The following is a 71,722-nucleotide window of genomic DNA, read 5'->3' as shown; positions in this document are numbered from 1 at the left end:
GCAAGTCATTCGAACATTTGAGATACTATATATTATTTCATCATATACCACTTCACTAGCATTTATAAATATAATAGACTAGCTGAATCTTCGCTAGGGTAAAAGAAATATAATAATAATATTCAAAATAAATAAAAGATATATTCTCCATGAAACGTGTTATCTATCATTTTGCTATAAGGAATATTCACCTTAATTTAACTTTATATGTGGCTATCCATTTAGATTTAATTGATTTTTAATACTGAGAAGTTAATGAGATAAATTGTTAAATTACAATGGAAATAGGTGGGGTGGATGATTCGCTGCCACCACTATTACTCTTTTCAAAGTAGTGTAGAAAATTAAGACAAAGTTTACACGTATAATTTTAACTTGTAGAAAGATATATCCTAAAAAAGTAGAAAAATATATTTGATGTATTTGGCAATTTGCGTGTCATCCAATCGGACATCAAAACTTATAAAAAAATGACAATAAATTTAAGATTGTGTCATCATATATCAATTTAAGATCGTGTTCCGACTTTTAAAAAAATCACTCGAGACATTAAACCAAAAGATAAGTTTTTTTTTTTCAAAATCGGACAAACACCATGAAAATCCACCAAGTGAAGCACAAGTGGCAACCAACAGCATGCATGTGGCCCGGCAACAGGCAATTTTCTAACCATGCAAAGCTCGACGATGATTTATGGATTAGACACATCAAACTAGCATCTTGATTACAACCATGTGTGAATAAAAATATATATACCGATCGTAGCAATAGCCGAGCTCCATGGCTATGGGCACATGTGAGGTTGAGCGAGGTGCACCTCTGACAAGGGACTGACAGGGGCTGACAGGGGATGAACCGGGATAAAGATTATCTTTACCAACCGGGACTAAAGATCGTAGAATGGATATAGGGTTTTAAACCGGGACTAAAGATCATTTTTTTTATAACCGGTTCTTTTTATAACCGGGACTATTGTGATTTTGGGGCGACCGAGCAAAGATCAGTTTTCCAGTAGTGGTGTCTGCTGGTGTGCAACATGGTTAGCAGTGTCAACAACATCGGGCAAACTGCCCAAACTCGAGGGAAGTGATACCATAGGCAGGTTCGAAGGAGGCAACGTTGGCAAGCTAGCGAACTCGAGGTTAGCGTTGGCGGGCGAGCAAGCTGAGGGTGATATCGGGAACGTGTACAGACTGTCGACATGCTTGAGGCAGTGCCAATAATGCCAAGCTCGAGGTCGTACAAAACTAATATCTACACTAAATTGATTGAAACAAAAATAATTCGAAGATACTTTCGAGAAATATTTAAATAATCCAATTATGGTATGAGTAAAAGGGATACAAATTCTTTCATATATCAATTAGATGTTTGAAGAATTAATTTGCATAAAAGGTTGCCTTTTAGCATAAAGGACCCGGTCGTCATATACAATATAGTTTTGATTTAAATATTTTAATGACTAAATACGTGAATGTTAGTTAGGAAAAGTAATTCAAACAATAAACCTAGGCTTTAGTCTATAGCACATCAACGTGCTCGATCTATATAGTTGCAGTCATATTTCAAATTAAATTCATTTTCGAAGAAAATAAGTGAACAGATGGAAGAGAAGAATTCTAACTCTCACCGTACCAATCATGATATATATGCTAGCTAGCCACAAATTATGTGGATGATTTATTTGCTTATATATTATACGGAAGCAATGGTATCTAAGTTTTAATCCATCCTTAATTTGGTAGTGAATGCTGAGGCAATTTTGATCAATTTTATTGTCATATACATTTTGCACAACGCGTGTGAAATAATAGTATGAACCAATATGAAAGCTTTTTAATAGTTGTTAACAGAAATGAGAACAATTAGCGTTCATTTATGATAGAACAACATTATATCTTTAATTTAACATCAACTTTTTTAGTTAGAATTTATATGCTGCAAAGGTAATTAAAAGAAAAACATAATCAACGTTAAAAACAATCCAAACAAATAGAGATACTACTAGGAGCGTAGTGCGCTCCTAATATTCCAAGCGTCAAACATGTATCAGCGCAGGCCCACCTCACCCACGTCCCATCATCCCGCTCCCACCGTTATCGGAGCAAACGATTTACTTAGATAAAAACAACTTCCCTGCATCCGATCCCACCCCACGTCCCATCATCCCGCTCCCACCATTATTAGAGGAAATGATTTATTTCGATAAAAGCAATTTCCTCGCTTCTAGTATATATTATATTTTTCCCATACCCAACCAACCACTCTCGGCCTCACTTCATTATTTCATTTTTTTGGGGGGTTATCTGAATTGATCCACCATCCTAGCCCACAGATCGGTGATGCACCATGGAGGAGGACGACGACACCGTGGCGGTTGACGGTGGTGGCCGGTGGCGGTTGAGGCGAAGGTGCTGCTTCGAGCCTCGCAGCCGGACGCTGGGCAGTACCTTAACCAGCAAGGAGGTGTTCACCTAGGCTGAGAGCAATAACCGGCGGCTGCTCCACGTCGGCGATATTGACAGAACAAGCAAGTAAGGAAATGACACTTCAATTTACATCTACATACTATCCTTCACTTTCACGCATGAAGCCCCTGTTTCTTTTTGCAAATCAAATTAACGTGTAATCTCCAATATTACCTTATCTGAATTGATCGGCTGCACAGGTCCTACATTTGCACATCGTGCTCCATGTAGTTGGCCGTAGAGGATAGGGTGGAGTTCGCCGGTGATGGAAGTTGTTTGCTATTTTTTTCCCTCGTCGTCTCTATGACATGAACGAGAATGTTTTTGCATTTTTTTCGTGCTTGCTAGATGATGGATGGATGCTACTGCGCAACGTCGAGCTCATCTTTATACCACCCCACTATGTCTTTCCATGATTCCAACGTCGACTACCGCTCACCACCCGGTTTCCCTCTCCACTATCCACTACCAGTCACAAGACACAGACCAGCCTCTCTATCCTTATAGCAAGATCCAACAAAGCCACCAGGATCCTAGCTTCACGATGAATTTTTTGCTGTATCATTTTTTTCTTTTCTAGTTTGATTCACCTGTGAGTAATTGTATCCCTCGTGTGTGATTGAGCCTATAATTTTTTTTCATTCATATGGCCATTTTGTGATACAGATTAACAATCCTCTTAGTATTAACTTTTACTCTTATACTATATATTGAACACATCAATAAACATATTACTACACGGTGGCTACGAGATCATGGGCTATATCGAGAGGAAGGTGGTAATTATTTTACTCGTAGACCACGAAGTCTAACCAATATTTATAACACTGGTAAAAGAATTACTAGCGTTGTAAGCTGATAATAATTATTTTACGGCCATCTAGGAATGGTGTCGTATGATGTGGGGCAGGGTTAAACTTTTCAGTTTAGCCGATTTGATCGGACCTCACCGAAATACCGAAATTTTGGAAATTTCGGTCCAAAATTTCTGAAATTTTAAACAAAATTTAGTTGAATTTGAACAAATATTACCAAAATTCACGAAAAATTTAAAAATTTGAAAAATTTCGGCCGAAATAATATCATATCGGAGGGGTCCGAAATGACCGAAATTTCCAACCCTGATGTGGGGCGCATTCATGCAAGTAAATTTGTTACTGTTGAATAAGCAGATGTAGAAGGCTGCGAGCAGGGTTTAATCTTTCGGTTTGGTCATTTGTACTTGGGGGTGGCCGAAATACCGAAATTTTGGAAATTTCGGTCCGAAATTATATGAATTTTTTTAATAAATTTTGATCTAATTTAAACAAAATATTACTAAATCATGAAAAAAATAAAAATTTCGGCCGAAATAATATCATATGGTGGGGTCCGATAGAACCGAAATTTCTAAAATTTCGGAAATTTCGATCCGAAATTTTGAACCCTGCCTAAGAGTAAATGGAAAACTCCACAGAGTAAATTCGTTACTTTTGAAACGTGAGAAGACACTAGCAAAACAGAAAACTCGGAAAGAAAAACTATAATAACCCGTGCATTATATGGGTTGTTTGACTAACTAATAGAATTGACCACTGATCATAAGCTGTGCAGCTCCTTGAGATGAGCGTTGCCGGCCTCGATATTCATAATGTATTCGATCTCCTCTGCAACCTCCTTCATGGATGGCCGGTTTTGGCGGCGTTCCTCGAGGCATCCTAACGCAAGAAACCCGAGAGCCTTGATGGTGTCGCATTGCAGCTGTGTGGCGTTATCCTTCAACACCGGGTCCACGACATCCATAAGGCGCTCCTCCTCTGCTGCCCGTTGCACGTGCACGGCCAAGTTGACATCGTCGGCGCCACGGCCAAAGTCAATGGCGCGCTTGCACGTCAGAAGCTCCAACAGCACGACACCGAAGCTATACACGTCGCTCTTGTCGGTGAGCTGGTAGTTCCGGTAGTACTCCGGGTCGAGGTAACCCAGCGTCCCCTGCGCGCACGTCGAGACGTGGCTCAACCCCTGCTCCGCCAGCCGGGACAGCCCAAAGTCGGATACCTTGCCATCCATCCGCTCGTCGAGGAGTATGTTGCTCGACTTGATGTCCCGGTGGTAGATGGGCGGAACAGCGGAGAAGTGCAGGTACGCGATGCCCTGCGCCGTGTGGTGCGCGATGGCCAGCCGCCGCCGCCACGGGAGCGGGGGGTGGCTGAGGGGGCCGTACAGGTGGTCGGCCAGCGTGCCGTTGGGGATGAACTCGTACACCATCAGAGGCTGCTCCAGGTCGACGCAGCAGCCGAGCAGGCGGACGAGGCTGCGGTGGTTCACCTGCGACAGCACGCGCACCTCGTTCAGGACCTGCTCCGTGGACTTGGTGTTGCCGAGCTTGGCGCACTTGACGGCCACCACGGTGCCGTCCGCGAGGACGCCCCTGTACACCTCGCCGTAGCCGCCGGCGCCGAGCAGGTTGTCGCGGGAGAAGTTGGCAGTGGCGCGCCTCAGCTCTCGCCCGGAGAAGTTCTTGGCGGTGCGGCCGCTCGAGTTGTTCGCGTTGAGGATCTCCTCGCGCTCCTTGGCCAGCTTCTCCTTGGCCAGCCGGATGCGGTGCTGCCGCCGATAAGCGAACAGTCCTGCAGTCGCCACCAGCAGCGCGCCGCCTAGGCCGCACACGATCCCTGCATTGCATTCATGTATTTATAGCAAGATTAAACCATCCATTATCTTCTTAATTCACTAGTTAGTAAATTCCACGCTTGCTGCCTTGATGTGCTTATTAATTAACGGTCGACCAATAGTACTAACTGGTTAATCAATTCCTTATGCTTCAATTCCTTAGCTTATGTTTAAGGAACAACAAACATCAAATATCTATATTTAAGGGTGAATAGTCAAAGTGGTCCTCCAAGTTTCATCAGAGGTTCAGTTTAGTTCTATTTCAATCTATCCATATATATATATATATATGAGTCCTTCGAGTTTTCCTTTTAGTTCAAACTTATCCTTGAACCAACAACTCTCTTCATAAATAACATTTATACACCTCATCATTCATATTTATATATATATATATATATATATATATATATATATATATATATATATAAGAGAAAAATTGCATGCTTGAATTTTTTATAGATAATACATAGTATATTATGTAAAATAAAAATAAATTATGTACTAGCAAGTGTATACGATAGCAATTGCTTAAGTTTCATGTGCACATATTGAAATAATGAGAAGTACATATGTAATGTTGTTTATTTATGTTGGCTTTCTCTTTTCTAGTATATAGTTGTATACAAATTAAGGGCAAAAAGGATATTTTCTAATAGGAATATTGATTGGAAATAGCCATATGGCATATTAAGTGGACCCAAGGATGATTTCAAGCCAAAACAAATATTTGGAGGAGCTATATGGACAAAATAAAACGTGAAGGACCAAATTAAACTTTCGATGAAACTTGAGGGACTAAATTAGCTATTCACCCTGTATTTAACTAGCTAGATGAAAATTACATGTGTGTTGCTGCTGTTACCGTGGGATAGAAGGTTACATCTACTGAATTCACAATGGTTAAAATGAGTTGTGTGGTGTGTTGATTTTCATTGTAGCGATTATCGAACATGGTTTGATTTGATATATTTTATATGTTTTGGACCTTTGATCAATCGATTATCCCAAATCTAGAAAAAATTAATTAAGTTGATGTGGCACCATGAGACAGGATAGACAATTTTCATATATAAACTATCCAAGATGTGGCCTCCATGAATTATTTATTAAGTATTGTTTTCAAAGAAAAATCTTGGTACATCCATTTAATGGTTGGGCTCCACGAAGGAGTTAAATTGTTTCGCGTGGAGAATTCGTACAAACTCCAAAGCGAGCTAAATCGTGCAGCAACTCATTCCAAATTTCCAACCGTTGAACTTCCTTGGTTCGTCCGTGTTGTAAAGCTGACAATGCTAGCTCTCTGGATGGAGTTAGGTAGATTTACACTTGCTCTGGTATGGTCAATGCTTTTCTCCGGATGTAAGCCGCCGCAAGTTGACCATTGGCGCAAGGGAGTATGGGACCCAGCATGATACTGATGTAAACCTACTTTCAGTTGATCTCTCATTTATATTCAATCCAGATCATTGACCTCAATTTTATTTTATCAGCCCGGATTACTTATTGTATACCGAATAAAAATGACTAAGTGCCTTGACCATGCTCCTGATATGTATTCGATGCTTGGATTATTTCTTATTCATAATCAGATAACTATAATACTATGACCCCCTCTATCTACAAATATAAGCATTCCAAATATTTTTTAAAAAATTCAGTATTATAAACATTCCAATCAATTAAAATTTATTCACAAATGTAAAGATTTTAAAATAATATGTGTCCCATCAATCATCTATCTCTCGTTTAAATTTATTTTCGTCTTATCCCCAACGACCACACTTCTACCCCTATCCATACCTCATTCTTTCCTTCTTAATTTTACTCCATGCTAAGAGAAATTTTCATATTTGTGCACGGAGCGAGTAACTACTCGCAGTAACAACTAACAAAAGGGTAATAGCGGCCTACTTAATCACTGAGTTTTCACCAAAGCAACGAATAACGACTCCACAATTCGATCTCTCTCTGTTAAAACCAAGCAAGCGGCTAGTCGCCCGCCTTGCAAATTGAAGTCGTAACTAGATAGTAGGCGTCAAGCATGCATCCCGATCGAGAACAGAGGTCCTAATTAATTTCCCAGGATGACAGTAATAAGAAATTAAGACGCTAGCTAGCGCTGAAGGAAGGAAGCAATATAATTACCAGCAATGAGAGGCGCATGGTTGGATCCGCTATCCGTGAGATCTGCATCAAAATTAACAGCCATAAAAAAAAAATTAGAGGCGCCTCACAGCCGGGCTGTCAGCCGTCGAAGCAAAAAAATTAAACGTACTCTGCTGCTGGCACGCGCCAGCGATGGGATTCCAGACGAGCCCGGACACGCACAGGCAGCGCCGGACCGTGCCCGCGCCTCCGGTTGCCGACGGGTCGTCGGCGCAGGTGGCGGCGGCGCCGTCCTCGCAGTCGGCCTGCGTGCGGCACAGCGGCTCCCTCGGCGTCGCCCACTGCAGCTCCAGCCCGAGGCGGCTGCCCCACGTCGCCGGCGGCTGCGACGGGTCCAGCCCCACGAAGCTCCGGTACGCGCTGCACGACTGCGGGCCCAGCCGGATGCGGTACGACGTCGACGAGCCCCCCGCCACGAACGTGCAGCACAGCGGCAGCGGCGCGCACGCCGACGCCGTCGACCCCGCGGCGCCCGCGTAGGCGTGGCAGAGCGAGTTGGAGGAGCAGTTGAGCGGCGACCGCAGCAGCAGCTCCGTGCAGTTGAGCAGCATGACGGTGTTGGACGAGCTGACGTTGAACGGCCGCGACGGGTCCAGCTGCACGCCGCGGGACGCCGCCGCGCCCACCGACACGCACGCGCCCGGCGACACGAACGGCGCCGGCGACACCACCAGGCGCTGCGACGCCGGGGAGATGGAGGTGATCGGGTACGACGTGCCGTTGAGCGCGTCGAACAGGAGCGTGGGCGCCGTGCCCCCCGCCGCCGCCGCCGCGCACCGGACCTTGTACTCCGGGTCGCCGCACCCGTCCGCCGTGCTCAGCGGGTACGGCACCTCCGTCGAGCCGCACGGCGGGCACACTCGCGCGTGACCGCCCGGAAGAAGCAGCGCCATGGCGACGGCTACCTCCAAGAAGAAGAGGAGGAGGGCACGGCGCGACAAGCTCGAGCTCGCCATTGCTCCTCCCTGGCTTAGGCTCCTAGTTACAAAGCTAACTAGTGGTAATCCTCGCTCTTGTCATCGAGGAGTATGGTTTTAAGGTGGTCCGCGACATCTGCCGTCCGTTGCTTGCATTCTACCAAAATGTTTGACTCGCTTAATTTGTAGGCGCCGCCTTCTAATTTACGATTTTTTTTCCTTTTTTTTATAATAAAAACTTGTCAGTACAAGAATCTCGAGATGAGAAATTGTCAGTACTCGATGCTTTGGAGAGATTATAAGTTGAAATTTCGGCTGTGTTTAGTTTCTTTCAAAGTTTGAAGTTTGGGTTGAAATTGTTACGATGTGACTGAAAAGTTGTGTGTGTATGATAGGTTGATGCGATGAAAAAAATTGGAAGTTTGGATCCAAACACAACCTTTGGCTGATTAATCAGTAGTATAGGGTATACTTGATTAACCTGCTGCTAAAATATGAGTACGCGCTAAGAGGCCAGGAAGATGAGTTGGTCAAAGCTATTGCGTATTTGCGCATCGTACTCTTATTCATAGTCGTAGTACTCTTGGTCAGTGCCATCCTCTGACTTCTAGTTGACTATTGCGTCCTTGCGGGCGTGGCGGGTTTGATCCGGATCCCATTCTCCTGCAGGAAAAGCGGCTGGTCCAGTGATACCAATACATGAGTCAAGTCAGCGGGAAAAAAAATAAATCAAAATTTCTCAATTCTTGTTAGTTTATTTGCCGGATTATTTGCTTCACGACTAAAGAATATATTTCCTTAAAATACATTCTTCTAGTATTTATTAACTTTATTATCAAAATATTTAATTTATCGCTATAATCAGGCAGATGTTGTGTACAATCCACACAATAATGAGCATGTTTAGCTTAGATTATTGGTGTAGCGGTTGCAGTTACACCTACAGTACAACTATTGTATAAGAAACACGGCAACTAGTCTACTACAAGAGATGTAGCTGTACAACCGTAGTCAAGGGGCCACTGAACAGGCCCAATCTGTTTTAAACTAAGGCCTCTTCCTATAGAGCTAATCCTTTCTTCCTATATAGTTGGTACCCACTAGACTATAAAGCTTACATCACATTGCGCCACGTCATCCTTTTTTCCTGAGCCATTGGATTATTTGCAGGTCTCCGGATGGACGTTAGATCGACATTCAACAATATTGGGCCAGACCAGCCCATCCTACTCAGCCTCTGTTACGTGAAACGTTTTTCCGTTGGCCCAGCCCATAACGATGCCACAGCCACGACTCATCGCCTTCTATTAACTGCGCCATGTTCTGTTTTCTCTTTGAAGTAAATCAGTGACAAGAAACTGCAACCACCTACGCGAAGATGAGGTGCCGTAATTAACCCAACTAATCCTCTTCATAACCTCTTTCAAATCATCCTATACCAACCATCAGTCACCTCAAAAGCTCTGGATCAGTTGCCTCCCCAGTCCCCGTTAGATCAAGTACGCGTTGTTGGACAGACTCCTATTCCCAAATCATTTGGATCCAGAGGAAGTCTGTCAGGAGCCTCATCCGGTTTGGCACAGGTATGCATAGTAACCAATCATATGAGCACTATGTGTTTGATAAAATGCCCTGCATCCGTTTTATATGCACTTTGTATTGTTTGCAAAGTTATTTGATAAAATACCTAAATTCAATTGCCTCTTTTTAGGTGTCCGTTGTTGCTGCTTGCATGTTGCATCACAAGGAAATATGTTGGATTTTGTATTCACTTCTCCACTGCAGGCGCATGGTTTTCTCGGACATTTTTCACCGATGAGCTGTGAATTAATATTAGAGCATGCTATAGGCAGCTTTGGCCTTTCAATTGCTACAACAGTTCAGCATGAGTAGTTGGATATACAATCTTGGATGAAACTTTTGGAGAACAATTATCTTTTCACTACAAGATCTGCATAGAATTTTTTTGCTTGAGTTGGACACAAGGATTTTTCATGTACGGTATGTAATTTTTCCTGTTTCTATTAGTTTGTATCATGCACATGTTTTCAAAATTACATTGCTCTCATCTCTATATGTTTTTTGGTGAGGCAGATAAACCATATTTTGAGCGCTCTCAGCATGTTCTTGGGTAACATGTGGTTCATTCTTGAATGTAGCAAGTATTTATGTGTTTACTTAATCACTAAACTTGACATGTCAAAGTTTATCAACATGAAGAAGAAACTTGAAAGAGTATTGTTACTACAGATTTCCTGTCCGAATCAGACCATCAAATATATAATCAAATTCACTAGATCCTCATATTAATTTGCTATATATATTCTCAAAACGATAATGGTTGCTAATGATTCTTCATTGACTCCATTTTATCATCACTGTTTTCATCACTTTGTGTAAAAATGGTTGTTGATTTTTCATTTCTCCACCTTCTTTATGGCTCAAATACATGAGCCAGGTCCGTCGATATCCAGTTCTCTCAGCTAATTGGACCAAATCTTTATACAAGTCGTCTTCCAGTTTATGATACAATCAAGAATATAATTAAGGACATCCTATCTGCAAGACTGCAATGATCTAATTATTTCAACAAATAAACAAATTTTCTGTAATATTCTTTTTCTTGGATATATGTTTAACAATTACTACGAGTCATGTAATATGGAGTATTTTGTTCTCAGAATAACAACCTCGATTTTACATCAATTTTCTTCCTACCTTCTTGCGATGCAGATAATTATTTACAATTTCTTACATATTCTACTCAATTTTTCTCTCCATTATAACAAAGTTCAGCAAACCCGTTATTTGTTGTCAATAGCTCGACTGTTCACACAACAAAAATCATATTGAAGATTACTTAGTAATTCCCGCAGCAAAGCGCGGGGTATCACCTAGTTAAGCTTAGAGCTACGCCGGGAGAGGGAGAGGGGGGAAGGGGGGAGGGGGGAGACGCCGGGGGTAGGGGCGGCGCCGAGAGGTAGGCGCAGGGGGACGGGCGCCGCCGGGAGTTGTTACGGGAGGAGGGAGGTGGGCAGGCGACGCCGGGAGCGCCGCCGAGAGGTGGGGGGCGAGCGGCCAAAGGCCTGGCTAATGGAAGAGCGCTACGCGTTGGACGTACGGCGCGAGACGAAAAATCGGACGCCTCACGCGACCGTCCGATCCACGCACACGCCAACCATCCCCATCATGCAGCGTGTGCCAGCCATCCATCATGCATAAATTAAGCAAGGTTTAAACTATTTTTTCTCTTAAAATATTTATCCGAATCATGATCCGATTGCACCATTAAATCCGTTGTAATTAAATCTTTAAAACAAGACCACACATAAATATAATCCGTTGAAAAAAATAGCTTATTATTGAATTATTTTTAAATGATGCACGCTGTTACGCCAAGTATATCAGAATTGTTTCACTAAGTAGATCGAAAATATTTCATCGGACGCTGTTTCACCTTATATGAAAATAATGTTTCAGCGAATAGTGAAAGGATGTTTTAACTCACTGCAACATTTGATCCATAAATAGTGAAACATTACAAGTACACTATGTGAAACTTTTTAAAATTGAAAAATAAAATCAGACGGTTAAATGTTGCAGTTGACCAGCAAGTGAAACATTAAGTTATATATGGTGAAACAAAAAAAATTGCAACTGAAACATTTAAATATTTTATGAAACATGATGAAGATACACGTTGGAACATGTCGCTGTAACATATGAAACAACAAGTATTAACAGTTTGAAACATATGTTTTTCTTTTATCAAAATATAATCATGCGATATCTTGATGTAAAGATTTAATTACAACGAATACAACGGTATGATCGGATCATAGATTGAATAAGTAATTTAAGAGAAAAATCATTTTGAAGCTTGCTAAAATACATGCATTTATGCATGCATGAGGTGGGGAGAGAGTAGTAGCAGGTAGTTTCAGGAATTTTGTGAAACACACCGAAGGCACATATTGAAACATATCACTATCACGTATGAAACATTTTGTTATAAAGGTTTGAAACACATGTTTTTCTTTTGACATAATATAATCATGTGATATCTTGTTGTAAAGATTTAATTGCAACGAATACAATAGTGTGATCAGTTCGTAGATCGGATAAGTAATTTAGGAGAAAAATATTTAAAGAGATGAGGAAAGAATGAAAAGAAACGGCTAGGCATGTATGTTTACACTGACAGGGGTTCGTCCAATTCACATGCTACCGATTTGCAACATTTTCCTGACGTCAACAGAGAGAAAGGAGAAACTAGTAAGTAAAGGAGTGAGCTGGTCCTAGGCGTCCGATGTTTTGTATCTGATAGGACATCCGAAGAGAAGCATTTTCCTGGCTGATGCCCCTAAACCTAGCGTCGATCTGATCCCATTAGCAATTACATATTACACCTAATCCTAATGGTGAATTTACAATAATGCTATAATAATTTTTCCACAATTACCCTTCTACTACACTACTACACTCTAATACCAGATGTAGTAGCAAGGAGTTATCTCATTCGTTCAATGGTCCACATCGAACCAAAGGTACACTAAAAAAGATCCTAAAACATTGCTTCTGCGTTGGCGTGCTGGCCAAGAGCTCTAAGCCTCGAACCTAACCATCATGAAGACGATCCGCATGAACAGTCGAAGATGACCGGCAAGGGTGTCCGTCATGGCTGGCAGTTCGCTCCTCGCGATGAGGCTGCTGCAGGCCGATCGCGGTGACCAATCCACTGATTTTGATTCTCGTGTTCTAGAAGTCATCGGAATGTACTCCCTCTGTTTAGGTTATAAGATGTTTCGACTTTGGTCAAAGTCAAATTGCTTTAAGTTTGACCAAGTTTATAGAAAAAAAATATTTTCAACCCAAGATAAATTTATTATAAAAATATATTTTCCTCCACTATCCCCGCCGGATAACGGACTAACGAGTCAGCCAGTTGTAGGCGCATCGGTGTTGGTGCCAACACCGTGAAGTTGAGCTTGTCAAAGACGTCCTTTGGCATGACGCTAACACTGACTCCAAGATCACATAGGGCTTGGTCGAACTGATGTACACCGATCGAGCAGGTGATCGTAGGACACCCCGGATTCTTCTTCTTTTCCGGGAGCTTGTGAAGTATGACGTTGTTGCACTGCTCTGTCAGCTTAACTACCTCTGTTGTTGGGAGTGGTCTCTTGTTGTTGAGGATATCCTTGAGATAACGGGCATATGTTGGTACTTGCATAGCATCCAACAATAGCACGTTGATGTGGATCTTCTGGATTACTTCAACAAAACGAGCAAACTGCTCGTCCACTGACGGTTTCCTACTCCGTTGAGGAAACGGCAGCAATCGTGTGTCGCAGTACTCCTGCGGCATGGTCTTTTCTGGCTGAACCTCTTTGTCAGCCGAGTCACTGGATGATGCTTCTCTTGCAATCCCGTTAGTTCCTGCAGGGTTAGGACATGGAGGATCACGAGTGGACTTACCTCCCCTCGTCGTGATTGCCTTGACATTTTCAACGGAGGTGTCGGGTTGCCCCGGAATCCTCCCAGTTTCATTTGCAGGGACTAATGAAGCCAATTGAGCTAGCTGGGTTTCTATCATTTTATTAAAGCTTAGCTGGTTTTGAAAAGCGGAAGCGAAGCCATCTAGCTTAACATTAATATTTTCAAGGATCTTGTCATTGGCAGTGAGCTTTTTGCTTAGCGCATTAGTGGTTTTAGCTTGCGCAAAGACGAGATCCTTCAAGGAGGGTTGGTTAGAGAAGTTACCGTTGTTGTTACCTCCTTGATGATACGGGCGTGGTTGGTTCCACCCTTGACCTCCTTGTCGACGGTATCCGTTGTTGTTGTTGCCCATGTACATCGCCTCCTCACGGGTTTCTGGGCAGTCATTCCCAGAATGACCCGTGTGGTCGCAGACCTCACACGTAACGTGTGAATCCAAGGCCTTGACGGTGCCTTGTGGCCGTTTGTCGTGGTCGTCCAATCGTTTCATGAGGAGGTCCAGTTTGGCAGTATGTAATTCCGTCTCCTTGACGGTGTGCATACCTCGATGATGGGTCTGGAGTCGTTCCTCGCTCCAACCCATATTGGAGACCATCTTCTCTATTAGATCAACGGCTCCTCGAACCGTCTTAGAGAAGAATGTTCCTCCAGCTGCCGCGTCCAGGTAGTCACGGGACATCGGAGTGAGTCCATTATAAAAGTTATGTAGGATCAACCAGTCGTCCATCCCATGATGAGGACAGGCAGCCACATACTCCTGAAGTCGTTCCCATGCTTCAGGAATGGACTCGTCCCTTTCCACGAAGGGCATTGGTTTTGCCCATCGGAAAGAATTTCAAGAGGAATGCCGTAGAGCATTTGTCCCAGGTGTTGACAGCAGCACTGTTGGCGTAAAACCACTGTTTCGCTCTCCCAAGGAGGGAAAACGGAAACAACCTCAGCCTGACGGTGTCTGGACTAACACCCTTTATAGTGTACGTGCCACAGATCTCCAGGAACTGCTGCAGATGAGCGTTGGCATCCTCGTTAGGCTTGCCGCAGAACGGGCTAGCCTGCACCATAGTGATGAGGCTGGACTTTAAGTTGAAATCCACATCTCCCATGTTGATCTGCGGCCCAATGGCCACATTGTCAGCAGAGGGAGCAGCGAGCTCGCGGAGGGTCTTGTCAGCCATAGTCTTGAAGGTCGGTGGCGCTGGTACGGCTGGTTTCTCTGTCGGTAGAGTTTTCTGCGGAGCAAAGACTCGCGGCCTGACGCTCCGAAAGAAAGCTTCTGGATTTTCTTTGAAGTTTTCTGGCAAGTTGAAACCAATCATGTACTACCCTGTTTTCACAGTAAAAAGTGAAAACAACCAAGGTTAGCCTGCAAAGGGCAGTGATTATACAGAGGTAAATATAAAGTATTAGTTCAGGTAATCTCTATTATGAATCTTCCCCGGCAACAACACCGGAAATGCTTGTTGGTATTTCTTAACGACATTACTAGAAATATAATTCCCATCAATGACACAGAAATACTTCTAGTATATTATGGTTACAGAGTTCATCCGCAAGCGCACGGATATACCATTGTAGCATTTCACCCGAGAGTATTCCAAGGGTATCGTATTTATTTTATCCCGTGGGAAGATCATGTAGAGAGAACTAATAATTTATATATTACTTGTAATAATCAAATCCTAAGCAGGGGTTAAGATAATCCAAGGGAGTGACACACAAGTAGTAGCTACTCATTCTCATAATATATTATATAAGCTAAGTGGAAAGAAAAGAGAAAGATAATCTACTCCTATACTTCTAGTTTACATAGTATACATACATTCTAGTTATCCGATATACTAGCTAATCCCCTCTATCCGATGCCCTCCTCGTACTTCGAGAAGCCACCCCTGACTGCCGAGTTCCTTACGACAGCCCGTATGACCATACAATCGGGGCTAAATACGGAGGAGTACCCTCCCCAGGGAATTAACTTAGGATTATATACACGCGCGGAGGAATACCTGTACTGAGCTGTCACCATCTGCGGCCCACCTCTCATCCGCAGCATATAACCCCAAATAATGATATCCCGTAATCTAAACACCATGTCTAAACTACAATACTATTCTAATATCATCGTCATGACATAAAGCAATTGCATAAGCAAACATTATACCTGCACCAAAGCATCTCCCAGATAAGCTAGCGGCATATTCAGTATAACATGAACATAATGTAAAGTAGGCATTTATATACTCGGAAAGTATTTCAATACCATAAATGTATATAGAAGAGTATTCTAATAAAAATACTAAGCTTACAAAAGAGGAAAGGAAAGCTACTAGAGCCATACCCGAACTCTTCTGAAGACTTCCGGACTCCTGATTTCTACTCTATTCCTATTCCACTAGCTTGATACTACTAAACTAGCTTTGCTTGAGGTGTGTAAGTGAAGTGAGAAGATGAGGGGTTTATATAGCCTCCCAATGACGGTTGTGACGGTTGGAATGGTCGAAAATACCCTCCAACCGTCATTGGGAGCTAATCCACACCGTCCAGCCGCAACCCTGCATCCAACGGCGCCAGGGGGGTTCAGGCGAACCCCCTGGTTCGGCCGAACCAGGGGCCGGCCCAACCTGGCCCAAATTCGGCAGGTGGCCTCCTCCGTTGTTCTTCTCCGCGGACTTGTGAATTTTGGCTCAGTTTGTCGTGTCAATTCTGAGTTATTGGCCCATTCATGCATAAGTCTGATTCTCGACATCGTCCGATTGATTTATCGTCTGTGTTGATATCGATTCTCCTCCGTTTCATGGTTATTCTCTGCAAAAGGTTAGTAAACCTAATACTAATGGAATATTATTATTCTAACATATATATGCATTGCAAACATTACTAGTTCTCCTCTATTTTGGTAATATTGACGGTCGAAGCTGATCGATAACGACCGTCAACAAAACCCCCCAAACTTGAACCTTTGCTCGTCCCGAGTGAAGGACAAAAGGAAACAAAAACTTGGTTGTTGATCAGGAGTTGCTACTATGCTGTATATCTCAAAGGTATAGGTGCAAGGTATATATACTCTCTCTCATATTAAATAATCAACAGCTTGTTTCTGTGATTACGATTGTCTGAGATGGAATTTAGAGATCAAACTGGATCCGTTGGAAAGAGAATTCCGAGAGCTTAATTGTTGGGTTTTTGTTTTTGATTAATTGTTGGGTTTCAGTAGACATATATGACCAGCATAGTGATGGTTAATTCGTTTCCTGAAATTTCTAACTCGGTGGCTATTAACCAAACCAACAAAGATCACAAGGTTGAATGGATCGATCAACCGTGGCGACGCCCAGTTGCGAGCGGTTGCTGCGGCGACGCTCCGCTGCTCCGGCCAACAGTCGGCAAGCGGCGTCGGCAAAGCGGACGCCGGGCGAGGACAGGCAAAGGCACCGCAGACACTGGGAGTTGGACACCGGTGGCTCGGATATGGCGAGGTCCAACAAGGTGAGATTAATTGTGCAGTAATACCAAAATTACTACCCCCATCCTTTGGTGGGATTAGTCAAACAGATGTGTATTTTGCCTTTATCTTTTCACTTCTTAATGGTGTGGTGAGATCGTGTGCTTGTTTACATGGCATGCAACAGTGTGTTCGACAGGTGTTCGATATAATGTCTAGGAGAGAGACGGAGGTTGCAGTACAAGGCCGTTGCAACAGATCACTGTGAGATCGTGTGTTCACAGGTGAGTTTTAGTTAGCCTTTTAGCCCATACAAGGTTATCTGCTTGAATCTGTCGTTGGGTGACCTTGGTCTAAATGGTTTTTGAAAGAGAAAAAAAAACATACTTCCTCCGTTTCACAATGTAATTCATTCTAGCATTTCTCACATTCATATATTAGTTAATGAATCTAGATAGATATATATGTCTAGATTCATTAACATCAATATGAATGTGGGAAATGATAGAATGACTTACATTGTGAAACGGAGGGAGTACTAAGCAAGTAAGCCTTCTAAACAGTGGCAGCACTTGGGCATTTATTCTCAGCCTTTGGAATATGACTAGTGAAGGAAACATGATGTGGATGACTGTCACGCCCGGAAAATAGAACACTATATTCCGTTTGTGAGTGCATAATTCCTTGTCTCAGAAGGCAAGGTACACATTACAAAGTTGATAAATAACAAAGTATATAAGCGGAAGCGTAAATAGAGTACTTTATTACATGGGCGACCAAATGCCCAACACTGAAAGATAAACGATAAAAACCGGAAGCTACGTTGGGCCACCACATACGCTTGACGGCAGGCACGAGCTAGACATCAAAGCCATCATCTCTGAAATACTCCTTTGCTGGGAGTGGGAAAAAGGAGCAAGGCTGAGTACAACCACCGTACTAAGCAAGCCATGCCGGGAAAATGTAAATATAATGCAAGGGAGTACAAAGAATTAATTTATAAGGCTATTTTGCAGAAAACTAGCATTTCAAAGCATTTAAATATTTAAAGGCATTTAAATAAAACATAAACCTTTCTCTAGTAAAATTATTACCAAGCCGCGCTCCAACGCGATCTTGCCTTAACCCAAGCCAACAGGTGATAACTCTAGTTATTCAAATTTTAATAGAATTAAACTCTAACTTGGGTATATTGCTCGGCTTGCCCATAATCGAGGGCGCGGCTATTCGAATAGATTATACTCTGATCAGAGGTGTACATCGTTACCCACCAGACATGTCTTCCTCACATGTTTCCATGTGCCACATGCCACCACGGCATATGGACAGAAGCCATGACATAACCTATTGTTTAGTACCATGACATAACCTATTGTTTAGTACTGCCCTAAACAAAGAGGTCCGACATAGACTTCCCCTGCCAGGTGCCCTGGGTCGAGCAGATAGTCTATGACTCGGGCATACAGCCAAAGACGTCGACCCCATCAAGGGCTTAATCCATCCCTATTCGTGTCTTCCTTGTTTATGACTGTACTAGACGATGCATTAAGCCTTACCCACTAGACAGGTGGAGTACGCTTTGCAACAGAGGCCCGGTCGGCCCGAAGACCGGTCCTTATGACGGCCGAGGTGCGACTAGCAAAACCAAGCACTCCGAACCCAGCTGAAAACATGTTTGGGGAATTTTGAAGGGGAAATATCATGTCATGGCTAAACAGCCACTAAACCATATTAACCATTATTTAAAAGTTATTCCCAAAGTCTAATTATTGGAAAACATCTATTTGTTTCTATTTAACCAGGGCTAAGCATATTCCTAATTTTACTAGTAAGCACCACATATATAAAGTTCTCACTAGTTTCATTTTTCCTAGAGTTATCAAGGATCATAATAATACAAATAATAAGGCTATAACAAGGAGAATCGGTAAGGCTAAATAAAACAGTGATAAGCGCAGGAATTTTTAATAAAACGAAATGCAATAATTTAAATAAACATAATTTTATAAATTAGGATAGCAATATGATCAAAATGACATGACTTGCCTTGCTCGCTACCAAAATCTCCTGGATCAACTTCGAGGTAGAGCCGGCTCTTCCGGATCTGCAGTGTCTACACGACATACGCAAAGAAAAAGGGCCAAAACATAAATAAAAACCATATAAGATGCAGGAGCAAAGCATTAAAATGGGTTCTTTACTGTTTAAAGAAAAATTAGCAATTTGAACGGGTCAATTCCGAGTTCAAATAGTCAAGATATGGCTATTTGAATTTTAGGTGTTCTTTGAATGTCATTTTGTGAATTTGTGATTTATTTTTCTAAAGAAAACATGTGTAGAGAAAGAGAGGGGGGAGGGGGGGAAGAGATGGGCCGAAAATGGCCCAAGGAGAGGGAGAGAGATTTATTTTAGTTTTTGTTTTTAGATAAAACTGAGAAAGGTTAGTGTTGCATTAAAATTATTTATAATGCTCTGAAAATTCCAGTAAAAATTGGTTAAGTGTTTTAAAGCATGAGGAACAAACAAAAATTCCGACACGCCAATTTGAGTTGAAACTTGGTGAATTTTAATTGTTGAAGGCTATTTTTGGCTTTTACAATTTCTAGAAATAATTTAGACGATAAAATTTTAGGGTGATTTTCGGGCGCGACAATGAGAGGCATCCTTTGAGGCAGTGTTCTTGTCCAATGAGCAAGACTCTGTGGTCCTAACACCATGGTCCTTGTTTTTTTTCCTTTTTTAAAGAAGCATTCAATAGTTATCATTCAGTTTAAGCTTATCGATATGTTATTATTAGGTTACACCTTGCACCTCAGAAACAAAACACCTAAGAACATAGATTCGTATTTTCTGAGGTAAGGAAGATTAGCAAAGGGGGTGAAGAACATCACATACCATATGATTTTTGTTTGTCAATAGACATCGCACCTGAAAGAAATGTGATCAGTACCTAGAAATTTACCCCTTTTGTCACATTATGTCCGTGATCGGCATTTTCTGAGACAATCCGTGACCAGCATTGCGCTTCTTGGTTGCCTGGGAGGCTCACGAGAGGAATGCTTACAACACAGCACAATTCATGGCACTTTCATGTAGAAGATTAAGGAGGAAGCTCATGCACCTGGCAAAAGTATGAGAACCTTTGATGTCGAGAAACTAATATTTATTGTTTCTGGCTTTTAATATTCTTATACAGCTTTGTTCTCCCAAGCTCGATCAATCAATTTTAGGCAATTTCTCATACCTTCACCTTTCTTTTTTTTAATAACTAGAAAAATTGCCCGTGCATTGCAACGGATGAATGCTATTTTAATCTTATTATTGTTATACGGTTTAGCTAGGATGAAATTCATTGTGAGAATTTGCTTGGATATTTTTTTTTTAGAAAATCATGAGCTGCAATTAGAAGTCTGACTTTAATCTCAAGTAAGCATGCAAGTTTTTTTAAAAAGAAATTTCTTATACAACTTCTTTTGTATTTCCAAAAGCAAACGAACTTAAAAATCCAACTCAAACATGAATCCGTATTTCCAAAAGTGAACGAACTTAAAAACCAAGTCAAATACGGATGAAGTACCAAAATATACCGGCAAGAAGATCTTCTATTTTTATAATAGTCGAGAAAGACTAAATGAGAAATTTGCGCCTGTAGTAGGTCATTGTTCTTGACCATGCACATGACCCATACAACACTCAGCCAGTGCAAGCAACACTGTGTGTGTCGAGTGTGCTCCAATTCATAGCATTGCAGAAATTCACATTGATATGAAAGAACCATTGTGATGAATGTTAAAGAATCAGCAAAGCCTTGTTCCGTCTCCAGATGCCCTGGATATTTGTTCCTAATGTAATGTGGATATGTGGAAACATCAGGAATCAGTACAGTTGACAGCTGAACCACAGAACGGAAATATAGTGCCTTTGCATAGAGCTAGATAAGTTAAATTACCATTCAGAAACAAGAAAAAACTAGTCAAACCTGTAGCATTGGGTTTTTATTCGGAATTTAGAATCACTAACATTTGGTTCTAGTTAGACAGAAACTGACACAATTGATCAATAATGCAATATTCTAGTAATTGCGATCAAAAGATCATCAATACATGAACTCTGGATCAGAAATTAATTGGAATCCTCAACTGTTGTCCTTCATCGGCCCTGTGGGTGCATCATATCAGAGAAGATGATCTTTTGTCCGGTGATGCTCATTGTTGAGTAGGTCGATGGTTTGTCAGTACCCATGATAGTTATCAAGTCTGGTGTTCTCTTTGACGATGTTGTTGCTTCACTGAATTTTTTGTTATTCTCTGCATTCTCTTGCAGCTTCAGTGCAGCTTCCAGACTCCAAAGAACATCACTCATCAGCGGCCTGTCGATGCTGCGATCAGCAACACATTGTTTTGCACAATCAGCAAACATCCTAAGGCAGGGAGGACTGATTTCTCCATGGAGATGTGGATCAATAATTTTGCCAAGCATGCCTTTCTTCTGGCAAGATAGCGCCCAGTCACGCAAGCTTGCTTGCTCTTCAGGAAGCTCTATGTTCACTGCAGGGCGCGCGCATAGGATCTCAAACAACACAACCCCAAAAGAGTAGACATCTGATTTTTGGGTAAGTTGCTTCCTCCGGTAATACTCAGGATCAAGATATCCGAAAGTTCCCTTCACAACTGTGCTGACATGGGTGCTGTCAATGTCTGGGTTGGCCTTGGACAACCCAAAGTCTGAAACCTTTGCCACCCACTTGTCATCCAATAGAATATTGGCAGTCTTCACGTCACGATGGATAATGGTTTGATTTGCACCCATATGCAGGTAATGCAGCCCTCGGGCTGCACCAATGCAGATCTTGAGGCGTTGCTTCCATGGTAAAGATGGCTTATTACTGTTGTAGAGGTGCTCCCGAAGTGTCCCCTGGGCCATGTATTCATACACCAATATCATCTCATTCTTTTCCTTGCAGTATCCGATTAGAGACACGAGATGACAATATCTAAGCTTGGACAACAACTCAATCTCGGTCTGGAACTCATGAACACCCTGCACAGATAATGGGTTGCTCCGCTTGATCGCTACATTTTCGCCATTATTGTCTATTTCTCCACGGTATACATCCCCAAATCCACCTCTACCAAGAAGAAGGCTTTCATCAAAGTTTCTCGTTGCAACTTGTATTTCGTCAAAGGTGAAATTCCGACAAAGATTTGATGGTGAATGGTAGAATTCAGTTCGATAAGTCATGCACTTTTTATCAGTCATGAAAGAATGCTTCGCTACCTTCTTTAGTCTGCAGATGATGCACACAGAAAAACAAGCGATAAGCATAGTGGCAGTGCTACCCATGGCTCCACGTATGGATGCTGGGACAGCACCCTTTGATTTCCCTCCACCAGATACCCCTTTAGGGTTCACATCAGACTTTGGTTGTGGTGGAAGTGGAGGGTTAAGGCCAGCAAGACTTTTTTTTCCAATGTCCTGTAGCTTGAAGACCTCAAGGCCATTTAGTATTGCATCGTAATACTCTGGTCCACTTGAAAGATCAGGGTGAAGTGCAACCCACAAGTCCATCTGACCAGAACCAACTGTGACGATAACATAGTCGGTATATGTTGTTATGCCAATTCCTCCACTCCAAACAATTACATCCATTTGTTCCTGTACCGTCTGGTTGTTGATGTAAATGAAGAACGACCTCTGGTTCACCTTGGTTATAGGATACTGGATCTCACAAAAATGGAACCTTAGGAGGTAATAGAACCCTGCATCAACTGGTAAGATCCATGTAAGATTGTAGTGAAGGTTGATCTGTGCAATTGGCCCCATTGACCTAGCTGTTCCATATACATCAGCAGGTGCGATATAGTTTGGCATAGTACTTGGATATGTGATGGTGACATTACTATTTTTGCTGAAGGTGACCCCAAAGGCAGAACCATATATATATGGGGAATCATTCTCCCATGAACGATAGAACATAGAATCACCTTGTGGACTGATTGTCATGCCCCCAACATTGAGGCGGTACATGGTACATTGTTTGGAAACTGATCATAGAATCTATATCAGATGGATCGGGGTTGCCATTGGTAGGTGGTATAGGTGATAGTGTTGTAAAGATGTCGGGCGTGGGGACAATCTCAATCCCATTCACAAATGCGTAAGAGCCATTCTGCGTGGATGGGAAAAAGGTGAGGTCCAGGCTACCTGAAGTGACATTCAGCGAGAATTCTCGAAGGATGTAGGCATACTTTGCAGCTAGAGCTGTTTGCGAAGCATTGAAGTTGTCTAAAAGGGTCAAATTGTTGGTTGTGACACCAAAGTAGGCATCTCTAGAAGCATAGTTGCCATATGCCACTGGATAGAAGTGAAGTCGCACAAACATGCGGCCTGGGATAACTGGGAAGGAATATGTGTAATTTGAAATGAAGATGCGGGATGTCATGTAAGGGACAAGAGATGGAAGGGAAGGGTCGTGATATGAAGCTCTAGCTGCAAGCCCTTTCACTGATGGTGCAAACGTGGAGCTAGTGTCCCCATCCCAACTCCGATTATTGCTATCAAGTTGCATGGCAGAGGCTCCACAATTTAGGAATATTGGACTAGAGGATGAGAAGTAGTTATCAGCCGCTATGGCGATTGATAAGAGGGTTGACAGTGTGACCCATTGGGTAGTAGCTAGTAGGCTTGGGTGCATCATTGGTAATGATGGTTGTGAAAATTAAAAGTTTTGAGCTTTCCTTCACATCGATTTGCTATAGATTCCCGGAAAACATAATGCTACAAGATAGGTGATGCAATTGCATACTTTCTCTGGGTAGGGCTTGGGCGTGAAAATTAGAGAGTTCGGGGGATTGTACTGTTTTTTAAGTCGAGAAAGCATGTCCAGATAGCTGTAGAATTCCCTGCAATCACAAGAAAGAATTCGGAACTTTAGCAAATTGTATCATGAAAAGAAGAATAGAAACTTAAAAACTTGAATTATAAGTTTCTATTTAAGAAATTATAATCAAACTAAGATCGCAGCAACACAAGATTATGTCATCGAAGCAAACACACTAAGGTTGTGTTCGTTTGGTGAGGTTGGGAACTCACCTCCCATGCACGTAAAATGAAGCGACTTATTAGCGCATGACTAATTAAGTATTTGCTAATTTTTTTAAAAAATGAATTAGTATATTTTTTTAAAGCAACTTTCGTACAGAAACTATTTTGCAGAAAAAACACACTGTTTAGTAGATTGAAAAGCGTGCACGCGGAAAATGAGGGTGGTGAGTTGGGAACTCTCTTAAAAGAACACAACCTAAGTTACACATTGCCCCCAAACCAAACACACACCAAACACACTAAGCACTATGAGAAACCACTGGTAAATTCTACATAAGAGAACATACTTGAAAATTATGGCTTGATCCATTTTCTTGGATAATACTAATTCCTCACCACCTAGTAGGAACTATTGGCGCATACAATTTTTATGCTGGTATGGATATCATCTTGTCGTCCGTCCCACCGCTCCCCTTCCCCACCCCCAAAGAGTGATCCGGCTCAACATCCATCATCACATATTGCAGATTGCTCGACCGCAGCTAATGTTACCAATTGGATCATGACTCTTCCTCACCTCTCAAACAAACTCAAGAGACATGATCCTGACGACATAAAAATAGACAAACCATTAACACGCATGCAATCTTTGTCCTGGTGCTGCTGACCCCTATTGAACCGTGATGGTGCAGCAACTGCTAGTAACCCAAGCATGTATTTGCTTCATGGGATGGGGTGGGATGGGATGGGTCAAGCCCACTTTCGAGGGTGGGTTAAGTGGGATGGGATCATACATGAAAGAGAATATTCCCCAAAGGTTCATGTTTACATTATCCCTCAAAAATGGGTGGACCAATACAATAGATTTTTCTCTCACATTGACATGTGGGGGTATCCATAAGAAGTAGGACCATCCCTCCTAAAACACATGGATGAGTTTAACACATCCCACATAATCCCCAAACCAAACACATGCCAAGATGATGCCCTCCAGCATGTCACGTATGTCCTATCTCTCGAATAACCACAAAAATGGAATCCTCATATGTGAGAACATATGGTGCTCCTTCGTTTCCATCCATATCTCCACCAGAGTCACCACTTTATGGCCATTGTCGACATAATTCTATATCTAGACCCATCATTCTGGCAAACACCAAATCCCCCTCTAAAAATTGAGGACACCATTTAGTCTGTAACGATCGAGAACTGAAAGTGCATATATGGCACTAATTCTTTTGGTGATTAATGAGAACCAATTTGAATTTAGTAATGGGATTGTTAATTGTTTGAAATAGTAAATTTTCTACCTCATGATGCAAGGTGCAAAAGACAGTTTGGAGACTTTTGGCGAACTTCTAATATTTTGCTTTATTGAGTCCAAGATACCATACTATTAAAACGGAAGCCACATTAATAATTGGATTATAATTTAGTGCTAAAAGTTGCATTTTCTCAAAGTCTTGGTACTTTTTAGGTTGGAATGTCTGACTCACTGACAGAATTCCAATGCATTGAAATTTTTTTTTAGCCGAGTTGAGGGTTGGGCTAAATTAAAAGTGATCAAGATATTCGCTGCAATTTTGGAATATCTGATCCATCGGAATCTTTGTTTTTCTGAGGAACTCGATTATGTGTTTGGGATTAAATTCTTGACTGGAGTTTTCAATGCTTACATCAAATACCAGACGGACCGAACAATCCAAAATTCAAAGGACTCAACTCTTGGGTAGAAACAATATGCTCCATCACATATCGCCTAGTAGTATGAACATAAGATCACCTGGAATGCCTTGTATTCCTTGGAACTTGAGTCTCAGTTTGGTTTACTTCTTTGCTTTTGGAGTTTTCGATATCAAAATTGGAATATCCGACCAGTATTTTTGCGAGACAATATTTGTTTGTCACAGTTGGAGCATATCCATCGATGAAGTCAGAATATCCAAGGTGGGACTAAAATTACCAACCCCCTCCCCCAACTCCCCCACAACGACCAGATTTTATGTTGCCTATTTAAACCTCCACCCAACCCTTCTGTAAGGTTATCCATTCATCCAATTCAATCTTGCTTGTGGGTAGAGCTTTGTCCTATAGTGCTTTGGATCTTGAACTCTTTCTCTTGCTCTCTCAAATCCTTCTCGATCGTTGTGGTTCGAATCTTTGGGTGTGTGGATTTGGAGTTTGGGACCAAGCATGGGCACAAACAGACATGGGATAGCTTGGGCTTGAGCCCTATGCCTAGCTCTATAATCCCCAATCTAATCTTGAAATATGCTATATAATCTGTGAAAATATTTGAGCTCTAACTAGCTCAGGCTTACACACGAAGGTTTTATGGCCCTGCCGCTGTGACCAAGTGTGTGCTTCTCTTGATATTTGAGCACTATATATGGTTGTTTCCATGTAGTTGCGAGGGATTTATTATTGGAGGTGTTGAGGACTCGTATATGGCTAGGTGTCGACCTCGGTCACTATTTTGATTGTGGTGAGCCAAGGAAGTTTGCGAAGGCTGGATCTTGTTCAAGCAAGGAGAGATGTACAACAAGTCGAGGAGGATTGCATTTGTAGAACCTCACAAGGATAGGGTTGAAAAAGATCTGGATATTTTTAAGCTCCTCTACGGATATTTTTAAGCTCCTCTACGAAGACGTAGAATCTCGAGGTTTCGAACTCTGGGAAATACATTGTTGAGTAAATCTATAAGGACACGATTTTTTGGGCTGACAAAAACTATTTTACAAAAACTATTTTAGTAAATCCCTAATTCCAAATTTTTTTTGTTCTCTGAGAGTGGTTAAGGACTAACTGCCAAAAGATCTAAAAAATCCCTGCTTGAGACCTTCCTAAATCACTGGTGGAGAAAGGGGCTTTACTCCCGGTTCGTAACCCCCCTTTAGTCCCGGTTTTCAAACCGGGACTACCAATCCGAGACTAAAGATCACTATCTTTAGTCCTAGGTGAAAAAACCGGGAGTAAAAATCTATCTTTAGTCCCGGTTGGTGTTACCAACCGGACTAAAGATAGAGCTAGCCTAGCTAGATTGGTTGCTTTATTATTATTTTCTTTTCTTCATTGTGTTTTTAATATATTGATTTCACTCCATCCCCATCCCAAAATCCCAAATAAATTATCCCCAAATCAGCCATATTCAAATAGATCACAAAATCTTAAAACAAAATTATATCACAACTTCTACAAAATTCATCACAAATACATCACATATTCACGGACATCACACACAAATCAAATACACAGATCCGAGTCACAAATTCTTAAAAAAAAGAAAAATAACACAGGCTGCCAGCCACTGTCGCGCCGGCCGCCGGCGTGCCGCCGTGCCGCAGCGCCGCCTGCCGCCGCGCCGCCAGGAGGCCGCCCGGGCCTCTACCCGCTGTCGCGAGGCCACCGCCCGGGCCTCCGCCCCGCCGCTGCGAGGCCGCCGCCCGGGCCTCCGCCCCGCCGCACCGCAAGGCCGCCGGCCGCCCGATCTATCAGTAGGATGATGGGGAGGGAAGGAGAGAAGTTAGAGAGGAGGAAGAGGAAGGGAGGATGGGGGAGGGAAGGAGAGGAGTTAGAGGAGAGGAGGAGGAAGAGGAAGAGATGGGATGAAGAGATAAGGTTAGTGGAGGAAGAGGTGAAGAGATAAGGCTGCCCGTCTCCTCCTCCTTGATCTCGCAGATGGCAGATGCCTCGTACTCTCCGTCACGATCTTTAGTCCCGATTGGTATTACCAACCGGGACTAAAAATAGATCTTTAGTCCCGGTTGGTAACACCAACCGAGAAAAAAGATGCTATCTTTAGGGACTAGAAATAATGTTACCAACCGGGACTAAAGATTAAAAAGCAGCTCTAAACTTTTGAACCGGGACTAAAGATAATCTTTAATCCCGGTTTTTATTGCAACCGGAACTATTGTGGATTTTGGCCGACCGAGTAAAAATGGTTTCTCCACCAGTGAATCTTCAACCCAAAAATCCCGATCCAGTTTCAAATTCCGGAATTCGAATTTCCCTCTGATACCTTTCATAAATTTCCCATCAATTTAAGGCCCGTTTGGTAAGGCTCCAAACTCCAACTCCGAGCTCCAAACTCCTACTCCAGTGAGAGCTAGCTTCTATTGGAGTTGAAGGCTCGTTGAAAAGTGTTTGGGTACGTTTCAGCTCTAGCAAAATTGAAAAAAAAAATAGCCGCCGGCCCCAAGCGCGCCCCGCCGGTCGTTTGCCATCCCCAGGCACTCCGCCGGCCATCGGCCGCGCGTCGTCTCGGCGAGTGCCGCACGCCGCCGGCCCGCTAGCTGTTCGACGTTCCCAGACGCGCCGCCGGCCACGCGTGGTCTCCGCGCGCCGCTGGCCCGTCGCCGTCGCCCGGCGACGCCGTGGAGCTAGGATGGGATCGGGAGGAGATGGGGGAGGAGAGAGAACGGGAGGAGAGGAGGAGTGAAGGGTAGTTGAGTGGTAATTTTTTTGTGTAAATAGACTAAAAAGTTAAAGGGTAGTGGGTCTTTTGGGGTGGATTGGAGTTATGGAGCAGCAAAAACCTAGCTCCATCCCCGTAGTTCATTTTCTAGGAGTATCTCTGCTAGCTCCACTCCAAAAAACGGAGGATCTGGACTGTTTGGCACAACTCCGTCTTCATTTAAGTTGGAGTTAGGAGCTAGAGCTGTGCCAAACGGGCCTAAATATCAATTTCTATCAAAATTTCCATTGAAATTTTATTCCTTGGCCTTTCCTTAATTTCTCGAGTTCAAGTATCAAATTTGAATTCAAACCTGAATTTGAATTAATCAAAGTTCCATCTCCATTCATCGATTTGAAAAATCCCACGAATCACTATTCATCTTCGGCCAACCATCTTCCTCTTCCTCCCGCCGGCCCAACCTCCTTCCTCTCTCCATCGCTTTTTCTCCTTTCTCCCACGCAACCTGCGCTGACCAATTAGGCCCAATAGCCCAATTCCCTCCAAATGCGCCACCACCCGAGCCATAGACTAGCGCGCTCGGTCGCTCCATGGCCAGCAGCGGACAGTAGGGCCCACCCGCCACGCCTCCTTCCTTAAGCCGGCAACTACAGCTGCAATGCCGCCCAACCGCCCTTGCAGCTCCGCCACATCGTTTCGTTGCATCGATGTCGTCCCGATAGCCCACCGCCTTCGGTTCCCCCTGACCTCCGCACAGGTTATAGTTGTCATCGCGCCGCTCCTAGCTGCGACGTGAATCGCACACCATTGCCTCTCTTCTGTGTTAGCTAGTGCTGAGCTCAGCTTTAAATTGGCCGACGAATCCCTCACTTTAAAGCTCCAAGCCACCCCCTCTCCTCCTTTTGCACCACACCATGTACTTTCCTCCTCCCTCTCCTCTCTCCCATCCACAATATATTACCGCCGCTGGCGCAAAATCCCCTCGTTTCACCACTGAGCCTTCTCCTCCTCCCTCCTTCCTTTAGTTCGCGATTACTGCACCCTACCAAACCCATCCCGAGCCTCCTCCACCGTCGATTTGGTCGTTGCCGGCAACCAAATAATGACCACACTCCACCGAGCCTCTTCACTGCTAGTCGCCGACCATCTTCACAGTCCCTCCTTCCAATCCAACCCATTCAATAGTTTCGCCCTCCTCTCCGTTTCCTACTCCTACAGCCATCCCATCCAGCGAGCCGCGCGCCATTCGATGGGGCACCACCTGCCACCGCCGACAACTGTCGGCGCAGCCTAGGGTCGGGGGCTAAGGGTGCAAGTGGGTTGACCCGTGAATCCACTTATATCATAAATAAGTCGGTAACTCGGGGCATCTCACAGCTATGGACCACGAATGCTACCTCCTACCTCAACCCATTGAACTCCAGCCCACCAACCCATTAACCCTTTACTGAAGATAAAGTCTAGTTCACCTCCTGGCTGACCCAACCTGTTAGCATCTAATCCAAAGCCAATCATTTTTCCAAAATTCTTTTAATAATTTTCTATAATCCAAAAAAATGTTTTAATCTTTAAAAGTTCACTTCTCACTATCCTCAATTCCGATTGACCCTATTTAAGTGTCCATTTTTTTTATATAAAAGTGAGATATACCCAACGGCAATATTAGTAATCAGTAATAGTATTTTCTTTCTGGGATTTTGTGTGGTTTTCTCTCTATTGCACTTTGTCAACGACGACAAGAATAACTTTGGATGCAGAATCTTGAAGGTTTCAAAGACGAAGACAGAGGAAAATCACCCTTTGATCATATTGCTCCCAGTGTATAAAACTTTGTTTGTAAAATTATATTGCTAGCATGCACATTAATTTGACCGGCCTCGATTTGTGCGACGAACCGAAGGACCTACATAGTAGTTGAATATATAGTACATGGGTATTTTGCTAGTGGTAGTAAAATTAATCTAAACATTTCAAAAAAAAAAATCACCTAGAAGCGCATATATGCTTATTGGGAAAAGTCCATTTGTGGCCATTACTGAACTTAATTTTCTCAAGGTTTTTTTTCACCGTGATGAACTAAGACCCTTTTTCTTCTCATCATGCATAAACTGCCGAGCGCGCTATAGCTCTTCGGCTGCAGGCGTACATATTGGAGTTGCCTGCTAAACAAGACGCCATGAACGACGAGAGGTTTACATATATATGTTCGTCAAAGCTAGAATTGAAGAACAAATCAGGTCAGGTGCTGCATATATATAATTATCGTTTTTATTTTGATCTGGTGTGTTTTGGTGCAGGCAGCGCATAGCATATGCATGTGTTGAAGCTAATTGATTGACATGAAAGAACTCACAGTACGGGGGCGAACGAAGGTATATACGATCTTCGCGCGCGGCCTGCGCGTCGATCGGTCTACTTGACGTCGCCTGGCCTGCCGCGTCTCACGCGCCAACTGAGGTCGTGGGCATGGGCATTTTATAACCAAGTGAATGAATATATTAGCAGGGGCAAAAAATATGGCGCCGGCCAATTTGTCAATATGCCATCCAACTTATCAATAAACAACCCAACTTTTTTTTTTTTTACGAAACACAAACATAATAAAAACGCGGACAACCACAATATGCGCACACTGGTTCTTCTTTTAACTATCCATTGCATAAAAAATAGAAAGTGTGACCTGTTTTAGGTAAATTTGCAACTAAGCAATTAGATATCTACGGCACACACCCTTCAACTGTACTAGCGATGTAGTGAGGTACCGCTCAATTAGACCAAAATAACTTCATCTTTTTACCTTATGTGTGTGGATAGATAAAATACACTACTAGAAAAAGCATTTTTGCAGGCGGTCAAAAGTGGTTTTTCCAGGCAGTGGGAAGGACCGTCTGTAGACCAACAACTGCCCAATGGCTTGCCTGCGATAATCCTCTGCACGAACAAAAAAAAGAAATCGCGCCTCGCCTCGCCATCGCCGCCCTCCCTCGGCCTCCCTCCGGCCAGATCTGGGAGGGGAGAAGTGTTGAGGGAGAGAGAGAGAGAGAGTTGAGAGGGAAATGAGTGGTGGGGAGGGGTGGGAGGAGAAGATAAGAATTAAGATTTTTTTTGGTAGGTACGATTTTTGCAGGTGGACCACATAAGGTTCGCCTGCGAAAATAGATTTTTGCAGGCGCCGCTTAAGTGGTCCGCCTGCGAAAATCATTTTTGCAGGCGCCGCTTAAATGGTCCGCCTGTGAACAGCGAACTTCACCCCGATTTATATTTTTGTAGGCGGTCATTTGGCTTCAAGGGTCATGTCCGTCTGCGAAAAAAAAAACCCACATTGGAAAAAATGTTTTTTCTAGTAGTGAGGTAGGAGTATTGAATAAATAACTCATCGATTTGCAGGTCAAAGGGTAGTGCTAGAAATGAAGTTCTTTTGGTGTGGAGGGAGTAGAATTTTAAATCTAGAAGTTTTCTCCTATCCTAACAAAGCTATATTCCTTCTCATCCCATGAGCAATACTTACTTTTCCAGAAAAGAGATATCAAAAGTAATCCCATAAGTGAGAATAAGATTGGAAATTCACCTGTGTATCTATTAGTTAGTTTTGACTCAAGTGGTGGTGAGAGTATATACCTCTCCCAAGAATGGGAGTTCTCTCAAATTTTACCATAGATTTTCATGGGTATTTTAGTTATTCAAGCAAAACATTGCTAAGGTGGATTTAATCATTCATCTTTTAATACGATATATAATATGCAAATGTATGGTATCGTCATATATTTTAATTCCCAAATTTACTATTTGAATTTTCTTCCCCTATCTTACGTTTAGGATAATATTTAATAAAAACTTCAAAATTTACAATCATCGATAATTTCTCAAATACTTATTTTTAAGGTTAAAACATAATAAATGGTACACGTCTTTCTTAAAAAATATTCGCATGGTATTATAAATTTATTAGATCTTATAATTTTTTTTGAGTTAATTGCTAATTCTTAGCTCTTTTATCAGAGGGAATGCTTAGTATATTACCCGGTGCAGTACTATATAATCGGATCCATTGGGATATAGACAATTTTGCAGCTAGACATCACAAAACGTGTTATCATTGGAGGAGACTAAAAAACTAGCAGTTTACTAAAAGATATTTCCAAGCCAATTGGAGAGAGATTCCTTAAAAAAAAAGACAAGAATACACTTGGGGCCACAAATTTCTAACCTATAGTGCTCGAGTAAAAATTTTAAGATTATGTCACTCTCAATCCGCCAACACCATACATCATATTTCGTCTTAACCTAGTACTCGAGCAGTGGCCGAACGGCGTCGCTGCGACGACTCTCCAGTCAAGAGCCGGTACGGAAAGTCGAGGACCAAGCGGTCGATCATGGATGGCGGTGGCTCAGCTGGCGAAGTCGAGGACCAAGCCGCCCAGGTGAGACTTGAGAGATGAAATAATTAATTGTTCAGTAACACAAGAATCTCTATCAGACTATCACTATATTTGGGTGGCAGTCACTCATTTTGAATGGTGTGAAAAGAGGTCATGACGCCCTTTGTGTACCATGGAATGCCACAGTGCGTACGTCAGGTGTTTGATGCAATGGCTAGGAGAGAGACGGCAGTACAAGGGCGTCGTAACAAATGGCTATGGAATCGCGTGTTCACAGGTGGAGTATGAGGCTTTAATTAAAGGGTTAATTGGATCCATGCCATTACAAATTTGCCTATTTAAAAAAATGTCATTACAATTCGTCTATTTATAGTTGTGCCACTAAAATTTTACAAAATTAGAACCATACCACTTTTCCCATCTTTCTCCTTCTTTTTCCATCTTCTTCCTTCTCTCTTCAGTCTTCTCTCTCATCTCTCTGCTGTCACGCCTCCCGCGCGCCTCATGGAGGACGAGAACCGCACAGTCATCGGCGTGCTCGACGCCATCCTGCCACATCAGCGGAGTAGCTGACGTGGAGCAGTGGCAGCAGCAAGAGGGACAGTGGCGCGTCAAGTGGGCCATCTCCCGCAGTGAGGCGAGCTCGTGGGAGGAGAGAGAGCTTGCCGGCGACCAAACCATGGCAGGCGGCGGCGGGCAGCGTAGCATGGCAGCTCCGCGCTCTCCTCTCCCTTCTCTTCCGGATTTGGTGGCGAAACCCAAGCGAGCGAGATCTCGTGCGGAAGCGACGGCGAAATCCCCAAATCCCCTGTCTCCTCCTCCTCCTCTGCCGCCACATGGATCCAGCCAGCGGCTCGCTGGATCCGGCGTCAGGGGCGACTTCCTCCACGGCGGCAATCGCGGCGATCATCCTCCTCCGCCGCCTCGACACCACCACCGCACTCTGCGCTCTGCCCTGCCTCCCGCGCCCCCGGCCTCCCCGACGGTGATGGCTTCGTCTTTTTCCCCATGGCCGGCACCATTGCCGCCGCCATCCTCCGCTGCCTCGACGCCGCCACCGTGCTCTGGCCTACCTCCTGCGCCGGTGAGGATAGAAGGCGATGGAAGAAGACAGAAAATGCAGATGATGGATGAATAACGTGACGGCATTGGCACGGTTTTAATTTTGTAAAATTTCAGTGGCACGATTACGAATAGACGAATTGTAATGGTATTTTTCTGAATAAACAAATTTGCAATGGCATGGATCCAATTAACCCTTAATTAAACCCATGCAAAGTTATCTACTTGAATATGTCTTTGGGCGAACTTCATCTAGTGGTCTTTGAATCTACAAGAAAAAGTAACTTTATCTAAAAAACTAATTAAGAAAAATTACGTACTAATTAAGCAAAAGTAACTTTATCTAAAAAACTAATTAAGAAAAATTACGTACTAATTAAGCAAAAGTAACTTTATCTAAAAAACTAATTAAAAAATCATACATATGGTAATGCTTGGTGGAAGATGTAAATTTTAATTATTTTTTCAGCCTCTTTTTGTTTAATTTTAAAAACAAACTTTCGAATAACTTACTTTTAAAAATAAAAATTCTAATAACCTACTTAAAAGTAAACCATTTTGCCCGTTGATGAGCGAAAAAATTCCATCACTGAAGTTTCAGGTCTGAAAATGATAGATGTATTTTATATGGGGAAGTGGTTTTGTCCAAATCTCACGAATTGTTGCCTTGTTGGACATAACTAGGTTCCCCTTATCATTTTTGGCACGGTTACCGGACCCCGCGGTAAGATGGTTACCGCGCGATAACCGCGAGATCTATCATGGTTTTAGAAACTGAAAAGGTTACCATGCATGGTAACCGCGTGGTTTTGTAAACCCTGGACGCAACCAACCCCTCTTTCTGGCTAGAACCAAAGAGCTGTTCTTCTGAATGGGTCCTAGAGGACCAAAATTAAATGATCAATCCAATTTTCTACAAGGCAGTTCCATGACTGGGAGTCAAAGTCCTCCGGAAATGCAAAGCGACGCTTCTAGTGGTCATAGTGTCGGGGCAATTTACTCCTAAGGTCTATGAACAAAAATATCAAACTTACAATTCTGTTTCTTCTAAGGTCTCCATGCCCGGGCAATTTACTCCTAATGCAATGTAGATCCATCAGGAATTAACACAACTGACAGCTGAACTATAGCATTAACAACTGATTAACATGATAATAAACTTTGCTTCTTAATTATCTTTTTTTTAAGATCGACACTGCATTAACAGCACCTTCGTATGTAGCTAGATTGGGTAAACTATACTATCCAAAAGCAACAAAATAACCACTCAAACAGTAGCATTACTTCTTAAAAATGGTATGCAGAATTATTTACTTGATAAGTCTAACTATGCTTAGATTTGGAACTAGTATGAAAAATCTGAAACAACTAATTATTCAACATACTAGAGTGATTGCGATCAAAAGATCACCAGGACATGAACTATGGATCTGAAATTAGTTGAAACATTAACTGTTGTGTTTCATCGGGCCTGCGGATCCATCATATCAGAGAATATGGTCCTTTGTCCAGTGATGCTCATTGTCGAGTAGGTGGATTGTTTGTCAGTATCCATGATGGTCATCATGTCTGGTGTTGTCTTCGATGATGTTGTTTCTTCACTGAATTTGCTATTGTTCTCTGCACACTCCTGCATCTTCAGAGCAACCTCTAGGTTCCGAAGAACATCACCCATCTCTGGCCTGTCGATGCTTCGATCAGCAACACATTGTTCTGCACAATCAGCAAACTTCTTGAGGCAATCAGGAGCGATTTCTCCCTGAAGATAGGGATCTATAATTTCACCAAGAGTGCCTATCTTCTTGCAAGACAATGCCCATTCACGCAAGCTCACTTGCTCTTCTGGAAGCTCAGTGTTTACTGGAGGGCGAGCGCACAGGATCTCAAACAACACAACCCCAAAAGAGAACACATCTGATCTTTGGGTAAGTTGCTTCAACCGAAAATACTCAGGGTCGAAATATCCGAATGTACCCTTCACAACAGTGCTAACATGGGTGGCGTCAATGTCCGGATTAACCTTGGACAACCCAAAGTCTGAAACCTTTGCCACCCACTTGTCATCTAGTAGAATGTTGGCAGTCTTCACGTCACGATGGATGATTGTTTCTTTCGGGCCCGTGTGCAGGTAATACAGCCCTCGGGCTGCACCAATGCAGATCTTGAGGCGCTCCTTCCATGGTAATGGTGGCCTCTTGGTGCTGTACAGGTGCTCCCGAAGTGTTCCACGGGCCATGTATTCATACACCAAAATCATCTCATATATTTCCTGGCAGTATCCGATTAGAGACACAAGATGGCCATGTCTGACCTTGGACAGCGTCTCAATCTCGGTCTGGAACTCATGAACACCCTGCAGGGACAATGGGTTGCTCCGTTTGATCGCCACCGTTGTACCATTATCTATCTCTCCACGGTACACATCACCAAATCCACCTCTACCAAGCAGAAGGGTTTCATCAAAGCTACTAGTTGCTATTTGCATTTCATGGAAGGTGAAGTTCCGACAAAGATTTGATGGTGATTTGTATAATTCAGTTTGATAAGTCAAGCACTTTTTGTCAGTCTTGCCAGAATGCTTTGCCACTTTCTTTCGTCTACAGATGATGCACACACAAAAACAAGCTGTAATCAGCAGAACCACGGCACATATGGCTGCTGGGACAGCAGCCTTTAATTTCCCTCCACCAGACACCCCTTTAGGGTTCACATCAGTCTTTGGTTGTGGTGGAAGTGGAGGGTTAAGCCCAGCAAGGTTTTTTTTCCCAATGTCCCATAGCTTGAAGACCTCAAGGCCATTTAGTATTGCATCATAATACTGTGGTCTACTTGAAAGATCAGGATGAAGTGCAACCCACAAATCCATCTGACCGGAACCAACTGTGACGATAAGATAGTCAGCATATGTTGCCATGCCAATTCCTCCACTCCAACGAATAACATCCATTTGATCCTGCACCGTCTGATTATTGATGTAAATGAAGAATGACCTCTGATTCATCTTGGTTATAGGATACTGGATCTCACAGAAATGGAACCTTAAGAGGTAGTAAAACCCTGCGTCAACCGATAAGATCCATGTAAGATTGTAGTTCAGGTTGATCTGCCAATTTGGGCCCATTGATCGTGCTGTTGCATACACATCAGCAGGTGCAGTGTAGTTTGGCATAGTACTTGGATATGTGATGGTGACATTACTATCTTTGCCGAAGGTCACCCCAAAGGCAGCACCATATATGTATGGAGAGTCATCCTCCCATGAACGATAGAACCTAGAATCACCTTGTGGAATGATCGCCTGGCCCCCAACATTGAGACGGTACATCGTTTGGAAACTGGTCATAGAATCTATATCGGATGGATCAAGGTTCCCTTCGGTGTTATGTGTAGGTGTTCGTGTTGTGAAGATGTCAGGCGTGGGCACAATCTCAATCCCATTCACAAATGCATAAGAACCATTCTGTGTGGATGGGAAAAAGGTGAGGTCTAGACTACCTAAAGTGACGTTCAGCGAGAATTCTCGAAGGATGTAGGCATAGTTTGCTGCCTGAGCAGTTTGTGAAGCATTGAAGTTGTCTAAAAGAATCAAATTGTTTGTTTTTACACCAAAGTAAGCATCTTCAGAAGCATAGTAGCCATAGGCCACTGGATAGAAGTAAAGGCGCACGAATATCCGCCCTGGGCTAATTGGGAAGGAATAGGTGTAATTTGAAATGAATATACGGGATGTCATGTAAGGCACAAGAGATGGGAGTGAAGGGTCTTGGTATGTAGCACTAGCTGCAATTCCATTCATTGCTAATGCAAACTTGGATCTAGTGTCCCCCTCCCAACTCCGATTATTGATATCAAGTTGCATGGTGGAGGCTCCACAATTTAGAAAGATTGGGCTAGAGGATGATGAGTAGTTATCAGCCGCTATGGTGATCGATATGAGGGTAGACAGTGCGACCCATTGGATGGTAGTTAGTAGGCTTGGGTGTATCATAGGTAATGATTGTTGTTTTGTATGAAAATATGGAAGTTTGAAGGTTCCTTCACATCAATGCTATAAAATTACCGGCTAACAAATTGCTATAAGATAGGTGGGAACGATTGCATAATGTTTTCTATGGGTGGGACTTGGGGCAAGGAAATTGGAGTGTTTGAGGAATTGAACTGTTTTTTATGGAGAAATCATGTCCAGATAGCTATAGACTTCCCTGCAATCACAAGAAACAAAGAATTTGGAAATTCAGCTAATTGTATTGTAAGTTTCTGCTTAAGAAATTATAATCAAACTGAAGATTGAAGCAACATCAATAATTCATCATGGAAGAAAACACACCAAAATAATATACATTGTACCAAGTACTATGAAAAACCGCTAGTAAATTCTGCAGAAGAGAACAGAGTTGAATATTATGGCAAAACATTTTGGCTTGATCCATCTTCTAGTTTAACACAAATTACTCACGATCTCATATTTAACTATTTGCTCAAATATTCGTTACATTTTCAAAAAGAGAGGTATGGGAGAATAGAATATTTGCATGAACTACTAGGAGCTCCTGTTCTATTACACTTAATGTGACGAATTTTTTTTGCCAAAAAAAAATCATCAGGTTAAAGGTCACAAATTTGTAATGAGAAGAAAATGACCAATATAGGATGAATAAAAGAAAGAACAAAACAAAGACTCCAGAACAAGCCATTGGATGGTATCAGAACAGTAGCATCTACAGGCACATGATTAAAGAAAGAAAATGCAACATTGTCTATGTGGTTGCCGCAGATTAACGATATGTCTAGGTCATCAAAAGACAATTTTTGCACTCCTGTACAAAGAATATTAATTAGAGTCCTTCAAGAATATAGTCCTAGATGTTTAAAAGGCTACAAATTCTATATAACATTTACAGTTCATCCCCACTTAGTGATTTTCTCGAAACAGTTCATCACATTCTTTCAGCTCAAGCACTAAAACAAATGTTTGTGTGCAGGCCTCAATTGAGCTCAATGGCCCATGTGTAGCAACCCCCTCCCGCGACCCCAAAAAGCCTATGTTCAATAACTTTTTTTGCACGCAGGAGATCTGCGTTCAAATTGTATGTTTTCATTAATAAGACTCTGGTTTCTATTCAGTGATCATAACCAGTCCAATCCTGTTTAGGCAGATCTCCTCTGTGTTCCAATCCAGTCCTCGAAACAGTTTCATTAATAAGACTCTGTGTTCAAATTGGGATTACAAATTTAAAAGTAAAGAGTCCATGTCAAGCAACCAAGAAAAAAGGAATTCATATTAAATCTAAAAAATAATTGTATGGTTTTCCATTCAAATTTCAAAAATATCAAAGTAAATACAAGAACAAATTTCACACTAAACTATAGGTTATTCATTGTCAAACTTGCTATAAACTCTGGGAGTTATAGCTGGTAGCATATAGGTTAAAAATTTCATAAAGTCCCGCCCTTATTCAACTCTTAGCAAATTTTAAATATTTAAAACAATATTGTTCAGAGTAATGAAGGGTTCAATATAATGAAACATTTTAACCAAGAAATTCGTAATTCAAATTCTATAGACATTTTATAATGGCAAAAATTAAGTAAATACATGCTACATTGTCTGGAATTTAAATAGGGTTGAGATTTTGTGAAACTTTAGCATCAAAGTACATGCTACAATAACGCATTTTTTTAACTTTGGTAATAAAACATGGGGTTTTATTAAATTTACTCTAATTGGAATTCTGAATTAAAGTCGAATTGGTTTAAAGCAAATCTAGGTGCCGAACATCCCCTAATTTAACTTCAAGAGGAAAACATACAAAAGCAACATAAGGTAGATCATAAATTAATTAAATAACTGTAATGGGAAAAAATTGAAGCCAAAATAGCTGGGTTTTGAAGCCTGTAAAACTGTAAGATCACAAACAACTCTACGAAGCAGGAAAAGAAGATATCAAATAAAGGGCAGAGCTTATTTCTAAAAATGAAGCCATGATCTGGAGAGAAGGTTAGCACTACCTTATATCAAATATGATTACAGGAAACCTGGAGAACAAAATGATGAGACAACGTGGAAAGAACTTACCTGATAAGATCACTCCAGATGCATGAAAACTCCATCGCGAAGGGGAGAAAACTGCATAAACTGGATTGGACTGGTTATGATCACTGAATAGAAACAAGATGTCAAGATATCAATGAATAGAAACAACGTATTGCTGATCTACTCTCTCCTTTCTCATGCTTCTCTCCACACCATGAGACCATGTCTGAGCCATATGAGAACTCCACCAACCCATATTTTCGTTCTCCTTCTATGGCCACCAGCCAATCAATTTTCCAACAGGTAGCTGGCTTCAGCCAGTAGTCAAAGTCGTCTCATCAGGTCAAAATAAATTTAAACAAAGTATATGATCTTTAATAATCATTTCCCTGTGGTGCTAAGGAGACTGAGACTTCTAGTGGACTCGTCTGTACACTGAAACACATTAATAGAGAAAGACATCTAGCCCACCATTTTGTACTCCTGGAAATATAGAGTATTGACAAATGTTGTTATCATGAACATTAGAAAATATCTCCTATTCGGAAGTTAGGAGTTCTATAGTAATTTTCCAGGACATAAGAAATTGTACCTGAGTCCCCACAGATCAACATCAGAAAACTTTTCTCGGGTTCCAAATCGGTCCAATTTTTATTTTTTGTGTTTTGTATTTTGTTGAATACAGTATTGAGTATTCTTTTGGACGGTCATCCAGGGCCAAGGCATTGTTTTTTTTTTCTGGAAAACATCTGAAAAGGGCAGGGCCAAGAAATTGTATACTTCTCCAAAACAGGTAAACTGTGCAGTTCAAGTTAATATTGCAAGTCCGATTGCATTTTATTGGAAGAATTAGGGAACTTCAATGCTTCATACTAAAAACTTTGACTAATTGTGTTGTTTGTCTTACCTAACCAAAGATCATGTACAGTTAAATACGCCTGTAAAAAGAAAGTGGTGGATATGATATTCTGATCCTTACCCCCACGAAGTTGACCTTTTCTCCCCAGCTCCACTCCTCCTCTTGCTTCACCAGCTTCTTCACGGCATCGGCTAAGGATCTCTTCCTCCGATGGCTAGGTCGCAGCATCGGGTCAGTGCTCGGCGACCGCCGAGCCGCCGTGCCAGCGAGGGGAGGGGGGAGGGCCGACGGGCGGCGGCTGCGGGAGGCAAGCGTCGGCGGACCGCGGACCGCGGACAGCGTGTCAGCGGTGTCGGCCGTCGGCGTCGAGTGGTGGGCTAGAACAGGGTTGTTGCTCCTTGTTGGGCCTATGTTTCGGACCCAGCTGGTGTGGCCGTGTGGGAGCTGTGGGCTGCTAAGGAAAAGTCCATGATCGAGTTTTATCGGTGTCTCTGAACCGCAAAATCGGTTAGATTATTAGGAATAAGTTTACTGAGTCTCTCAATTTGTCGCTTAATCCGAAATTCGTCCCCGAACCACAATATATATGATGTGTCCTCAAGTCTCAAAGCTAGTGCAAATATGATCTCAAGACAGTTTGGATGTCGGTTTCAATTGATATAGTGCCTACATGAGACCCACATGTCAGTTAGCGTTCACTTAAAAATAAGCAAAATTATAGTAGGACCTACATCATCACCCCCTCTCTTTCCACTTGTCTCTCCCTTCCTCCTCTCTCCCTCTCCTAGTCAACGGAGAGCCACATGGCCTCACCGCCGCTGGAGAGAACGGTGTCTGCTCACCCATGTTATCCTCCTCAGCGCCGCCAACCTCACCATCCACATGGGCTTCCCTGTTCCAGAATGCCGAGGATGAGCTCCTTGCCGTCCTCCACCTCCTTAGTTGCCCTTGGAAGCTCACCCGCCTCCTATGCTGCCACCGAGCTCCTCCTTCTATAGCATTGGAGATGGTGGTGCTGGCACCGTAATGGCCCACAGAAGTACCACACCGTCTCCTTGTTGCCAGTCTCCCAGCGGCAATGGCGAATGGGTGCCTTGGAGAAGGGATCAGTGCCGTTCTTTTCCAAGATAGGGATCCCGTGGGCATAGGGCGGCAACTGCGGCGCGTAGGGCAGTAGGCTTCCGCCGCCGCATATATTGCTTCTCCTCCACGAGCTCCGGCACTACACTGGTTCTCCTCGCCCTCAACTACTCCCTCTCGATGCATCCACCGCTGGAAGAGAGAAGAAGGTGGAGAGAGAGAGAGAGGTGGAGGAGGGCGTGGGGCGCAGCTGTGGCGCATAGGGTAGCAGGCCTCCGCCACTGCCTCGCTTCTCCTCCACGAGCTCCGGCGCCACCAATCCTTCTCACCCTCAACTGCTCGCTCTCGATGCACCCACTGACGGAGAGAAGATGAGAGAGAGAGAGAAAACGGTGGAGGAGGGCACGGGGCATGGCTGCAGAGCATAAGGCAGCATACCTCCGCCACCTCGCTTCTTCTGAGCTTCGGTGCCGCATCGGTCCGCCTCGCCATCAATCACTCCCTCTCAATGCAGCCAGCAATGCATCCATGCCCTTGGCCTCCTCCTCCACCGCCTCCGCCTCCGCCATAGTACGGCACCCCACCACCTCTGCCTCCTCCTCAACCATAACTCCCACCGTGTCCACCCGAGTACGACCCATCCTGGCTGTGTCCACGACCATCCTCTCCTGAGTACGGCCTGTCCCGGCCCTGTTTGTGATACCAGCCACCGTTGCCGCCACATCCGTACCCACCGGGTTGCTACTACTGGTGGTGCTGCTGCTGGCCCCTGCCTCAGCTCTCCAATATGATCATTTGCGAGATGGGAAGATGAATCAACCTATGAGAAAGTGCTACCCACTGATTATGTGGGGCCCGTGTAGGTTCCACGTTGACTCAGCTTGCCACATTAGCCGAAATCGGGCATAACACTATATAGAACCTCAAGTGATCCGGTATTATATTTTGAGGGACCCGTTATATCTGGTATTTCGGTTGAGGGACGAATTTCGGACTCAATAACAAATTGATGGTCCTAAGGTGAACGTATTCTGTTAGATTATGAAAAAATAAGAGTATGCAAACTGGCTAATTATAAATTAAATATAGTGTGGGCTTTGAAAAGATTGTTATTAATTACTAGTGAATTAAGAGTCTTTTTTTTTGCGAGGAAGTGAATTAAGAGTCTAAATGACACATATCTATTATTTCAGAATTTTGGTCTTCTCGAGAGAATTCCTTATACGCCATTGAAAACTTGTTGTATTCCTTATATGCCATTTGAAACTGGCTCTTTCCTTATATGCCCCTGGATCAAATTTGCACACCCTTTCATACCACTACCGTGTGTTGACTGTGCATTGACCGTTTACTCTAGAGTAAAATGACACATTTAGCCTTCTTAGTTACTAGACAACCAAACAACGGATACCAACCAGCTATATATAGCATTTTAGTACTAATCTATCCACTACCATCACATACGTGTTTTCATCAAACAGATAAATGTGCGGCCGTGTTCTTTCCCATAAGTTCCCAATTTATCACCCTTGTTTTCCACGTGCACGCTTTTCAAACTGCTAAACAGTACGCGTTTTGTAAAAAGTTTATATAGGAAGTTGCTTAAAAAAACATATTAATGAATTTTTTTCAAGTTTTTTTTATAGCTAATACTTAATTAATCACGTGTTAATGTACCACTCTGTTGTTTTCGGTGCGAAGGGGAGAGGTTCCTCCAAAAGAACACAGCCGTAATTTGCTAACTAGAGCCTAATCATGCAATGACCATGTACATACTTGCAGCTCTGATCTTTTCACGTCTTGTACTCTTGAACAAGAATGAGGTTCAGGATTGGTCTTCACCTTCCACAACAACAAATGATAACAAAATATGGTGCAGTCCCTCCGTACTCGTAAAAAAAGTTGTTCAGGACAATGCTTAAGTCAAACATTAGGAATATAAATCATGAATAACTCTCAAGTTATTGAGTTTGAAAATATAAAAATTATATGGATAAATTTTTCTTGAAAAATGCTTTCATAAAAGTATACATATATCACTTTTCAATAAATATTTATATAGAAACAAGAAGTCAAAGTTGTATTTTGAAGACAGTGTCGTTGTCCAAAACGACTTTCTTTACGAGTACGGAGGAAGTACTTAATTAGCCTTCAGGTGCTAAAGATTGGAGACTACTTCGAGTGATCGAGGCTTGGGTAGTCCTCTCCATGGGCCGGCTCCCGCCTTGCCCACCTCTTGACGAAGGGGGCATGCGGTGGCTTCGTGGTTGAGCGGTGGAGTTGGGCTCGTCCCAATAGGGAGTAGGAAACCGGGGAGTTTCTAAACCTCGGTGAAAAATCTCTTGTCTCCTTGTCTCATTTATTTGTCGCATTTACATTTGTGCAATTTACATTCATAGAGACATACTTAAGATCATATCACCCTAGGATTGCTAAACATTGACTTAGAGTGTGATTTACTTTCCTAGAGATATAATTGAGCCACTATCACCCTAGGTTTACAAAACATAACTTAGTTGCTTTGTTAGACTTGACCCTTAGCAACTTAGGTTAGTTTTGGTTATGTGTCATTTAGTTTTTAAATCGTCTATTCACCCCCCTCTAGTCGACATCTTGATCCTACAGGGTCATGTCTGTAAAGATGGGTTTAACGTGGATTGCCTCTCTCGGTTCCACGGTCCGTGTTATATAGCCAGAAACAGCCCCTGGCGTGGCGTGTACATAGGAGTTTATAGATTACATCTTCACCGAGAAGAATGGAAACAGAAAAACAAGAAACAAACTAAACTCTATCTTATCTTATCAACAGATATGTTCCTATCCGAACTATCTATCTGTTTAACACCCCTCGGCAATCCCAACACGGGAACCAGGTTGAGATTGCACCGAAACTCATTGAGTTTACGCACTGGTAAGGCTTTGGTAAACCCATCAGCCAACTGATCGTTTGTATTAATAAACCGAATGTCCAGCAATTTTCGAGATACCTGTTCTCGAACAAAGTGAAAATCAATTTCAATATGTTTGGTTCTGGCATGAAAAACAGGATTAGCAGACAAATACTTGGCTCCAAGATTATCACACCATAAACATGCCGCAATTGGATGCTTGACCCCCAATTCATCAAGCAATTTCTGTACCCACATTATTTCTGCAGTAGCATTTGCAAGGGCCTTATACTCTGCCTCTGTACTTGACCTAGAAACTGTAGGTTGTTTCCTAGCACTCTAAGATATCAAATTACTCCCAAGAAACACAGCAAAACCTCCTGTAGATTTTCTATCATCTGGGCATCCAGCCCAATCTGCATCAGAAAATCCACTCACAAGCATAGAGGATGCTTGATTAAATTTTAATCCAAGATTAACTATTCCTTGAACATACCGAAGTATTCTTTTCAATGCTGCCCAATGAACTGTAGTTGGAGTATGTAAGAATTGACATACTTTATTAACAGAGAAAGAAATATCTAGTCGAGTTAAAGTAAGATACTGAAGGGCACCCACAATACTTATGTACCTTGTTGCATCTTCAGGACCCAATTTCTCTCCCTCATAAACAGATATCTTTTCAGAGGATGACAGAGGCGTATTAACAGGTTTACTATTTTTCATTGCTACTCTCTTAAGCAAATCAGTAGCATACCTTTCCTGGTTTATAAGAAGACTGTCCTTGGTCCTCTTTATTTCCATGCCAAGGAAGTAATGCAAGTCACCAAGATCCTTTAAGGCAAAATCTGCTTCAAGACTTTTTAAGTAAACCAGTTGTAGCTTCCTGAGATGAGCTAGCAACAATTATATCATCCACATATACTAGTACAAAGATAGTATATTTCCCTTTGTTTAAATAGAACAAAGAAGTATCTGCTTTATAGGGAACAAAACCAAGTTCTTGAAGCTTATGACTTAGCCTTGGTGCTTGTTTTAAACCATAAAGTGCCTTGTCTAACTTACATATATAATGTGGATAGGCCTTATCTTCATACCCTGGTGGTTGACGCATGTAGACCTCTTCCTCCAGAACTCCATGAAGGAATGCATTCTGTACATCCAATTGGTGAAGGCTCCAACCTTTTGAGACTGCAATAGACAGAATGACACGAATAGTGGCCACTTTGACCACTGGACTGAATGTGTCCTCATAATCAATCCCATACCTCTGTTTAAAACCCTTTGCCACTAAGCGTGCTTTATATCTATCAATTGAGCCATCTGCCTTTTTCTTTATCTTATAGACCCACTTACAATCAATAATATTTTTGCCACTAGTTGAGGGAACAAGATGCCAAGTTTTATTCTTCTGCAATGCATTAAACTCACTATCCATGGTTGCCTTCCAATTTGAGTTATTCATTGCATCATATAAACTAGTGGGTTCAGAAGTGGTAACAAGATTTAAATATCTTAATGTACCATCCGTGTAGCACTTTGGCTTGCGAATACCTTGCTGTAACCTGGTTACAGGACGTTGTGGTGCTGGCGCTGGTACAGGGGAAGCAGCAGAAGTAGCAGCCGACTCATGTGTTGCCGTAGATGAACCTGACGAAGTCGACGACGACGACGACGACGCAGACCCATGCGATGGCGGCGACTCCAAGACAGCATCCGCATGCCCCCCTAGATTGGAGACGGCGCGCGTGGAGTGGTGGGTGGCGAAGCAGACGGGCCACGCGGGGTCGACGGAGTGGGAGACGAGTCTGCTGTCCCTGGTGAGGCAAACACAGCAGGTGACAGGGGTGCATCCCGAGGCGCTGATGCAGGCGAGTCGACGTCAGGAGGCGCGCCAGTTCCTGCACTCCCGCCAGCAGGAGGAGTGCGCATGAAGTAGCACCTTGGCTGATCCTTGGAAAAATTTGCAGCGGAAAGATTTTCTGGATCTGCACAGGCATTGTTAGTGGTAGGAAAATCACACAGGGATTGATCAGCTAGCTGTTCCATAGTAGAAAGACCTGAGCTATTCTGCATGTGTTCAGGAAGAAGGGAAATTTCCGCCCGGAGGTGAGCCTCAGCATTAGGATGAAGAGACATGAAAGGAAAAACACTCTCATCAAAGATAACATCCCTGGAAATGTAAACCCGACCTGAAGCAACATCGAGACACTTGAAACCTTTGTGCATTGTGCTATAACCAAGAAACACGCATTGTTTGGATCTAAACTGAAGTTTGCGAGAGTTGTAGGGTCGGAGATGGGGCCAACAGGCGCACCCAAAGGTGCGGAGAGAGGCGTAGTCAGGGTTTTGTTGAAACAACTTTGTGAGAGGTGGGATTCCATCATTGACAGGAGTAGGCAGTCGATTGATGAGATAAGCGGCAGTGAGAAATGCCTCATCCCAGAATTTCAATGGCATGCCAGCATGGGCAAGGAGACAAGCCAACTTCAATAATGTGGCGATGTTTTCGTTCAGCGGCACCGTTTTGTTGGTGGGTGTGTAGACATGAGATGTAGTGAGATATCCCAATGCGCTGAAAAAAAGAATTTAGGCATTGGTACTCACCACCCCAATCTGTTTGGAGTGCAAGAATTTTTCTATCAAAACGGCACTCAACAAGATGTTGACAATCATGAAAACATTGAAAAACTTCGGATTTTCGCTTAAGAAGATAAATCCATGTGAATTTACTGAAATCATCCACAAAACTAACATAATAGGAACGACTGCCAACTGAAGTTGGGGCTGGACCCCATACATCTGAAAAAATAAGCTCCAAAGGAGCTTTAGACCGACTTAATGACTTAGGGTAGGGAAGTTAATGACTCTTCCCTTGTTGACAAGCATCACATATGGTGTCTTTATTGGAATCACTAACAAAAGGTAAATTATTCTGACTAAGGACTTGATGCATAACAGCAGGGGAGGGATGGCCCAGTCGACTGTGCCACCGGGAAGAAGAAATCTTGTGGACACCAAAGGCATGCTTGACAACTGGATCGGTAGATGGCTTCAAAGGGTAGAGGCGCCCTTTACATCTGCCGCGATGTAGAAGCCTCCTTGTGTCCCGATCCTTAGAAAAATGATTTGGATGAAGTTCAACAAAGGCATCTTTATCAAAAGCTAAACGGGATGCAGAGACTAAACTTTTTGTGGCTTCAGGAACGTAAAGAACATTTTTAAGAACAAGATTACCACTAGAGATTGGAACAGTAGCATGATCAATATGTGAGATCTCCATACCTGTTCCGTTCGCGGCGTGGACTTGTTCATTGCCGGTGTATTTGTCCCGTACCGTCAACTTGTCAAGTTCGCCAGTAACGTGGTCGGTGGCGCCGGTATCGATGTACCAGTTGGTATCAATACCATATGAAGTTGTGGCCGTGTTCGCAGCCTTCTCCTCGCCAGTGAAGGAGGTGTCGAAACGCTTGTAGCATTTGATCACCGTGTGACCAAGTTTTCCACAGAGCTGGCACTTGGGCCACTCCTGATTGTTGGTGCCGCCGCGACCGCCTTGGGGAGCGCTGCGGCCGCCGCCGCCACCGGGATTGCCGCCACCGCGACCACGTCCGCGCTGGCCACCTCCTCCGCCATGTCCACGCATGGCAGCGTTCGCCTGAGCCATGCCTTAACGAAGTTCCAGGCGCTGCTCAAAGCTGATTAGTTGTGTGATCAGCTCTGAGATCGTTATCAGTTCCACGCGGGCTGCAACCGCTGAAACCACTGGATAATAATCGAAGTCAAGCCCGGCGAGGATGTAAGACACAAGGTCCTCATCGTCGAGCTTTTTTCCGGCCGCGGTCATCTCGTCCGCCAGGCCATGCATCTTGTTGACGTAGTTGATCACAGAAAGGTTATCCTTCTGTGTTGTGGCGAGAGCCATCCTTGTGTTGATAGCCCGAGCTCTGGACTGGGACGTGAACATCCCTTCGATGGCCGTCCAGACACCGGCAGCAGTGTTCATATGAACAACCTGAGAAAGAATTTCACGTGAGAGTGAAAGCAAAAGATAGCTTAGCACCTGCTGTTCCTGAGCAACCCATTCGGTGTAGTCAGGATTGGGAACAACAATGTCCTTCTCATCCTTTTTCACGATCTTGGTTGGAGCCGGCATCTCCTTGGTGCCGTCAATGAACCCAGCCATCTGGGCCCCTCGCAGAGTTGCAAGGACCTGAGCTCGCCACAGGGAGAAGTTGCCACGAGCCAGCTTCTCTGTCACCGGCTGCGAGAGCGCCGGGGAAGGAGCGATAGTGGAAGAAGATGACGCCATGAGGAAAAGAGGAAGAAGGCTCTGATACCATGTAAAGATGGGTTTAATGTGGATTGCCTCTCTCGGTTCCACAGTCTGTGTTATATAGCCAGAAACAGCCCCTGGTGTGGCGTGTACATAGGAGTTTATAGATTACATCTTCACCGAGAAGAAAGGAAACAGAAAAACAAGAAACAAACTAAACTCTATCTTATCTTATCAACAGATATGTTCCTATCCGAACTATCTATCTGTTTAACAATGTCCGCCTGCGAAAAAAAGACCCCACGTCGGGAAAATGCTTTTTCTAGTAGTGCTGGTCGCCCGAACCTACTATTGTTGCTTCGGGCAGCGCCTGCGACGTGCAGGAGCCACCATCGCTTGCTCCGGGCACTGCCTCTACCATAGGTGCCACCGCCGTGTCCTGGTCTATGCCGCAACCGTCGTCGCCTTCGACCACGACACATTCTGCGCCGTAGCCTCGACTCAGTACCAGAGCCTACCTGCTGTTCGGGTATGTCGTACCGAAGCGGGCGATTGATTTTAGGAGGTTGGGTTTGGGTCAGTTGGGCCTTGTTCTTAGGTTGGGCCAAAGGTCATTTTAGTCATTTATGTAAAAAACTGACAGTTGACCAATGTCCATCGTTAGTCAATGCACGGTTTAGTGATGGTAGTGACATGGAAGGGTAGGGAAATTTTAAGTCAATGGCATACAAGGGAAGAGCCAATTTTGAATGGCGTATCAGGAATCCGGTAAATTTCTAGTGACATATAGGGAATTCTCTTGATTGAATCTCAAATGTAAAACTCACATTGATGTTCCAATACAAGTACATCTTTGTATGTATGGACTCTAAATTTATAATATTTTCTTATCTGAAAAAAAATTAAGAATCCACGATAAGGCTCCATTCAAAACGTTTTTCTTCAGCATCTAATCCACTATTATATTTCATCTTAAATTTGCATGTGTCTTGTCTAAACTTCTTCAAACAGATTGGTTCAACCTTATGGCATACACAACTCCTCTGTAAAACTACTCCTGCAATAGTAGCCACTAACGTGGATCTTTGTTGATTGCCCGGCAAAAGGAGCCCGAGGGCTTAGAACCCGTTCCAAATGAATCTACCAGTGCCATGAGGTGTAGGAAGCGCATGAGGGCTACGAAGTGCTTCACAGAGTGGATAGAGCATGAGCCAAGGGAGAAATGTTCATTGATGTACGATGCGGATGGTTCACGGTAATAATGAGTGTTGCGGGACTGGGAGTCATCTTCTCAGATATCATGCATCCTAAAGGCCGATGACATCAAACCACAGAGGTTTTATTCGTGTTGATATGCACGGCATATCACACATCGGTTATTGTATTAGCTGGTTAATTTTCATGGTGATCTTTCATAATGGTGTAGAAGTCTCATTTGTCATATATTCAATAAATCTATATTCAATAAATCAATACATAACAATTTTCTCATGGTATATTTAGTTTTAGAGATATTTGACAGGTTGGCTCGTCGGGTGATAATTTACCTTAAGTAGTTGCTGAAGAATCGTACTTACTGAAGAATCTCCGTAGCCTCCTCCAAGTCAATCAGGAACTGAGGAGGCAAGTAATCAATCCAATGGGAGTCCCAGGCGCATTGGAGATCCAGAGACCAAAGCAAGCACATCTGATTCTTAGCATCTTATCTAGCTGTTTCATTGCAAAATGTACTGGAATAAATGCATGAAGATTGTACGACCATTACAACATTCAAAACTAAAATCCATTTAAGCTCTTAATTATAAGAGAGAGTTGTTTAAGAAAAAACTATTATATTACAATCATCTATACAAGTGTTTTTTTTTTAGAGAAACGGATTTTATTTTTCTACTTCCCTTATAGACACAATTATTTTTAGAGATAGTAGCTAACTACTTGCTTTGCAGGACTACCGAGAGAAGTCTACCCCCGCTAGCTAACATAGATATTTATTCTTGGTGTGCATATTCGAGATTTAGAATCTCTTTCCAATTAGGCTAAGCTGAATCGGGCCACCCGCCCTTGGGTGTTGCCTTATCATCAGCATGGTGTTGATGTAGCTCTTAAGGTAGATATGCCTCTGTAGGCACTAGTTGCTTAGGGTGCACCACCTCATTATTTGAATGTTTATATGTAGGAGCATATGTCCTCAAAAAGAATGAACAGTTCTATTTCTACGAAATATTATCTGCCATGTATAAAAATATAAAAGGCTAAAAACTTGAACTTTTTTATTTACGGTGAACCAAATATGAGGATTTTATTTTTTAAGACCTGCATTGCGATTCTTTGTCGCCAACATCATGTGCTATTATTTATGAATACTAAAATTATAATCATATGCTAAATATATTGATTTTTTAATTTTAAGTTTTGAAACTAAAGTAATAAAATAGCAACAACACATTGATATAATTCTACCAAAATTTAGTACCGTTATCAACCTGTACATTGCCAAATTTCGGAAATGTTGAATTTGGCAGTACATGAACAACCTCAAAGTACCAGGTTGGTACGCCGCGGAACACCGTAGCCTGCCCTTCTAAACGGGATAAGATCCAAAGCCAAACGCTGAATCGTACCCATCCTGATGGCCCAGATCCTGCTGACGTCATCCTCCATCAACCCCGCAAATTCCCCCACCAACGGAACACTAAGGGCTCGTCCTCCGCCTCCGCCGCCGCGGCTGCCTCGGCGTCGGTGGTAGGCGCCGCCGTACGCCACCGCGCTCCTTTCCTCGCCGCCGCCATCAAGCGCTCTCCGCGGGACATCTACAGGACGGCTACGCGCCCGCCGGAGCCCTTGACCTCCTCGCCTCCGGGCGACCCAGACCTGGCGCGGCTCTTCGTCGGGCTCGCACGCTCTATTCGATCCGTGCGGGTGCGACCGGGCGATCTGAAGTCTCGCTGAGCATCAGGCAAGTTTCCCTTGGCTTGATTGGTGGCGTCCACGGTGGGTGTATGCTACGTGTTCGATCAAATGCCTGACAGGGCCTGGTCCGGTTGCTGCTGTGGTGCAGGCCTTTTTCGGTCACATGGAAGACAATGATGACAGGGCGTCAGCTGAGATTACCACTGACCAAGAGAATCATCTCAAGGACGCCTTAATCCAGGTGTTTGCTGCTACTTCTGAACACCAAGAAGGTGAAGGTGAAGGTGCAGAGGTTGTGCAGGATGAAGAGATTGGTGAAGGTGTGGAGGGTGTGCGGGATGAGGAGATTGGAGATATCAATTCGAAGCCCGACAAACCATATGTTGGCATGGAGTTTCATGACAAGGACGAGGCAAAGAACTATTATGATGACTACGCGAGGAAATGGGGTTTCATAACAAAGATTTCAAGCTGTAGAAGAAGCCAGATCACAAAGCAATACAATCGGTATGAGTTCGCTTGCCACTCCGAGCGGAACTCGAGGGAATCTGGTGCTAGTGCTGGCAGCAGGTCAAGGAGGTCCAGTAGAGTTCTGAAGACAGGTTGTAAGGCAAGAATGGTGGTTGTGAAGAGGGATGAGAAGTGGGTGGTCACCATAGTAGATCTGGATCACAACCATCCACCTTTGAACCCTTCTGCACTTATGTCCTTAAAGCCTCATCGCCTCATAAAAGATGAAGATCATGATCTCTTAGAGTTTCTGCGCACAAACAAGATACCCACGCAGAGGATCATGTCTGTTCTCTGTGATTTGTATGGAAGCATGCAAAACATCCCTCTTGCAAGGAAAGATGTGAGCAACCTGAGGGCGACCATGAGGCCAGAGGCTGAGGGCACCTGCACTGATATGGCAGCTACAATCAAATACTTCCAAGAATCGCAAGCAGATGACCCATCATTCTTTTACAGTATGGAATTGGACAGCGAAAGCAAAATTACCAGCGTCTTTTGGGTGGATGGAGTATCAAGGGAAGCATATAGAGAATTTGGTGATTGCGTGTTTTTTAACACAAAATACATCACAACAAAGTACTGTCTTCCATTTGCGCCCATTATTGGTATGAACAATCATGGGCAGACTGTGCTTTTCGGGTGTGTGTTGCTGAAGGCTGAAATTGAGGAGACATTTGAATGGGTGTTTCAGACTTTTCTTAAGGCCATGGATGGGAAAGTGCCAAAGAGTATCATGACAGATCAAGATGAAGCAATGGAGAAAGCAATCGCAAATGTTTTGCCAAACACATCTCATAGGCGTTGCTCATGGTACATATGGAGAAATGCTAAGTTCAAGCTTGGTGTGCTGCCGTCTCGGTTGGAAGGGTTTGAAGATGACCTAAGACATTGCATTGACGAGTCGTTTAATGTTGAAGAGTTTGAAAGAAGATGGGCTGCTGTGCTTGACCGATACAATTTGGCAAGCAACAAGTATATGCAGGACCTCTACAAAATCAGAGAAAAATGGGTTCCATGCTATTTCATGGACTGCTTCTTCCCATTTATGAGCATTACCCAACAGAGTGAGGTGATGGAAGCATTGTTCAAGGATTTTGTTCACCCTGGGGACATCATCCAGAACTTCATCGTGCAATATGAGAAGCTCGTTCAATCTTGTCTGGACAGGGATGATAAACAGCTCTTTCTTACTGTCAAAACAGATGCAAATTTGTGGTCCAAATTTCCAATGGAGGAGCAGGCATCAAAATTCTACACTCGTGCAATATTTGAGAGGTTTCAGGAGCACCTCAAGAACACTACTATGTACAATGTAGTATGCGAGGCAACCCCTTATTCCTATTTGGTCCAAAATGTGTTTGGTGACCAAAGCCAGAACAGAAGATATGTTGTTCATTGCAAATTGGAGGATGAGACCTTCACATGTGTTTGCAAGCAGTATGAGAGGGAAGGATTACTCTGTGAGCATATCCTAAAGGTGATGACACATAGGAATGTCAATCTGATACCAGATAAATACTTGTTCCGTAGGTGGACTCTGAAGGGATCAGACAGTGCTGCTACACGAAGTCATGTACCTTTGAACATGGCTGAAGCGTCCACTAGGAAAATGAGGTATTCAACAATTTGCAAGAAATCAGTGTGCATGGCAAGTGAGGCATGTAGAACACAGGAAGGATACAATCTAGCCCTCCGTTCAATTGAAGAACTGACTGACAAGCTTGCCGCTATTAACTTGACCCGACAAGATCAACACCTTCCTCGGCCCAACATTTGTGATAAGAATGGGAAAGGGATCACCATGGGTGAGAGTAATACGATAGCTGAGAAGGTGCTTTCAGAAAGCTGTCTAAAAGATCCAACAAAAATCAGGCCTGCTGCGTTTGACAATAATAGTGAGTCAGCAAGAAAGAGAAACAAAGTGATGAAAGCGGTGCAAGATCTCAGGAGTCCATTTCAGGTAACAAAACTGACGGATTGAAGTACAGGGTATCAGTCCATCCTTGATGTCTGATTATGTAAATGCAATAGTGTCCTTGTGCCCCCTTCTCTTAACTCGCTGACCTGTAAGGAAAGAAGGATTTGCTGCACATGGGAGAACGGTGCTAGCCTTGTTGACTTCTTCTTTTTTTCTTTTTTTTTTTTAGCAAATGCCCTGCTGGAGTTAATGTGCTATAACGTCATTTTGGCACTTTGGTAGTGATTGCGCTCTTCCGTATCTGAAATTCTTTTCTTCCAGTAGCATAGCATGTCTGCAATGCAATGTTGAGGTCTAGGAACTGGTAGACTATGGTTAAAGTTTAACTGAAACATTTGGAGACTCTAAAGTACTCTTACGAAATCTGAATTTGCTGCTGTAGATATTGCTAATTTTTTTTATAAAATTGGTCAAACTTCAATGGAACTCTCACTCAGCAGCTCATATGTACTTGTATGTAACTCTGTGCTACAACTGTTATATATAACTTGGATGAAAAATTGTTACAACTTGAATGCAAGTATCTCGACGAATATGGTTCTTTTTTTCAAAAAAAACGTGAAATTGAAATTTCCTATACATCCGTTTGGATATTGCTTGAATTTTAGAGGCTTGCCTGCTATCCTTTGGATGTTGGAACACTACAGTACGGTATCCCGTTTAGAGTCAATTATATGTGTTTATGGAATACGGGTCTTGTACCTGTATTAGGGGACTCTGGTGGTTCTGCAAGCATGTCGAGCAGAACTGGAGATCTATTCAGGACAATAGTAGGTTCAAGTTAGAAGATTGCATATCACCAATAGAATTCCAGTCAGCTTTAGGCAGATTAGTAGTGCTAGAATCTGGCAACTGACCTGGATTCATGGAGTAAACGAGAGGAGCGGGAAGAGTGCACTAGGCCTGGATGGAGCTCATCACCCGGATTCTTGCAAAAAGCAGGAGAGACAGACGAATGTACGTGATTCGGTCATACGAAGTATTTGTTAATTGGTGTGTTACGGTATATGTACACGAAGCTTATGTGGAAACAGCTTTTGTTAATCATCATAGTACGAAACAACCATCCCAAGCTAAGAAAAGGAACATGCAACTATATATTATTAACCAGAAGAACAGAAGCAGGTTAACCCGGTCTTGAGAAATTTATTATCCTAACAAGGCACGGAGAAATCCCATAATTACACTGCTCCACGTCCCAGTCGTTTCCCGGGTCTAGCATTCGGGGTATTGACTACACGCTGAATTTAGTGAGCAGGTCATCCCGTCAAGAGAGCCTTGCGGATGACAAATAGCAAAAGAACATAGATTATTTCATCCATAATGGTGCCCCAGCAGACATCATAGCTGATTCAGTGATAGAGCTTGCCCAGATCATCTTTGAATTTGGTCTTTATCTGCTCCCTCTTCAGTTTAAGTGCAGCTGTCACCAGCCCAGACTCTGGAGTCCATGGTTCAGGCAGCAACACAATCTTTGCTGGTATTTCAAACTTCTCAAGCCTCGCTGCTTTTGCAGCCTGCACCGTTAAAACACATTGCGTTAGATATCATGGAGAATGATGGTATGTAATTAACATGAGTATAAAAATCATACTAGTATTATCATTTGCAGGTTAAGATCGCCTTAGATTACAAGTACATTAATCAGCAATCTGAATGACATCAAAGACGATGGATTGCTTATAGGAATCATCTGTCATCTCCATCGCGATGCTTTTTTAAGTACTTTGTCATGCAAACATAAACTGTATTGCACTCATGTGATAGCAAAATCCTCTGAAATCCACAGTAGGTCGGTCTCCTTACATTAGTCACAGGTCATCTAATCGCCAGGTTAGTAAAGACATACCCATTTCGTGTCATAAATCTGTGATGAGCTTTGGCTATAATCAGGATAACACAGCAGAAAGATCAATGTGCTACTAGTTGTTTTCAGTTATGAAGATACTACAGGCTCCAAATAATTTGAAGAATACAATATGTTCTTCAGCATAATTATATCCTAGTAGTTCTATAAACAAGTCTACTGCATCCATCTTATCTGTTGTTGTACTCACTGATGAGCTTGTAAAATCCATCAGCTTTTGCACTTCACCTATGTTCTTTCATAATTTATATCTTTCAAATGTAATCCAGAAAATGGCATTGTCTAATCCATGAAATGAACCCATTTCAAATTAAAGATGATAAAAGAATTTTTAAGTGCTCCTTTGGATATTGGGAAATATTCCTGCTTCTTCTGGGAAATGAACTACTACAATAAAATTCCTGCATTTTAAAGGAGCCTTGAAATTTTAAATTACTTTAAAAATAGAAATGAAAACAGTGGGGATTTATTGAATTTCTATGGCATATAAAACGGACGATTGATTAGAGTTCTAGTGCAAGAGTTACTGATAATTTGAATTTCATTTTGATTTCTGAAATAAAGATGGACACTCAGTTTCAATAGATGCTCAGATAATGAAAACAAGAGAACGTTAAATTCTAGCAATAGACAGCTGATAGATCAAGCAGACAACTCTCCAGGAGAAATGCAAGATCATACTGATGTAATGGTACATAGAAGTGATCAACTCAAGTCTAACCTTTGATAGAGATTGCTGGACCTCCTTAATGGCTTGATCATTGTGGCACAGCTCATCAAAGTTTTTGTAGTTAATCCCAGAATTTTGAGCCCACTGCTCTAAGGCCTGGTGCGCCGGCACTACCAACGCCACACAATAATTATGAAATGGATCAGCATAAACCATTATGCTGTCCACATAATTGCTAGTAGTTAGAGCTGATTCAACCTGTAAAGGCCAGAGAGAACGAGAGAGAGGGGGTTTAATATAATTATAATACAAAAAGAATACCCATAATGGTTGAGGCACTATTGTAACCAAACCTTGCCAAGAGACACATATTCTCCATGCTGAAGTTTTACTATATCCTTTTTTCTATCAATGATCTCGAGGCACCCATCAGGATGGAACTGGCCAATATCTCCAGTGTAAAACCAGCGCATTCCCCTCTCATCTACCTGGAGTAATCAGAAACAAAAATTGAAGTGAAAAATATTGTATTTGACCACCAAGGATGATTGGCAAAGATCCTTTACCTTGTAGACCTCATTTGTTTTTGCTTCATTGTTGAAATAACCTTTTGTTATGCTGTATCCACCAACTACAACCTCTCCTCGGGGCATTGGAGAATCAGAAATTTTATAGCCACCTTCTTCCCATGAAACGAGCTGAATTCATTTGATCAGAAAAAAGAGAATTAGAGATACATATACAACATGATAAGAGAACAGAAATATCTCACAACAGAATGAAATGCTTGCTAATAAACCAACCAAAACTATTGTGGTATTGTAAAATAATTTTACAGACTTTCTGTGTGCCACTTTAAGTTTTAGAATGGGGATGTTGGTCATTCTTAAGGTAACAAATTTATTGTTGTCTATAGGCCATTTTTCCTAACATCAAGATGAACATACAGCAACTCACATAATCTTTATTTGGGTTGAAACAAAATAATTACTATAACTTGAATAAAAGTGAGAGAAGGGGAAGGGGAAGACTTATGTATTGTTTGATAAAGAAAGAGAGTCTAATCATCCAAAATAGTGTAGCTTCTGAACAATAGGATCAAATAGTAAGAGCATCTCTAGCAGAAGCCCTCATTTTAAAGCCCCTAAAAACCAAATGAGGGCTGCCCCCAATTCTCTAGGACCCTACAAATGCCTTCAACTCCAGCAACAGCCCCCATTTCTTAGACCATATTTATTATTCTCTATTATATTAATATAGACTATAGGTTTATGTCTAATTTAACATCTCAATAATTAAAAGATAAATATTTTACAAGATCATATCGATGTAAAAGTTAATTATCAGGTGCATTATGCCCGAACAGCATAAACTATAGAGTATATATTTAACCAAACTACTGAAATATTATCCTATATGATGTGTCAAAGAAAAAAATGAATATATACCACTGTCTCTTTCCCTAATCCTGTATATCTCGACCCAATGGAAAAATAATAATCTTTCCACTAGAATCCTCTATGCCTCAGTAAAAAAAATGCAAAGAAAAATCTACTCCCTGCATTCTGCGTGCAGGGACATTGCAGGGGCAAGCAGACAGGCAGAAGAGGGACAGGCGGGGATGGGCTAGTGGGCAAGCGCTGGCCCTCCGGGCGGCAGCGCCGCCAGCGCAAGCAGGAGGTGGCGCGGGTTGGCAGGCAAAAGAGCTAAAATCAGTGCGGTGATTCGCCGACGTGCGAGCGGATGGCGGACCTTTCTGGGGTGGTCTTGCCGGAGGTGAGGGGTCAACGACGGTAGCCGGAGGAGATACAAATGCATCGCAGGGTGTTGTGGGACAGGGAATGTGAGATGAGCGCGCGAAGGGAAAATAACGTCTGCACCAGAAAAAACGTCGATAGGGGCCATCCTGTTGAGCCCCCAGGACTGGGGGTTTCGAGGGAGGATTCAGGGGCCTCCTCACTTTGGGGTCTATAGTAGGGTCTCTGCTGGACTTGATTTTTTCATGTTAACTCTCATAATTTAGTTAGGGGCTGGGTTTAGGGTCCCTGCTGGAGATGCTCTAAGGAAGACGTATTATCATGGCAGGCCAGCTCATGCAGATAGCAATAGGTGTATAATATTATGTAGTATGTCAAAACTGATAAAAAAAACTATATATGTATGAACGGTATATCAGAAGAGAGAATCCATAGGTGTATGGAACTATTTCCACATTGTTATTTACAGTTACTTTTGACTGGTTATTAATAATTAAGTTGTTGTCTGTTGTTATATCCTCATGGAAATCCCCAGGGTGATAAAGCCTTGTGGGAGACATGGGCTGGTAGCCTTGGTCGGAGAGGTGTGGGGCCGTGAGACAGTAATTTCTCTCTAGGCATAGCATAAACAGATTTTTACCATTTTATGTATCTTAACGCTATTATGTTCATTTAATTATAAATTTGCATACATAAATATCACTTCTATCTGTTAATTATATGCATATACATCAGATAAGTTGACTGTCCCTAGTAAGTATAAGCAAATAAATCAGATAAGCTGACTCTCCCTAGTAAGGCACAGACCTTGACATAGCAACAAGGAAGGGGTGGACCAACACGGCCCACACTTGTGTCATCCCATTCAGAAAAGGCTGCTCCAGCACAAGTCTCTGTCAATCCATAGCCTTGACCTACTGGTACACTGCAGCACAGGTAATTCAAAACTGCATAAGAACCAAAAACAAATGCAGCGACATACAATAAAAGGAAGCTCATCACATTATAGCATAGTGCATGTACTCTAGAAAGGTCCTCTGTTTAATATTTCAACTTTCAGCATTTGATTCACTAAACGTGCAAATACAAATTTCACTATAAAGTGATTTTTGACAAACTGTTTGAATTAAAAAAACATATAAGTAGCACGCCCAAATTTTATGAGCTTATCCAACAAATGTTTTGTTTTCTGTAAATAAATAAATCCAAAGGTTTGATGAGCGCACTACCTGCAAACGTACACTCTAACAATGTCTAGGACTTGAGTATGGCATTGAACTTGAATTTTCCATGAGGTAAGTTCATTAAAATCAGTATTTTTTTTTAGTAACGTCTTAAACAAACTTAAGATGTACAATAAGACAAAAAAAAAAAGTTGACTCCTTGTATGTTTTTGGAATTCATGTAATTCTAGCCTCATTTTTCGAAGAAAAAAAAGATAATTCAAGTATCCGAGAAATGACACTATGCTCTATGACTGGCACACAATCTTCAACAAATAAACTCAGTGGAAATTTTTGGAAGAATACTTCTTCAGTTGACATCTCACTGATTGCAAATGGTTAAATTTAAGATAATCCAAATAGGACAAAAGAAATTACCCAAGACATATATTCATAAATCTTTGTGTGTCACTCGATAGAGGTGCACCACCACAAAGAACAAATCTAATGCGCCCACCAAGCATGGAACGTATTGGTTTAAAAATGAGGTTATCCCATATCATCCTCTCTGGTGCCCAGGATCCAAACCAACTTCCTTCAATAGCTCCAAGATTTCGTTTATAGGCAATGTCAAACAGCTTTTTGGTCAGACCACCCTTCTCACCAACCTGGAAACATAATTTAAATATTAAGTTTTGAGATGAGAAGTATGTTTAAACCATATTTTGGTGCATGATCATAACATTTGACCGTTCAATTCTGCCTGCATGATACATGCCATTTGATGCAATGCATTTAAAATATTAAGTCCACAGAAACTCATTGTTTCAAACATGTTTCCAGCCTTCGGTTTCATCATCTGCTTGTTGGCTTATCAGCCACAACCAATTTGAATTTGAAACTTAATTTTAGAGTTGAATTTGGGGTTTTCTCATCATAGTCTATTCTCCAGCCTTGTACCTCCCATTTTTAATATATGATGCCGTTAACTTTTTGATAAACGTTTGATCATTCGTCCTATTCAAAATTTTAGACCGAATATAAAAAAATTTAAGCCATGCTTAAAGAACATTTGACAATAAATCAAATCATAATAAAATAAATGATAATTACATATTTTTTAATAAGAAGAATGGTCAAATGTATCTCAAAATGTCAACAGCACCATATGTTAAAAAACGGAGGGAGTATAACAGTTTAACCCAAAAATTATTTTCGGTTGCTTCATTTTCTATGGCTTATCAGCCTCAGCCGAAGCTCAGACTTGTATGCTAGACAAGACATAAAGCGTGCTACGGTATGGTAGGCATTATAATGGCTAGGGTTGGGAAATAAGAGATGCAGACCAGAGCAGTGCACCAAAACTGAAGGTTGTAGTGTTGTATGATACCAAAAACATGCATGTTATACTACACTAGAAATGGCTGGGGCCTGCACTTGACTTTGCCCATTGAGCTAGCCAGAACATCAATTTTTTTTTTAAGATATGCCTGGTGTAAGGTACAGAAAAATCTACAAGTTGCTAGGCTGCTAGATGTGCAAACGACAACCAAACAGTGCATCTATATCCTAATCTTAATTCCTTAAAAATACTGAATTGGGGGTGATAGTGTGCTCTTCTATACCCCACCAAGTTGTGTGGTCAGGTATAAGTGGTGACATATAAACTGTTTGCAGTATTTAGGTTTTAGCTGATCCCATATGGCATGTACATCCATTGAAATACGTGGGCACATTGCTAGCAGTAGCACTCCTTTAAAAATAAGGTTGTGGTGGTTGTGAATCCACCACTCACCAACTCTGCACTGCAATTTTTATGAATTGCTGCCTTCATTTCCTTACATTACAATACCTCAATATCCCATATGTTGTTTGTTCTTATTTGGCCTTCTAAAAATTAGAAGTTGACATGAAAATGTCCAAGATGGACCAATGTATATGTGGCATGTGCGAATACAGTCAAACATTACTAAAACGAAAAGGAAATTAAGTACATGGCCATACAGATAACGCTTAACATAAAACAATATTAGGACCTGTATGGTTCAAAACTTTTTTCTTTAGTTTATTCACAGGCAGATATTTAAACATATAAATGATTAATGCATCAAAGGCACTCTAAAGACATGTTGCAGCTGAATGCAAATGGCATATAAAAGATTGCAGAACTAGTCAAAGATGGAAAGATAATGGTGTAAACTACTGAGATAGATGGTATGAGAGGAGAATCTTGAACCTTTTTAAACACGGCATCTCTGATGCGGTCTAAAATTGCAGGGACTGAAATCATAAGAGTAGGCTTCAGTGCAGAAACATCTCCTTTTGTCCCCTTCTTTATTTTATTTGATGTATCTGTCATAGTCAGAGCTGAGCCATATCCAATGGCAGCACCAGAAGCTAACATGACAGTCTGGCCAAACAAAACAACAATATGTCATAGAAATATTCACAGTTCTTAATAATGGCATCTCTCTCAATTGCAAAAGATGTCACCTCTGCTGCTAGTTCAAAGACATGAGCCAGCGGAAGGTATGCCAGATAAACATCCCCTGTGCCAAGTTTTGGTATGATTGTCATGACAGCTGCAGTTGTGGCCACCATATTTCCATGTGTAATCATTACACCCTATGTCAAAGGAAACCATAAAACTGGATTAAAAGAGGACACAAGAACTGCAAACTCAAAAGTGGTTGACATTGTGATAAATGAAAGTACATAGCTGTGGATCCACAATGGATTGTAATTCAAGTTTGCACAAAAAAATATGCATTATGCTGATCATTTTGTCAAAAAGACGAACGTTGTCACACTCATGAACAGTTAATTCATATATTTTATCTATACCTGTTTTTCCTAATCCGAGGAATTTTGAGTTGTTTGTGCAAAATGATGTTCTCGTTATGAATTTCAAATTTGAGCCTTTTTCGCGTATCAAAATGCATATGGTTTCTGAATTTATTTATTTTTTTTCTCTGAATACTAGAGTCAACCTAGAGATCCAGTGGTTATAGAGGGTCTTAATTGTACATTGGAACAGTCCATGGATCTCTACATGATGATGAGGAGTGGATGAAGCAGTGATGGATCAGTTTGGTTCATCCTGTTCCCATCCCTGCTATCCTTCCACAATAAGCAAAGTGGGTAATTGCACTTGCAAAAATACCAAGGAAAAACCAACTTTCCTTTGGGGAAGAGAGGAAAAGAGAGTATATATCAGGAAAGTGAATTTAATTTGTAGAAAGGATTTAATGTCCTGCTTTATTTCTCATTTGTAAATTAAATGGGCATAACTGCATATTATCATAACTCTCAATGTTGCCCTTAATTATGGAGAGCATCAGTTCAAAAGGAAGTTATGTGAGTACGTTGAGAATAGGCCCAAGAGATTATCATAATATCTGTCAAGCTAATGGGCTAATAGGATCGTAATTCTCTATATCATACATCACTTAAGCTCTTGTTCAGTGAAAGTAACAGGATGGTAGGCTCATCATGTGTGTACACCTTCAGATGAAGCAAAAAGAAAAGGAGGAACAAGAAAGAATGACCCCTGCTTTTGTCCTTATTTATTTTCATGAATAAAAATAGATAACAGCATATGACAGAAAAAATCAGAATATCTTTGAGCACAAGTGTACCTTGGGAAGACCCGTACTTCCACTTGTATACATAATAACTGCAGTATCAGTGCTTGAAGGTAATCTTGCATCTGTATGTGATGTTTTACCCAATTCTTCAACTTCACCAAAAGAAAATGTTGTCCAGTGCTTCATTTGATTGAGTACCTCAGCCTCAACAGGTTCATCCTCAATATAGATAACATGCTTAACACTCTGCAACTTGGAACTGATTGCAGGTAGCTTCTTAAGTTGCTTTGAATCACATATCAGAGTTGAAACCTGTGTCTGAAATTTATAACACACAAAAAAAATGAGTTTCCCATCTACTAATGGTTGCTGTCATTTAACTCTTCTAAAGTGTAACCATCTACTAACGGCAATTCAGCATGGACATGTGTCAAAATTCAAGTTGTTGAACTCTGCCTTTATAACTCTCTTACCAAAACAGGTGGATGCTTGTAGAGTTAAAGATTTTCGCCCCATAAGCCTCATTCACAGTTTTGCGAAGTTGGTTTCAAAGATCTTGGCAAACCGTCTTGCTCCGCTGCTTCCTAGTATGGTTTCTATTAATCAAAGTGCTTTTATCAAAGGGAGAAGTATCCATGATAATTTCTTCCTTGTGCAGCAAATGGCCAAGTGTTTGCATGCAAGAAAAGAATCACATGTTCTGTTGAAGCTGGATATATCTAAGGCTTTTGACTCAGTTTCTTGGCCTTCTCTTTTGGAGGTTCTACAACAGTTGGATTTTGGTCATTTTTGGTGCAACCTACTTTGTTTGCTGCTGTCTACCTCTTCTACTCGGGTTCTAATCAATGGGGAGCCTGAGGAGGTGATTCTGCACCGCCGCGGCCTTCGGCAAGGTGATCCATTGTCCCCGATGCTTTTTATTCTAGTCATGGATGTTCTCAGCTCACTAGTTGATTGGGTGGCCCAAGAAGGATGGTTGCAACCTCTTGCTTTTCGGCAAACGCAGCAGCGATGCTCCTTTTTTGCTGACAATGTGGTCTTGTTCTCTAGGCCAACAGCTGACGATCTCTCAGTTATCACACAGGTTCTTGATATTTTTGGTCATGCTTCAGGACTTGTGACTAACATGCAGAAAAGCTCGATAACTCCCATTAGGTGCAATGAGGATGAGTTGAAAGTGATTTCTAACATGCTGCCATGTGAGGTCAAGGATTTTCCTTGTTCATATTTGGGCTTGCCGCTGAACATTAAGAAGCCTTCTAAAGCCAAGTTGCAAGCTCCGGTTGATAAGGTAGCAGATTACCTCCCAATGTGGAAGGCCTCCCTCATGAACAAGGCCGGTCGACTCATCTTGGTGCGGGTGGTCCTCTCCGTCTGAGTTGGGCACTACGTATCCATTGGTTATGGCTCCAGAAGACAGATAGTGACCGTGCGTGGCAAGGCCTACCCATCCAGGTTCCTCGCATGTCTCATAATCTCTTCAGTGTGGCTGTTGAATCACGAGTTGGGAATGGGCAGTCTACTTTGTTTTGGACTGATAGGTGGTTACTAGGAAGGAATATCTTAAAAATGGCCCCTAATCTGTGTATGTTGGTCGCTAAGAGGGTGGTTAAACGTTGTACAGTGGCTCACGCTCTCAATAACGGGAAATGGATCACGGACATAAAAGGGCCCTTGACTGTGCAAGTGATTAATGAGTATCTCCAGATATGGGACTCAGTTTTTGGTATAGGGCTGCAAGAAGGTGTCCTGGATCAGCACGTTTGGAAACTAACAGACTCAGGGTCCTACACTTCCAAGTCTGCCTACAGGGCCTTCTTTGTTGGGACTGTCCGTTTTGCTCCTTGGAAAAGGATTTGGAATAGTTGGGCTCCTCTTAAGTGTAAGTTTTTTGTGTGGTTGGCCATTTACAACAGATGTTGGACGGCGGATCGACTTGCAAAGCGAGGCTTGCCTCACCGGGACGCTTGTCCGCTTTATGATCAGGCCGACGAGACGATACAGCACATCTTGGTTTCCTGTGTGTTCAGTCGACAAGTTTGGTCCTTGGTCCTGCAAAGGCTTGGTTTCTCCTCCACACTTCCGAATCAGGATACACGTAAGTTTTCGAGTTGGTGGTCAAGGACAGTGAAAGGCTTACAGAAGAATGAGAAGAAGGGGCTCAATTCGCTAGTCATCTTAGCCATCTGGAAAATTTGGAAAGATATAAATGATTGTGTTTTCAATAGAGCTACGCATAGTGTGCCTGTGGCAATCCAAGCCATAGCTAATGAGGGTGCACTTTGGTGTTTTGTGGGAGCATCAAAACTCCAAGAGCTATTTGCGAAAGCAATAGCTCCTGTACCATAGGAGGTCGAAGCGCGTGCTTGATGTTCTGTGTGTTTTTGTGAGGTGTTATTGTTTTGTATAACCTTGGTAGGTGGGTGCTGAGGTTTGCTAAATCCTTCACCGCTTGCCTCTTTATTCTTGCTTAATGAAATGATACGCAGATCTCATGCGTATTCGGAAAAAAAAATCTTCTCATAGAGTTTTTTAAGCCTTGGGAAACAATTTGCATGGTTATTGCTTGAATGTTCATACTGGTAAAGATTTCTCTCAAGAACAACCAACTAATGAAGATAGTTTAGGCAAGACAGGTAATAAACTGATTAAACAATGTAAACCAAACAGACAAAAATAGTATCATATCAACAACATGAACTACCATACAAGCTTCGGTATTACATTTCATCCACCAAACAGTTCGCCCAAAATCTTAAAAGTTGCTGACATATAAGGATGACCCATACTTCAATAAAATGTGTAAAATTACCCATATATAAAGAAAAAAAAGAAACGGTAGGAATGTACTAGTTTCCCAAGTGGATAATTATAAGAATGAACATAAATACTGCACAAAAAAGCCACATATGGGTTGTACCTCATTCAGTGAATGCACCAGTGCATCCTCGCCAAGAGATGCATAGATAGTTACAACTGTTAGATTTTGTCGAAAGCATCCCTGACAAAATAAAACAATTATTGTCATACAGGTTCATAGGTTCTCACAAATGTATACAGAAAGCCACACTATTTATTATAATCACCTGAGCAGCAATGATCCACTCAGTTCTTGTATCAGCAAATATTGCAGCACGACTATCTCGTTGGTGACCCAACTTGATGAGACCAGAAGCAAAATTACATGCACGACTAAATGCTTCTGCGTAGGTATCCCATTCATATTCACCTAAATGCAATTTCTCGAACTTCCTGCCATCAGGTGACTCCACAAATTCTCTATTGATTAGCTTCCTTGTGCCAAGACACCTGTGTCGAGGGTATTTTTTGCTAGCCATCTCAAATAAAGCTGCCATTGTGGTGGCACCCTCCCATGGAACTTCAACTAACATGGAAAATCTACTGTTTCGCATGGCAAGTCCTGCCTCACCACCCACATCAGCTTGTACTGCTCTTTTCTTTCCCTTTTTGTTGAATATGGAAGAAAGCATGATAGGAATAACTACAGCAAGTAGAATGGCACCAATAATTCCAGGCAGACCATACTCTTTCACCAGTGGAACATCACTTGTGGCAATTCTTTGAAGAATTGACATGTTTGGATTATCGCCAGTATTTTCTCCCATGATTTTAAGATTTCATCAACTGAAAGATTTCACAAATTTCGCTACAAGAAAGTATAAAGTGTTAATAACCATCATGTTAGTATGTTGCAAATAAGTAATAACTAATTTCTTCTCAATTTTATAAATAATTGCCTTGAACAGAAGAAATGAGTATAACTAGATTAGTGCAGCATGGAGAATGCTTTTGCACTACAGTAGCATTCTATTTAACATTATGAATCATGGAAAAATGAAAAATACTAGCAATTAACAATATTTAGAAGCACTGGTACTCTTCTTCCAACTAACAAAATTAAAAATGATCGTATGGTATAAACAGATTCAGCAGCTATTAGACAGCCTTGTTATGCAGAGCAAAAAACTGTAAAGTGCAGTAAAACAGTAAATACTTGGTAGTTTTAATCTCTTTGAGTAAATAACATATCCGCATCTCCAATGAATGTTAAATGGTATTGCTCAGAGCACCGCACAAATTATTTTATGATGACAACAAAATTCCCAAAGGTCAACTTAAGTTGCTAAAAAGTACAATAATGAAATTGCTTGTGAATCCTGCAGTTGCCTACTTCTACAGTGAGAACGACTCAACATTACAAGCTGACTCGTGGAAGCAACAGCACTATCACAACAGGTTAGCAGTCAAGATGATATGTAAGATTCAGCACGAAGCAACGAAGTTGACAGAAATATTTTGTAAGTGGAGTAAGTAGATTAGCAGGAATCTTATGACAAGTTGAAGACTTGTAGAGAAGATAATTCAATAAAATATAGCATCCATCTCTGGTTTGCTCAAAGGGCCAATATCTTATGGCAAGGTCCTTCGAAGTTGCAAGCAATTACAAAGGGACACGGATTTACATTTGAAGAAAAAAAAAGATAACATGATCTCACCTAAGAAACAAGGATTAAAGTAAACAACCACTTTGTGCAAATTAGCAGCGGTAGGAGAGGAATAATTGAGGCTTGAGGAAGAACCATTGAATAGGGACATTAATTAAACGGTTAAAGTTATAATTATTCCTTACTCTGTACAGCAGCATAGTCTGTGCGTGGGATCAAAGGAAATCAGGGGCGGATCAAACTTGGGACATGGGGGCTCAAACTTTTGGGGGAGCAAACAAATTAAGAAAGATCTAGAATAGAAGCTAGCGTTAACGCGAGCAAATTCCAGGCAAAAGTACTCCCGGTGGGAGAGAGAGATGAATCAGAAAGAGGATGTGGATGCTCACCCCGATCCCCTCCCCTCCCCTCCCCTGCTCTGCTCGCCAGATGGAGATCGGCGCACCTCCCCTCCGTTGCTCTGCTCGCCAGATGGAGATCGGCGTCCGGCGTCCCCTCCCCTGTTCAGCCGCGACTCGTCTTGGCGCAAGGAGCGGAGACGACGAGACGAGAGATTTCTGTTTCTTTTACGCCAAGGGAAGGAAGTGGAAGATGCTCGAGTGCTCCACCTTTTGTATAAAAAGCTTTCAGGCCGCGTTCGGCAGTTAGCTTTCCCATCTTATAATACGCATTTCAAATTGCTAGATGGGGTTGTTTTTATAATTTTATATAAAAATATTGTTTTAAAAAATAATATTAATATATTTCTTGAGTTAGTTTTTTAATACTTAATTAATCATACGCTAATGAGCTGCTCCGTTTTTTCAGAGAGAAAGGTTTCCAACTCAGGGCACCGAACGCAGGCTGCGAACACGAAAAACGGTATTGCCCATGAGTGTTTGATTAATTAAGTATTAGCTTAAAATATTTAAATAATAGATTAATATGATTTTTCTAAAGCAACTTTTCTATATAATTTTTTTTAAAAAAAACACATCGTTTAGCAGTTTCAGGAGCACACGCGTGAAAAACGAGAGGTAAAGTTGGAAAAGAATACAGCCTGTTGGGCACCCACCCTTGCTAGCATTTGGTGTGGATAAGTCCACTTTGACTCCTTCAACTATACCTCTACTATGATTCATATCCCTGAATCGTAATACCAGGTATCTCACCCCCCTCAACTATGAAAACTGGTGCAATGTAACTTCCTCGTTTTAGTGGGTGTTTTCGCTGACGTTGCACTTTGACTTGTTCCAATCCGCTGAGTCACCTAGTGGGACCCGTATGTCAGTGCCACATACTCTCTTCTCTTCCTTCCCTTTCTCTCCTCACTTTCCTCTCTCATGGAAATAACAACGTACGATGGTGATTAGGGGAGGTCATCGTTGTGTCGCCAACCCCTCTTTCCCCTTCCTCTCGTCTCCATCGGGGAGGACGAAGCACGAGCGAGAATGACAGCGGCAGTGAGAGGGGAGGCTGTCGTCGTGCCGCCGTCTCTCCCGTCACCATCTCCGCCTCCCCTCTGCTGCCCCTTCCACTCTCCGTCGTCGAGGAGCGGAAAGCACGAGCGAGGATGACAACAATGGTGAGAGGGGAGGTCATCATTGCATCGTTGTCCCTCCCGCCACCGCCTCCGCTGCTCCCTTTCGTTCACCGCCATCGGGGAGGAGGAAGCACGAGCGAGGATGGTGGCGGTGGTGAGAGGGGAGGTCATCATCACGTCGCCGTCCCTCCCACCCATAACCTTGCATGGGGAAAGCCGCCGCACTTACTCTGCCAACAACGCGTCATCATCGCTCTGACGGCCACCACGCTCTGTCTCATCTGGCCGATTCCGCTGAGGGAAGAGAAGACCGGAGTGGCACGACACGCCGTCATCACCTCGATGGCCACCCCGGTATGTCTCGTCCTACACCGCTCATCCCTTCCGCCACCGCCTCTTCCTCACCTTTGTTGTCGCCAACATGTCTGATTTCGCCGAGAGAAGAGAAGACTGGAGTGGTGTGGCGCCTCTGCCCTGCCTTCCTGCCAGCAATGATGAGAGGGAAAAGATAAACGTCATTGATAGGTGGGTCCCACAAGGTGACATAGCAGGTTAGACCAAATCAAAGTGCCACATCAGCAAAACAGTCCTTCAAAACCGTCTAAGGGAGTTAATAGTCGAGATATCCGATATTGCAGTTCATGGATATGAATTAGATTTAACCACTAAGGAGTCAAAGTGGACTTATTCCCATTGGTGCTCGACTCACTAAGGCCTGCGTGACTGCACAATTAAGAATGTAGCCCAGTTACTCCTCCCCCACTGCTCCATCCATTTCAAATTACTTAGGTCCCGTTCGTGTCCACTAGAAATAGTTGATAAAATTTTGAATATTTGTGGCACGCTTTTTAAACGGCTAAACGGTATGTTTCGTGCGGAAACTTTTTCTATATGAAAGTTGCTCTAAATATCAAATTAATCTATTTTTCAAGTTTGTAAATAATTAAAACTCAATTAATCATACATTAATATCACCTTGTTTTACGTAAAACACTTAATCTTAATCTTTATCTTTAGAAAAAAAATATTCTAATCAAACATTTTAATCTTTAACCGTTAATTTCTATATATAAAAATTTTAACATCATAAGATTTACACTTTTGACACTATGAGAAATATTTTTATAATTAACAATTCATATGTGGTTAAACTGAACATAATTCTAAAAACTAATGTTAAACATAGGGATGTTTCACTTATGACAAAGCCTATAACTTTAAGTAATTTGAAATTGGGAAAGTAGTTATTAGTAGTATCAATAGTAAACCAATATGCATATTAGCGATCACCAGACCCGTTCCTTTTACACCCGCAACAGTAGAGGCGTGAGAAGATATAAAACACATGTGTCCTTCCTTTTAAAAAACATAGACAATGTACTTCCTCCGTCCCAATATGTAACAACTTAGGATGGGATTAGACCAATCCTAGAACTACGGATCTCACTACTACAAAAGTGATTTTTCTGTACGAGAGCCCATGAATTTTGCAAACGGACCATTACTAGTGGCGTCTGCAAAAATCTAGGGTCATTTTCCCATACGGCTCCTTAAGTGGCCCGTATGGAAAAATCGATTTTCCCATACGGGCCTCTTAAGATGGCCGTATGCAAAAATGAGTTTATTTTTGCATGTGGCTGTTTGACGACCAAATTTGGTAAATTATGAACCAGGTTCGACATTGAGATCGAGGCGGATTCGACAAAGAGGTTGATTCGAAGAACAGAGTATGCATCGGCTAGAATCTGCATTGGCTGAGATGGATCGGACAGAGGACAGCCGATACAGCCGATTCCGATGATGACAGTTTCGAAGATGTTTCTAGAATCAATCAAGGTGCTTCATGAAGATTGCCGTGATGGAGATAGAGCTCTCGGATAGGCAATTGTATCTATTAATTAGGATATTTTATGTAATTTCTTTAGAGATATGTTTGGGCAAAAGTCTGCTGCAAAGACTTATGATATCTTAGAGTTTATTAGAGGTAAATGTCGTGTCCGGCAAGGACATATCTTGTATCTCGGGTATAAATAGAACCCGAACCCATGTAATCAATTAACAATTGTTCAATATAATCTCGGCGCATCGCCATTGTCAGGGTTACGG

General features: G+C 42.3%; 4 protein-coding genes, 1 non-coding gene and 1 pseudogene across 8 annotated transcripts; 1 reads left to right on the top strand and 5 right to left on the bottom strand.

Annotated features, from left to right (window-relative positions):
- Window positions 1-3,905: 3,905 nt before the first annotated feature.
- LOC127773043 (wall-associated receptor kinase-like 20) lies at window positions 3,906-8,310 on the bottom strand. The gene is made up of 3 exons (XM_052299055.1): window positions 7,399-8,310; window positions 7,269-7,310; window positions 3,906-5,122 (listed from the first exon to the last, which is right to left on the bottom strand). Exons 1-3 carry the CDS (start codon window positions 8,243-8,245, stop codon window positions 4,047-4,049), a joined length of 1,965 nt encoding a protein of 654 aa, XP_052155015.1. The 5' UTR covers window positions 8,246-8,310; the 3' UTR covers window positions 3,906-4,046.
- Window positions 8,311-21,045: 12,735 nt separating this feature from the next.
- LOC127773041 (receptor-like protein kinase FERONIA) lies at window positions 21,046-31,051 on the bottom strand (annotated as a pseudogene).
- A 3,904-nt stretch (window positions 31,052-34,955) lies between these two features.
- On the bottom strand, window positions 34,956-41,361 carry LOC127773042 (receptor-like protein kinase FERONIA). Of its 3 annotated transcripts, none has more exons than XM_052299052.1 (3): window positions 41,060-41,361; window positions 40,123-40,563; window positions 34,956-38,248 (listed from the first exon to the last, which is right to left on the bottom strand). In XM_052299052.1, the coding sequence occupies exon 3, from the start codon at window positions 38,032-38,034 to the stop codon at window positions 35,509-35,511; it is 2,526 nt and encodes an 841-aa protein (XP_052155012.1). In that variant the 5' UTR covers window positions 38,035-38,248; window positions 40,123-40,563; window positions 41,060-41,361; the 3' UTR covers window positions 34,956-35,508. The 3 variants fall into 3 exon arrangements, with proteins under 3 accessions (XP_052155012.1, XP_052155013.1, XP_052155014.1); XM_052299053.1 differs by having other exon boundaries at window positions 40,123-40,182; XM_052299054.1 differs by having other exon boundaries at window positions 40,123-40,173.
- A 7,236-nt stretch (window positions 41,362-48,597) lies between these two features.
- LOC127775274 (small nucleolar RNA Z247) lies at window positions 48,598-48,736 on the bottom strand. The gene has a single exon (XR_008017945.1). It is a non-coding gene; the product is annotated as a small nucleolar RNA Z247 (small nucleolar RNA).
- A 3,040-nt stretch (window positions 48,737-51,776) lies between these two features.
- LOC127775172 (protein FAR1-RELATED SEQUENCE 5-like) lies at window positions 51,777-55,226 on the top strand. The gene is made up of 2 exons (XM_052301491.1): window positions 51,777-52,139; window positions 52,242-55,226. Exon 2 carries the CDS (start codon window positions 52,257-52,259, stop codon window positions 54,585-54,587), a length of 2,331 nt encoding a protein of 776 aa, XP_052157451.1. The 5' UTR covers window positions 51,777-52,139; window positions 52,242-52,256; the 3' UTR covers window positions 54,588-55,226.
- Window positions 55,227-55,658: 432 nt separating this feature from the next.
- Window positions 55,659-68,689, bottom strand: LOC127775173 (long chain acyl-CoA synthetase 8). Of its 2 annotated transcripts, none has more exons than XM_052301492.1 (12): window positions 68,484-68,689; window positions 66,715-67,295; window positions 66,549-66,629; window positions 63,680-63,946; window positions 62,535-62,666; window positions 62,278-62,451; window positions 60,480-60,709; window positions 59,686-59,803; window positions 57,688-57,819; window positions 57,475-57,609; window positions 57,173-57,379; window positions 55,659-56,101 (listed from the first exon to the last, which is right to left on the bottom strand). In XM_052301492.1, the coding sequence occupies exons 2-12, from the start codon at window positions 67,252-67,254 to the stop codon at window positions 55,937-55,939; spliced, it is 2,181 nt and encodes a 726-aa protein (XP_052157452.1). In that variant the 5' UTR covers window positions 67,255-67,295; window positions 68,484-68,689; the 3' UTR covers window positions 55,659-55,936. The 2 variants fall into 2 exon arrangements, with proteins under 2 accessions (XP_052157452.1, XP_052157453.1); XM_052301493.1 differs by lacking the exon at window positions 68,484-68,689 and adding an exon at window positions 68,280-68,298.
- Between the last annotated feature and the right edge of the window lie 3,033 nt (window positions 68,690-71,722).

The sequence above is a fragment of the Oryza glaberrima genome, chromosome 5, assembly GCF_000147395.1.
Source record: "Oryza glaberrima chromosome 5, OglaRS2, whole genome shotgun sequence".
NCBI lineage: Eukaryota > Viridiplantae > Streptophyta > Magnoliopsida > Poales > Poaceae > Oryza > Oryza glaberrima.
This window is presented reverse-complemented; position numbering and strand designations above follow the sequence as displayed.

Coding starts and splice junctions, on each gene's coding strand:
- LOC127775172 (XM_052301491.1), top strand. CDS start 52,257: ATGGAAGACAATGATGACAGGGCGTCAGCTGAGATTACCACTGACCAA.
- LOC127775173 (XM_052301492.1), bottom strand. CDS start 67,254: ATGGGAGAAAATACTGGCGATAATCCAAACATGTCAATTCTTCAAAGA. Junction 57,820..59,685: donor TTCCTTGTTGCTATGTCAAG/GTCTGTGCCTTA, acceptor AAATGAATTCAG/CTCGTTTCATGGGAAGAAGG. Junction 56,102..57,172: donor TCCAGCAATCTCTATCAAAG/GTTAGACTTGAG, acceptor TTAACGGTGCAG/GCTGCAAAAGCAGCGAGGCT.
- LOC127773043 (XM_052299055.1), bottom strand. CDS start 8,245: ATGGCGAGCTCGAGCTTGTCGCGCCGTGCCCTCCTCCTCTTCTTCTTG. Junction 7,311..7,398: donor TGGCGCGTGCCAGCAGCAGA/GTACGTTTAATT, acceptor ATTTTGATGCAG/ATCTCACGGATAGCGGATCC. Junction 5,123..7,268: donor CCATGCGCCTCTCATTGCTG/GTAATTATATTG, acceptor AATGCAATGCAG/GGATCGTGTGCGGCCTAGGC.
- LOC127773042 (XM_052299052.1), bottom strand. CDS start 38,034: ATGATACACCCAAGCCTACTAACTACCATCCAATGGGTCGCACTGTCT.